General features: G+C 41.6%; 3 protein-coding genes across 3 annotated transcripts in view; 2 read left to right on the top strand and 1 right to left on the bottom strand.

The window, feature by feature from the left end:
• The window catches only part of LOC138607363 (dual specificity protein phosphatase 22-B-like), a 10,654-nt gene extending 9,799 nt beyond the window's left edge, over window positions 1-855 (top strand). The window contains exon 7 of the mRNA XM_069679950.1: window positions 1-855. This exon is cut by the window's left edge and continues 1,016 nt beyond it. The gene's annotated coding sequence lies outside the window, so the exon portion shown is untranslated.
• Window positions 856-1,885: 1,030 nt separating this feature from the next.
• On the top strand, window positions 1,886-8,477 carry irf4b (interferon regulatory factor 4b). The gene is made up of 8 exons (XM_069679751.1): window positions 1,886-2,083; window positions 2,740-2,926; window positions 3,205-3,281; window positions 3,729-3,867; window positions 3,967-4,068; window positions 4,822-5,199; window positions 5,831-5,943; window positions 7,734-8,477. The coding sequence occupies exons 1-8, from the start codon at window positions 1,886-1,888 to the stop codon at window positions 7,893-7,895; spliced, it is 1,356 nt and encodes a 451-aa protein (XP_069535852.1). The 3' UTR covers window positions 7,896-8,477.
• Window positions 8,478-13,514: 5,037 nt separating this feature from the next.
• exoc2 (exocyst complex component 2) lies at window positions 13,515-68,622 on the bottom strand. The gene is made up of 28 exons (XM_069679849.1): window positions 68,578-68,622; window positions 56,850-57,007; window positions 54,706-54,882; window positions 53,474-53,600; window positions 51,165-51,278; window positions 49,694-49,818; window positions 42,839-42,919; window positions 40,060-40,205; window positions 38,113-38,194; window positions 37,888-37,990; window positions 35,729-35,847; window positions 29,361-29,474; window positions 28,829-28,953; window positions 27,760-27,828; window positions 27,477-27,634; window positions 27,225-27,346; window positions 24,393-24,454; window positions 23,879-23,959; window positions 23,084-23,143; window positions 22,507-22,568; window positions 22,357-22,426; window positions 19,706-19,822; window positions 18,642-18,783; window positions 16,321-16,376; window positions 16,084-16,206; window positions 15,843-15,904; window positions 15,428-15,487; window positions 13,515-14,043 (listed from the first exon to the last, which is right to left on the bottom strand). The coding sequence occupies exons 2-28, from the start codon at window positions 56,965-56,967 to the stop codon at window positions 13,950-13,952; spliced, it is 2,769 nt and encodes a 922-aa protein (XP_069535950.1). The 5' UTR covers window positions 56,968-57,007; window positions 68,578-68,622; the 3' UTR covers window positions 13,515-13,949.
• Window positions 68,623-72,089: the final 3,467 nt, after the last annotated feature.

The raw sequence follows: 72,089 nt of genomic DNA, 5'->3' as shown, positions 1-72,089 counted from the left end.
AGGTGGAATTTTAGCTTCTTTATACCCTGTGATATAATGATAATAATACATTTTATTTATATAGTGCTTTAAAAGGTAGTCAAAGACACTTTACATGTTAAAACAAAATAGCAAAGACAGTGAAAGCAATATACAGAATAAAACAATCAAGGTGCAGAAAACAGTTAAAATGTGGATACAAAAGAAAAACAGTGAGATGATGATCGCTCAGGTTAAAGCAGATTTCAGAAGGTGGGTTGAGGCAGAGAGTCTGAGGTGATGGGGAGGGAGTGCAGAGGGAGGGGGCAGCAATAGAGGAGGCTCTGTCCCCCCAGGTCCGGCTCGTCTCTTATTTTATCAGCTGATAGATATAGCAAGGATTTAAAACTGTCAAGGGTCTGGGCAGCTCTGATACTGACAGGTAGACTGTTAGATTTAGTTTGTAAGTCGGATAATAACCGAAAAAAATTGGTTATTTTATTTGATATTGTGTTTTAGGGCTGTACAGGATCCGCTTGTTTTAAATGTGCTTCAGAAATAAACTCTGACCTGACTTGATGTAACTGTTTTAAGAAACATTAAAAGCAGATTTGAATCACCTCTGACCCCTTTTTAAATGTTTTTTCTTTTTACTTTTTTGTGATCGTTCATGTTATTGTTATCAAATAATAATCATAAATCTACATACATTTTATCTTGTATCTGTGAGCTTGTTTGCTTCTCTGCTTTCAAGGACCAAATAAGGTGATTTTTGTCCTTATGATTTACTCACACTTTTTAAAGATTGTGCTTCACGTGAGCGCCTCTGTCTGATGCTGCTTTTCATAACAACACGTTTATGTGAGATGATTTACAGTTGGAGATTTTATATCACACACATGCAGATTTTATAAAATATGATGCATAAGTATAAATGTGTAATAAACGGTTTGAATGAGCTCTTAAGCTGCTGTTATTACCTGTCTTCTTATAGTTACATATTTAATTATAATTATTTTAACATTTAGAATATTAGATCATCTAAATAAGCTCCTGGATGCAGTAGGCTACTTTTGACCTGTTACTGAATAAGTAAAGGATTTAGGAAACGGACTGGATGCTGCCACAGAAGTTGTGAACTTCTGATTTACAGCGTTAAAGTGTTTTTGTATTGTTTATAATGTATTTGTGATGCTGTGTGAACTCGGTGGACCGGAGACATTGTTCACACTAAACAACTTATTTTACGGTCGGCTATAGTTCCTCAGTAAGAAGCATTAGCCGACATGACACACAGTTTGTAATAATCGTATCTTTTCTGCTTCAGTGTTATTGATCACAGCTGTTCCATATAATCTCCCGGGGTCACATTAGTGCGGATGTTTCTGCGCATCACTTCTGCTGCAGCAGGACCACTCTGGAGACACTTTTCGTAAAACTTTATCATTTCAAAGAATTGTTTTCGTCTCCGTCTCATGACTTTCCACGTGTGCGGGTGTGACACTTCTGACTGACGCCGGCAGGGTTTCCCCCGATGTCTTACTGGAGATCGGCCGCTGTTGCCGCGCTGATAAGCTTCGCTGGAGGGAGAGCGAGAGAGACAGAGAGAGAGCAGAGCCTCTTCCTCCTCCTCCTCAGCATCCCCTACTCTCTCTGACCCCGCCTCCCCGCTGCTCGCTGTGTGGTGGAGGATTTAAGCGCTCCCGCCGTAAAGATGAGGGCTCTCTGAGAGTGATTGATTTCAAAACTGTCTCGAGTTTCGCAGGTAAGAGCTGCTCCACGCGCTTACAAGGCGCACAAGTTAGTCTGCGTGGGAGCTCAGTGGGTTTAGAGAGATTTTCTAAACTTGGATAGCCTCTGCGAAACTTTCACATCAGCACATTGCACCTGCACAGGACCTGACCGTGGACGTGTCGCGTGCGCAGAGATGAACGCAGAGCTGGATTACGGAGGCTCCGGGAGCAGCGGGAACGGAAAGCTGCGCCAGTGGCTGATCGAGCAGGTGGACTGCGGGAAATATCCCGGGCTGGTGTGGGAGAACGACGAGAAGAGCATCTTCAGGATACCGTGGAAACACGCCGGGAAACAGGACTACAACAGGGATGAGGATGCCGCGCTTTTTAAGGTAAAACACCCTCCGTTTAATCCGGCCGAAGAAAAGGTGACTTTCAGAATAAAAGTTAGCGAATAAGTTTACCTGAAACGTCCCTTTAAAAGTCTTTCAACAGAAACAGTTATTGTATTTGATCATTAAGATGTTTTTAGAACACAAAAATAGAGAAAAACAAATATTTACCAGCTTTTCTGATGTGTTAGATAGTATTTTTTTTAATGTGGGCTCATTATTAAAAGCACTTCGTATGAAAGAGTAATATGAACAATTTTCTGTCGATTAGCCTGCCGATCATTTTGGATATTAATCTTTGGTCTTATACATGTCAGAAAGGATTTATAATGCCGAACAAAAGTTACAAAAAACAGATCTGACACCTCTAAAATAATAATTCTCCCTGAACAATAATTAAAAGCCCCAAAAGATGAATTTCTGTTAATCAGATGACAAGGACAAGTTAGGAGCTTTAACATTTTAAGCCCTAAAATTGTTGCAGATTAATTCTCTGTTGATTGATCAGTCAATTAATCGACTAATAGTTTTGGCTCCCTGTTGATATAAACTTGACTTTTCCTGAGAGGACGTCTGCAGGACTGGCAATGCACGCTGGAAAGTGTCCTCTCAGGTTTGAAGCACTGGGTTAAGTTCTCCCGGTGATTTGTCTGCAGGCCTGGGCTCTGTTTAAAGGCAAGTTTCGGGAGGGCATCGACAAGCCGGACCCGCCGACCTGGAAGACTCGCCTCCGCTGCGCCCTCAACAAGAGCAACGACTTTGAGGAGCTTGTGGAGAGAAGCCAGCTGGACATCTCAGACCCGTACAAAGTGTACCGCATCATCCCGGAGGGCGCCAAGAAAAGTAGGTCCTCCTCAGACACCTCCCATATCTTACATTACAAGATTAAAAGTGATGGTTGTAAAAATGTCAGGGAAGCAGGAATTTGAATATTAGTCGTTATGAAAACTTCTTTAAACAGACAAAGGTGGATTTCTGTAAACGCCTTTGCTGATTGATAAAAGGTCACTGACTCGGTTCAGTCAAAACCACGAGTGAAGGTCACGCAGCATGATGTCAGCATGCGAGGACTTCTTCTGTGTGTGTTTGTTCACGTTTGTTCTTTTCTGTGTTGCGTTCAGGACCCCGACAGGAGGACAGCCCTCTGAGCCCGATGAGCTATCAGATGCACCCCTCCTATCCCACCCTGCAGCCTCAGGTGATTTTCATACACAGGAAAATGAGAGAGAGAGAGAGAGAGAGAGAGAGAGAGAGAGAGAGAGAGAGAGAGACTGAATGTGAAACAGAGACAGTGGATGAGAAAGCACGCATGAGCAGTAGGCTACATGCGTGAATGACCTCAGATAGCCTGCATATGAGCTGCATCCCAAAGTTTTACTGATGCTGAAATCAAGCTGCGGTTTCAGGTGTTGAAATGAAATGAAATGTTATAAATTACGTTCACAGTCAGATTGTTTAGTGTACGCTAAACATATATTTTGAATACAGTTAAAGCCGTCCCTATGAAATAACTAAATATATCAGCATTAAACCTGCCGTGGAGCTGCCTTCAGGTCTTCTTAGACAGCAAGAAGACTCTGCAGGTGAAAAGTAAAGCATGCACCTGTCTTTGCATGTTGAACTGATTGTATGTGTCTCTCTGCAGGTGCCTCAGTACGTGCCCACAGCAGAGTGTGGGTGGAGGGATTACTATCAGGAGCAGCCCTCCCTGCCTGAGCTGCCCTACACTCAGTGCCCCTGTCCCACCCGCAGCCTGCCGTGGCAGGGCCCGTCCATGGACAACGGTACGCTTATATTCATACTAACGTGTTGTTCTCCTTTATAACGGATAAATCCGTCTCTGTGCCTGTGCTGAGCTCCTGCTTGTTCCTCTGCGTGTGCAGGATACCAGCTCAGAGCCTCCATCTACTCGTACAGTCCTGCTGACAGCCAGCCGTCGCCTTTCACTCTGGACGCCAGCATCAGATCAGCAGAAGCGCTCTCAGGTAAACACTTTCATTTCACTTTTTTCTCTGCACGACATCAAGAAGCAGAAGGTCAAAGTTACATCCTCAACTCTCTGTTAGATTTCAGTGTAGCTACAGATCTTGTTTAGCCCTTGAAACTTAAATAAAGACTGAGCAGTGAATGCATCTTTAGCACACATAGCTTTTTAAAACGAAACCTGGTAGTTTACAAGTTTAAAGTGAGACTATCCAGAATTCTGGTTTTGTAGATAATGGCATAAATCAGTCAGGACTCAGGACTGTTGGAGCTAATTAGAAACTTAAGGATAATAGTGGGTCAATAAGAGTTTTTAATAGCGCAGAAAACGATGCTCGGGCTGATTTAGTAATGATGCCATTGTGTAGTTTGTCCTGCAGAGCTCGGCTGACTCCATGGTTTACAACCCTCTCAACGCTGTCTGCATATTAAAGAAATAATAAAGAAAGCAGCCTCATCTGTACCGCTGCATGATCATATCGCTGCAAAGTCAGTGCAACATGCATATAAAAAAGAAGGGAGCCAGAGAAGCCTGAAGTAGCTTCATTTTGTCTGATGGATTATTCCCTGAGTTGTATTTATCTGTATTTGGAGCCAGAGCAGCTCACAGTAACCTTTCGATTCAAGCTAAAATCTTTGACCTGAATTTAGGGATGTTTTGTACAAAGACCAGAGGAAAATAAAGAATCACTGTTCAACTCTGAACTAATCATTTCAAACATGTCAGTGAGCTCTACCTGTGTCCTCTCCTCCAGACTCCCGTCTGCACGTGTGTGTATATTTCCGGGACGCTCTGCTGAGGGAGGTGACCGTCTCCAGTCCAGAGGGCTGCCACCTCACTCCCTGCTCCCCCGAGGAGAAGCACTTCCTGCAGCCTGGCGGTCGCGAGGTGGTCCCCCTGCCCGTGGACAGTCTGTCAGCCCAGAGGAGGACAGACGAGTGTCCCCCGAGTCCCCCGTCCGACCTGGAGAGGGGGGTGTTACTGTGGATGGGCCCAGACGGACTCTACGCTCGCAGGCTGTGTCAGAGCAGAGTGTACTGGCAGGGAGGGCTGTCCCAGTACGGGGACAAGCCCAACAAACTGGAGAGAGATGTCCCCTGCAAACTCCTGCACACGCAGGACTACCTGACAGGTGAGACAGCAGGAAACAGTTCATCTTTCCTTTATTTAATCTGAGGATTTGTGTTGGATTAAATGTCTGTGATCTTTAAGTCTATAAAATCTTAAACAAGTAGTGAGTAACTGGAAGAAGCACAAGGTGATTCTTGAATTTAACAAATTCACATTGAAGTTTAATCAGAAAATAGAATCATTTGTTTTCTTCAATCAAGTAGGGCTGAAGAAATGCTGCCTGAGTAATGGTGCCATCCCATAAACAAAAAGTTTATGACTATGACTGTGAACTTTCTTTGAGATAACCAGCAGCTCAGTTACTGTAAGTCCTTCAGAGAGGTTCTCTAATAAGAACAAACCTCTCAGAAGCTGATATCAGAGACCAACTCTTGAAAGTCGTATTTCATGATGAGGCAACAGTCACATGACTTCTTCACAGCCACATCATTCCCGCCCACACGCTGCCAGCTGTGTAAAAGTCTGACAGCTATTTGTATTTGCATACGTGGTGTGAGCAGGACTTTCCATTCAAACTCCCCAAATGTCACTTCAATGAAAATTCTCCTGAATTCATGTGAATCTACAAGCGCAGATGTTTTTAAATGTCAAAGCTTACAATGATTCAATCTCCTCTCCTCTCTGACTCTCAGAGCTCCAGAGTTACGGGCTCCACGGTCGGCAGCCGCCTCGTTTCCAGGTCCTGCTGAGCTTTGGAGACGAGTGTCTGGACCCGCAGAGACAGAGGCGGACCCTCACAGTCCAGGTGATCACACCGTCCTTATGTACATTCATAGCAGTTTACCGCACTGTCAGATATGTTTCACTGTTGTTTTTTTGCACTTCAACTAAAATCACATTCAGATTTGAAAGGTTGAAAGTTTACAATGAGGTTTGAAAAGTGAAAAGTAGGATTTGAAAGTCTGTAAGAACTTTTTCATACTCATAATGTTCGCCGTGTTTCAGAACTTTAAATTCAGTTTCTAAACGAGACTCACAGAGACTCAGCTCTGGGCCCGCTGGAGCAAACGCCCCCTGACTTTCACTTTAAAAGAATGAAGTAAACTTATTCAGTTTTGGATGATGAGATTTTCACTTTTTCAGTAAGAGCAGATGTGAAACCCAGAAAACAGAGACACTACCCAAACCAGCCCTTCTTGGCCATTTGTGTTTCTGTTACATCCTCACATTCAGAACGATCTCAGCCAGTTTGTTTTCACTTCAATACTTAGGCCTTAGCCACCCAAAGGACCTGAAACTTTTAGTCCAAGGAACTGCTTTCGATGGCAGTGAAAGGTTTTCCAGCCCGTTGTGTCTGTGTTTCAGTCAAGGTCGAAAGATCCACAAAGACTCTGCAAACTTAAAGGGCCAGTTCGCCGATTTCCAACCTCAGTCCTATCATGCTATTATGGGAAGCTAACGGCGTTATGGTAAAGAAAAAAAATGCAATTTCTGCCTTTGGAGGACGCTATCCGCTTCTCCAATGGACCCTGGAAAACCTCCGCCAGACTACGTAAAATGCGTCATCAGGCGGAGGCCAGGGAGCTTGCTAAACTGCACTTCCTTAATCTAGGACGCCGCCTCCGATGTCAGGTCTCGTTCAAAATCGTCAGGTTTGAAATATAGACTGCAGACCTGAAGATCTTTTAGACGATCCACCGGTATATTCTTGTCGTATTTCAGATTCTGTACCGCTCTGAGCCTTCGCCTTTAGCGATCAATGTCCTGAAAACGGTTTCACTCCAGCGTCTCTCACTGGGCGGTTCCTTTCAGAGGGAGGGGCGCAATGCATGCTGGGTGTTGTAGGAATGTAGAATGGGCGAAACCACAAGCTGTTCCACAGCAACTTTCTCCACAGCTTTGGCGCCAATTTCAAATATTATTGCTTCTATGGATTACAGAGAACACCAGCTGTGACTGACAGCGGCTTTTTCCAGGGGCGAACTGCTCCTTTAAGTGTGTGTTTTTACACATTTTCGTCAGCGACTGTAGAACAACTATTACTCCATATTAATAAAGCTACAAGAGGCATTGTTTTTATAGCACTGCAACAATAATAAAGATGGAGGAGATTCAAGTTGCGTTTCTGCTGATTTTGATTAATTGCATTGCAAAGTGGCCATTGAGTCAACGCTGGAAAAGACACGAGCAGTAGTACTCGATGCTTGACTTAAAGTAAGCACATTGATGTAACGAGCAACTCTGGAGACTGACCGCGATAAAATGGAACAAATTGCCGCAAGTACTAAACAATTCAGAAATGTTGTAAGGCACACCCAGGGCGAGTACAACCCTCCCGCCAAGAACCTGGAGCTTAATTTAGACCCTTTAGGCTGTGTGCAATGCATCCTGGTACATGTAGGCACTGTTGGAATGGCAGGAAAACTCAGATACCCCTGTCATTATAGCACTGAAACAACAACTTTCTACATCCTAATTTCACTTTTCAAACTGTTGTATAAAATTCCATAATGTACCTTTTCGTGTCGGTATTTTGAGACCATTTTAAGTTCATGAGACCATCTACTTACCTGTGTGCCCCTCCCTGTGTTTCAGGTGGAGCCGCTGTTTGCCAGGCAGCTCCTGTTCTACGCCCAGCAGATGGGCGGCCACTACTACCGCAGCTACGAGCACCCAGGGGTCACAGAGCACATAAACCCCTCTGAGGACTACCAGAGAGCCGTCCAGCACCACCACAGCAGCAGCCTGCAGGAGTGACCTCTGTGGGATCAAGAGACTGTAGAAAACGTCTCACAGAGGGGAACCAGGAAACTGAGACAAGAGGACAAACTGGGACAGTGTTGAACATAAAACGATGGACTGATGGTGCGTGTGTGCAGTGTGTGGCTGAAACCAAAGATAGTGTTTTTTTTTTTTTACTGTTTATAATATACTGACTATGCAAAGACAACTGACAGCTTCTGTGATTGTACTGTGGAAAACTGTGTGATGACTTTTGGTGCCTTAACGGGGGCAGACTTACATTTCGGTAAATATGCTTACTCACTTTCTTGCTGAATGTTTTATGACATGATCATCACCACTCAAATGTCTGTACAGTAAATGTGAAGTCTGTGCAAAGCCAACTGGCTTCATGTCTACGATACACAGATGGAAAAAACAGGGTAACAAGCGGCCTGGCTCGTTCAAAGGGTAACAAGTTCTGCCTACCAGCCTCTCTGGAGCTCACGGTTTAAAGTAGTAATCTCAAAGATCTCAGCTGTGATCTCTCTGGTGACACCTATGGCGATAAGTGGTAATTACAGGAGCACACTTCCCAGATATCCAGACAGTGCTGCATGTGTGACGTCCACGGTTGGCTCCGGTTGTAACTCTTGATTTTCCTGGCTGACGGTCGCTTTCCTTTTCAGACTGTTTGCTTCATCTGAGCGTCGAGTTTGTTTCTTCTTCTTTGGATTTTCACTTCTTGTTGAAGTTGTATCTGTAGTCATCCATCTTTTCTTTGTTTGTTCAGCCATAGTAGATTACTGTTTACTCGCAACACTTGCAGAGAGCGGAAAAGCAGCCGCTTAGCTCCGCCTACCCTCTCTGGCAGACCAACCACTGCTGGCTGATGGAAAACGCGTCACTAACTGGGCGCTGCTTGTGATTTTTTCTGTGAAAGTCACACCAGACACCAAGCCTGTAATACTGCAAATGTGTTACCTCATTAGATAGAGACTTAACAGACATTTATTTACATGAAAATCTTTGAGATTATTACTTTAACATGTTTAATCCATACAAAAACTGAAGTGCAAAAACATGCCTTTGTTACCTATGTAACAAACAGGAAATGCTTAATTCTTGTTCTCTTTGGGGATTCTGAGTGACAGATTTCTGTTAGCGAAAACTAAACATGCTCAGAGACAGCTCTGGACTTAGCCTCTGGATTTAGCTCGGCTCAGGTGACTTACTGTCGAGCATTAGCTTAGCACCAACGCTTTGTCTATAGATTAATGTTGGCATTAGTTGAAACAGAGACACAGTGATTTCTTAATGAGCCATTTTTTTTTTACAGCAGTTTAGAAAGTGAGATCGGGGATGTAGATTTGTTATAAGTTGGTCTTATTCATCTCGAAAGACTGTGGTTCCCCCCCCCCCCCGAGTGCCTGTAGTTGTTAGCAAACCGTCACTGTGGTTCAGCCTGTTACCTGGCACATACCAACCAGAGAGAGCAAATGGTATTTTTTGCACTTCATCCGTACAAAAACCAACTTTTGGAAGTAGCCAGGCTAGCTGTTAGCTTAGCAGTCTCTATGCTAAGCTAAGATGGTGTTCTTCTGGAAGTAGCTACACAAATGCTGTACAGACTTTAAAGTGGTGTTTCTCATGTAACTCCTCTTCTTAATCATTTTGAATCATTGAATGCTTGGAGACACTATCACCACCTGTGAATGAATTATGAAGTCTCGTGCCCGGCCGTGTCTGTGTGAGAAACTCTCAGGGAGATGATTTTGGATAAGCTTTCACCTCAGTTTTGTATCAAATATTTTATTTGCATTATGTTTTTTTTTTAATTTTAGTGTCAAATGTCAAATCTGAGAAAAAGTTTGAGCTTTTCTGCCTTAAAAGAGGATTTATTTTGTAAACAAACAATAAATGGCTGAAGTGTAAAGATTGACTTCTGTTCATGAGTGAGCGAGCTCTGCTACAGTCAGTGCTGTGTGTGTGTGTGTGCGTGTGTGTGAACAGGAAGTGTGGTTCAGATGCAGGATGAGGCTGGTTAATCAAACACTTCATTATCACAAACAATGTGATGACATCACGAGGGGACGGGAGGCGAGAGGAAGAGGTTGGCCACGCTTTCCGCGCTCCGCTAGAGAGAAAGCCTTCCTGCATTCTGCTCACAGATTACGATCTGTTTCCACTTCCATGGAAAACAATCACTAAAAACCCCAAAAAATATATTTGTCACTGCCGAGAGATAATTTACAAGTAGAGCAAGGACGATATCTTCAGATGATAAAAACAGTACAGCAGAAATCCACTGCATTATGTCTTCTCAGCAGACACACAGACTTTGTAAACACTCCATACGAGCTGCAACTGATTACTGTCAGGTTCAAAGTGGTTTTGAATTACAGATTAATGTTTGAGTCTATAATGCTAGGCTAGGTCGCTAATCCCAACGTCCAAATAATACAGCTTCAAGTTCAACATAATGCACAAACATTTGGTTTGACACGACGAAGTCGCTCACGCTTTTTATCTTCACGTCCAGTTCGTTTACTGATGACGCCATAACGCAGTGAGAATGTTCTACGGCAGCGGCGGCCATCTTGGTTGTTTACAAAGACATCAGAAGGAAAACTGTCTGAATTAGAGCGGGACCAGAGCAACTGATAAATGAGCTCTCAGATGTGTCTGGTTCCCATGGTAACGTGTGAAGTTTTAATCACAAGCCTGCCACCAAAAACTGGGCTGTGTCAAACCTAAATAAGAAACGCATTTGAACTGACATGTTCTTGTTTTATGTCAATATGAGGGGCTGCACGGTGGTACAGTGGTTAGCGCTGTCGCCTCACAGCTTCAAACGAGGAACCTGTTCGAATCCCGGTTCGGACATAGTGGGCCTTTCTGTGTGGAGTTTGCATGTTCTCCCTGTGCATGCGTGGGTTCTATTGGTACTCCAGCTTCCTCCTGTAGTCTTAACACATTCTCGTTAGGTTCATTGGTGACTCTATAATTGCCCGTAGGTGTGACAGTTTGTCTCGATGTGTCAGCCCTGTGATTGACTGCCGATCAGTCCAGGTGTAACATTGCCTCTCGCCCGATGACAGCTGGGATAGGCTCCAGCCCCCCCGCGACCCCTAACAGGATAAGCGGAATAGATAATGCAGGAATGGATTTAAATATGAACTCGTTCTGAAGCCTGACTTTACAGCATCCCAACTTTTTTGGAAATGGGGTCGTAGCCCACCAGGAGGCCAGAACATGTCTGAAAAAAACATCACAATAAGTGACTGTTCTGATTACACCCTCTAATGAGTCTCACTAAACGACGCGACCCAAATGTCTTTAACTCCAGAATGTTATCAAACGCCTCGCAGTGTTTACAGCAGGTGAGTCAGTGAAGGTGACGTGTTACCTCAGGTGAAAAGATTTAGATAAAAACAGATGATTCTGGTTCATCACGTAAGTGTTTGAAATACACAGAAAGCTAGAGATATTAACTTCCAACCAAATGACTAGTCACAGTAGCTGAATAATTGTTATATTTTAACAGGTAAGATGATCAAAGTCCCAATAATGTTAGAATGTTTGAACAAGACCCAACCACCCCATTTTACCTCCTATAAACCTGCCGCTCATCCTGTTCAGGGTCGCGGGGGGCTGGAGCCAATCCCAGCTGTCATTGGGCGAGAGGCGGGGTTACACCCTGGACTGATCGCCAGTCAATCACAGGGCTGACACACAGAGACAGACAACCTTTCATGCTCACATTCACACCTACGTGAACTTAACGAGCATGTCTTTGGACTGTGGGAGGATGCCGGAGTACCCGGAGGGAACCCACGCATGCACAGGGAGAACATTCAAACTCTAGAGCGGCCGCCTATGTCTGAACCGGGGTTCGAACCAGGGACCTTCTACCTGTGAGGCGACAGAGCTAGCAAAGATGTAATTATATTTATGCATTTGTCTACAACTATAAAGCCTCCTGTTTGCACCAGAGAGGAGGCTGATGAATACACAGATGAAGAACGACAATGTTGTAAACAAAACAGCTCCTTTGATATAAAATGTTTTAAATAATTAAGAATTCGAATAATTTACAAACACATACAAATGTCCATATATCCCGTACAGCTACATTAGTGAGGGTTATAAATGTTTATACAGTGCTCATAAACACTGAACTGTTGCTGCTTCATCAAATAAGTGATGTTGTCTTCGGGAGAACTGCGGGTAAAGTTAGTAATGTGACTTACTGATAACTTGTTTTTGTGAGTCCACCTGCATGACTATGACTGTTACATAAACAAAGAAGCGTTGTCAACACAGTCAAGGTGAGCTCAGTCAAATATTCTCTGATGTGTCAAACTTCTCCGTCCTTTCAATAACCCACACACGGTGAGGCACATCAAAGTGTAAATGTGTTTTTGTCATCTTTTCTCCTGAATGGAACAGAGTAAAAAAACTCCCCTTCTCACCTCTGTTACTGTAAACTGAGAGCTGGCGGAGAACGGATAAAGGTTTCTGCTTTGAACTCTTTTTGTGAATGAATCCGTGGGAGGGCAGCGAGCTTAATTTAGAACACAGAGAATCAAAACAACTCCTGTCTGCCCTGCACGGCTTTCCCCTAAATGTAGATGGGAAACCAAGACAAGGGCAACGAATATCGACAACAACAGACACGTCGTAGCGGATGAGCAACTGAAGGTGTAGCTTGTACACTCAATAGTTTAGGCTGAATTGCTGCTGTCCTCAGATAACCCTTCGTGTCTCTGTCTGACTTACTCATGTGAGCTGTGGGCGTGTCGCTGTCTGTTTGAACCGCTCGCTGTGGAAGTCACCTACACCCACGACCAAACGCACACTTTCTGCTGTCGCCGTCTTCCTCTGGGATCCATTCACTGCCTCTTCTGTTAACTGCTGGCCCACATAGTCCCCACCCTGCACGCACACGCCCTGCTCACGCCCTGCTCACACCCTCCTCTGACACCCAGAGTGCGAGACCCTGACATGACTGACGGCATGCTATCTGGTGAGCTGGAGCTCCAGAGATGAATAGATTCAGTCGCTGGTTTGAGCCATGATTCACACAACTGTCTGCTAACGTGCACTTATGCAAGATGCACTTGGGTGCGTCATATGGATTTGGAGACGAGTTAAAAACCGTTCGTAAGGGATTAAAAAAGATGCTGAAACACTTGCAGTGATTTGGTATGCAGCTTTTTTCTGGTGCAGTTGTTTCCAGGGTCTGCTGCTAATGCATATGTTTTGGATTTCAGCAGCACGGTAAATTGATTTGCGGCTAGTTTCAGTTGCAATAATTGTTTTGGAATGTGCTTTGTCTCTTGATTTGCAGCCCGTTTCTCCAAATGAAAATGTATCAGGCCTTTGCAGCATGTTAGTCTTTGTCAGACATCGCACAAATCCTTAGCAACAAACCTTTTGTGCAGTGCAGGAAGTCTCAGATAGTCTCCAAGCACTGCTGAAAACTAGCCAATTTAAACTTTTAAGAAAACACAGACATGAAGTCCTCAAAAGTTTTCACAATAAAGGAACGACTAAGGAAACTGTATCTGATGGTAAAGCATGTGTGATGCTATCAAAAACACCTAAAAGAAGTGCATCGTGATTTGAAACTGTTAAAAATACAAACATACATTATTCCTTTAACATCTTATTTATTGGGCGATAGAGACGGCACAAAACAAGCATCACCAGCAACTTTAAGAGAGATGCTCCGCTGACCCAGAACAGTCGTTAACACAAGGCTGTCAGCCGTTCACACCCTGCCTGCTAGCTGCACAAGTGTCCGTGTGAGATTAGCATAACCAACATGATTGGGACTGTCCTGCACAGTAACAATGAAATCCACTCATTCAGTGTCTTTGAGATTAGATGAACAGACAGTTGTGTTCGATCTAGTGAAGCAGAAATTGAAAGTGATGAGTGAAGAATAAAGTGATGACTGAAAAGCTACAGATAAGGTTTTTAAACTGATTGCACACAGATTAGAAACAGTAGTAGCAGTACAGTGGTAGATAGAGTGGAGGGAGTTTATAGTAGCAGTATAGTGGTAGATAGAGTGGAGGGAGTTTATCTCTTCACAGGCTGGATGCACGACGGCTGGAAGCAGGTGAGCTGGAGCTGCATACTGCTTTTAAACTTGTTCAGCAGCTCTTCCAGTAACCTGGTGGACAAAAACATGTGAATTAAACCTTTAAAGGACAAAAGAGTGATGTTCAAAAAGTTCTGAAATTGTTCCTTCAGCTGGCAACTACAAAACAGGCTGCTTTGAATTCAACGTAATGTCAACAGGAAAACATTAAAGTACGTCCACTAAAAGTTCTTGTTGTGGCCACTGACAGGCTCCCATTATTATTTCAAGTGTCTGACAACCTTATAGCAAAAATGCCCACAGAGATGGAGCCTTTTCTGTTCAGCAAGATCCCATGTGTAACCAAAGATAAAGGCTCTCTCAAAGGCACCAGATTCCACCGACAAAAACATGATTTTACCTTAAAAAACACACGAGGTGCTGGTCCACAGCTGGCTCAAACATGAAGATTTTTGAGTTACTGAGTGACTTTAAAGTAATAATCTCGAAGATTTTCATGTAAATAAATGTTAAGTCACTATCTATCTCTGAATGAGGTAACACAATGGTGATTGAGCCTATGGCCCACTGATGAAAGCCTTTGCATTTACAGAATTACAGACTGGGTGTCGGCGGCGACTTCCACGGAAAAACAACCCAAGCGACGCCGAGTTAGTGACGCGTTTTCCATCAGCCAGCAGTGGTTGGTCTGCCAGAGAGGGTAGGCGGAGCTAAGCGGCTGCTTTTCCGCTCTCTGCAAGTGTTGCGAGTAAACAGTAATCTACTATGGCTGAGCAAACAAAGAAAAGATGGATGACTACAGATACAACTTCAACAAGACGTGAAAATCCAAAGAAGAAGAAACAAACTCGACGCTCAGATGAAGCAAACAGTCTGAAAAGGAAAGCGACCGACAGCGAGGAAAATCAGGAGTTACAACCGGAGCCAACCGTGGACGTCACACATGCAGCACTGTCTGGATATCTGGGACGTGTGCTCCCGCAATTACCGTTTATCACCACAGCTGCCGCCAAAGAGAACGAAACTGAGATCTTCTAGATTAGTACTTTAAGTAAGTTCACCTACAGATCTAGACAGCACTGAAGCATCAACTCCTGTATTCTTTGAGGTAACATCAGTGTTTATGTCAGTAGAGTCTGGTGGCACTGAAGAGAGTTCAGGTTTCAAGAAAGCTCCCTCTTTATCAAAGAGGTCTGTAGGATCCTTTCTGTGATCTTATCAGACACTTAGAATAACAACCTGAGCCTGTCACTGGCAAAAGCTTGCTCTTTTAGCATACATACTTTGAAGAAGCTATGTTGCGGCCATCACAGACAGTTTCATGGCTGCCAGCTGAAACAGTCAACTGGAAAGTTGTCACTGACACCTCAAAATGTGTAAGAAAACGGCCCAGGTTTCAGAATACCTGAAAGGTTACAGAGGTTATATGAGTTACATGGATCAGTGTGACACTCACTTTTTATCAGCTCCACTGTGCAGCTGAGGAAGGCCGTCCAGAGCCAGTTTGAAGCTGCCACTAGGAAACACGAGATGCTTAGTTAAAACTTCATTCACGCTGGAAACTAGAAAATGAAGTTGACAATGAGTCTGTGTGTGTATCTATTAGGCCTGCACACTGACCTCCTGCGATGAACACACACACACACACACACACACACACACACACACACTCCACAGCGCGTGTACACAGCAGAACCAGATTACTTTCGCTTCCTTTCCAGAACCCACCAAGTAATATAAATAGGGATTGTAGTGAGGGATGTGCGACTGCAAGATTTATGTTCGTGACACTTGCTGCCATAAATCACTGTGCATATACACTATGCAAGTTCCTGTGTGTGTGTGTGTGTGTGTGTGTGTGTTGCACTCACTTGCTTTCAGCGTTCAGGAATGCGGCTATGGCATCTCTCAGGGCACAAAGTTCAAGGCGGGCCTGCAGGATGAGGGGGGTTAAAAAAAAAGAGAGATGAAATCAAATCGTCAACTGTCAGCAGTTGGAAGCTTGAGCAGAAATACGGCATTATCAGAAACTTTAGGTGAATCCCCGAGAAGTGAGGGGTCGACTTATGAGTCAGGGTCATACTATGAGTGTGCGTGAGTGTCGGTGTGTACCTGCAGGGCACCATTTTTGCTGAAGGAGGACACACACTGCATAAGACGACACATCTCGTCTGCAACAGACTCAACTATTCGAGACAAAACCCGAGACACCAGGTCCTTCGAGACCGTGAAGACCTGAGACACAGAAAGTAGGTGGTGAAAGGATGAGACAGATGGTTGGGAGATAAAGAGACAGCTGCTTAATGCAGGGTTTGATAAAAGGACCATTAGTGTTTCGGTTGTTTGTACCTCAGCGTGAACTGCGATGATGTTGACCAGAGCGTCCTTCAGGTAGTTTCTCACACCTGAGGGAGAAATCGACACAAGATGAACAAAATCAACTACCATCAAACTTATTAGGAGAATTTCTGGTCAGGAAATGTAAAAGTGTGTGCAGCTACAGACGGCTGGGATGGGTTTAAAGGCAAATACCAACTGCAGGGTCAAATGACTCTGCAGTACACCCGGATAATTGATGGGAACACAAAACCCATATCGACACGCTAATCTCCGCCCCCTTTCCGGTGCGATGCTATGCTTCGTCTGTAACTTCTGCGCCTCCTCGTCATCTCAGCTACAGATTCCGCCCGCCCATCATTCCAAATTTGTCGCCGCCGAGTTTGATACACAGACTGAATGAGTAATAGATTCAATAAAGACCTAACCACTGTAACATCTTCACTGTTTACTAACCCTGTCTCAGACGGTGACGCAGCAAAAAAGAGACAGGCAGTATACTTCACTGGCAATGGGAAAAGAGACAATCGGCATCTATAAGCGGGTGTTCTCGAGTCTCAGCGCGCTAATTTCAGTGGGAAAGGAGTATAATTAAAACTAGTGTACTAAGTCTTCACAGGACACCAAGCCCTGTGCATAAGAGTGATTTGCATACAGGTGAAAAACTAAAGCAACATACAGTCACAACTAGCAGCCAGAACAGCTTTAAAGCATCTTTGCGTTGATTTGAACTCTGCAGAGGGATTAACACTATTGTTGCGAATGATATTCCCTCACATTGTGAGAAAATCTTTATTGTCCCCAAGGGGCAATTTGGTTTGCAACAGAAGCGATACACATCATAAAAGACATAAATACAAGGACAGGAGACATAAATACATATAATACACAACTCCCATAGATATCATGATAGATACAAAGCCAACAGTCCTGAGGTATCTGTTGAGTGTGCCCTCCGAGTGTAAGTGAACCTCCTCCCTGTTGGCAGAAGTCTAAACTCTGCATGGATGGAGAGCGCCATCTTCCACATCGGTCCAAAACCTCTCAAAGAGTTAAACTAGGTTCAGATCTTGTGACTGCCAAGGCCACAGCATACGTTTCACATTATTTTCATACTTATCAAACTATTCAATGACCCCTAATACCCGGGTATCTGGAGAGACCACTCATCTGTATGAAGCCATGTCAACACCACAGGATAGAATAGACGTCATCATCTCTCTTTTTTATCGTTTCATTGTTAGGAAGAATTTTGGGACTGTAGTGATGGAGGGAGAAGAAGAGCAGTGGTTCCCACTGAGGGTACATCAAGATGGTATTACACTGTTGGTCTAAATAGGCTTTGTCATGTCATCCAAGAGTGTTTAAAATAGCTGTATTTACTGGGTGTTCGGTAAAATCTTCTATTTAATGTTAACAGTTTATCTGGACCATTTATATCAGAAAGGTGACGAGAGACAGAGACGTTGCTGCTTTTAAAAATCCAACAAATGTAAAAAGATGAAGTTTTGATCTGCAAGAAGATTCAATTAAGAGTAATATTTTTAACTTATGACACATTTCTGTGAGAAGAGAAAGAGACGATGGCAGATGTATCACCTGGACGTTTAGCATTAAATGAACTTAAAAAGTGAAACGACGAGGCAACAGCAGAGTGAAAGTAGTGAAACTGGATCTTTAATGCCTTGCAGCACCCACACAACAACGAAAAGTGCAACAAGTGAAAGTATCAGATCCTAGATCTGTGGTGAAGTGTCCAAAACGTTCCTGTTTCACATGCAGCCCGAACACACAAACTCACACCGGCAGGAACAACCCAGAGCACGGCCCTACTTTCGATCAGTCCTGCCTCTTAAAAAGCGAGTCTTAAGCCGGTGCCCATCTGAGCTCGCACACACTCTGACATGTTGCTTCACATCCTGTGCTAAGGTAAACCACACACGCAAAGGAGTTTCACCTGGGTTTGCATCTGGTGAGCAAAAAGTCAAACAATACACATGTGCACACAGACATGACTGCTGCACACCCACAGCTGAACACAAATGCCAGACACCTTAAGGGGGACAAATAGAACGGTCTCTGTGGTGTTTACAGTAAGCAATCAAAGAGAGTACTTTACCCATGACACAGGAGAACCACATCAACAGAGTTCAGAGATGTCGCATTCACAACCCGCAGGACTGTTAGGGGCCAATTTCTGATATTACCCAGGTCAGTTTGTGGTCGCCTCAGGTGGTTTCCCCACGTTCTTCTCACACAAACATCTCGGGTTCTATCATTGTGAGACAAGTGTGGAGTGTGCAGTGAGGCGGTGCTGCGGTGCTGCGCAGTACCTGTCGGTGTTTGGCAGTCCCTCCAGTCAAAGTATCCGGCGTAGATGCCGGGCTCCAGGGAGCCTGCAATTGGGTCAGCTCGTCGCTCGATGTAGGCGTCAAAAAGTTTTCTATCCAGCTCTCGCACAGAGTCCACGCTCACCTGGCAGGTGAAGGACACATGGTGTTATACATACACAAGTTTAATCATGATGAAATATTATATTGTTTCTTTAGACAATTATACCGTTTTGCAGATTGATTGCAAAGTCCAGGACGTGATGAGGTCACATGGCAGATGACCTTTTACAGTTACATTTTAAAAGTGGTTTCAGTGACCTTAAAATTTGACCTTAAAACCACCACAATCTAATCAGTTTGTTGATTATTCCCTGTGAATGTTAACTCTGTTTAATCACACATTCACTTGAGTTTTGTCGTGTTAAGATCATATTTCACTATTTGTTTCCAAAAAAAGTCAAATGATAACAAACAGTATCATGAAGTTATCCCTGACCCTTTTAGAGCAGGAGGTGCTGTAACCTTTGACTGCATATCATGTGTGTAGCTTTAAAGCTGCTTCTGAAGAAAGAATTCAAATCTTAGCTGATGTTGTGTTAATATTAAACGATTCAAATCTAGACAAGCCGTCACTCACATCCTCTCTCTGAATATCAAAAAAGTCTTTATCGATCTTTCAAAGAAAGACTTGTTTTTACTGGAAAACCAACCGAACTCTTCTCTGCTTTGTGATTCAGCCATTAGTCATTGTGTGCAGTTGTGTGACTATGTGTGTGTGTGTGTGTGTGTGTGTGTGTGTGTGTGTGTGTGGAAAGGAAGAAGAGAAAGGAGTGAAAATGTGAGACTGAGCAGCTTCTCAGACAATGACCTTTACATTTTTAAAATAGTCATATATCTGCTCAGAAGAGAGCGAGGGACCGTCAGCATCTGTCATCAGCTTTGTTGTCAATGACAACACACTTCTCATCAGCAGTGTGAGACAGATCTGACCTCTTTTATCTGAACTCTTTATATTCTTTAGAAGAAGTGAACAGTTTAACATGATCTGAACAGCTAACACTCACCCGTGTGATCTTCTCGGTCCCTGTGAGGCCGTGTTTCTCGAAGTGGTCAGCCAGGTTCAGGAAGGTGCGTCTCTCCAGATATTGGCAGTTACTGAGGATGATGAGAAGGCGCTGCTCCTGCAAACACAGAACACATGTTTGTCCCTCATACCTGAGGAGCACTCTCATAGACATGATGCATTCCTAGCCCCTTTCATTTACCATTACCACCACATGCCTTCATTTAAACATTTGGGCGTGGCTGTGGCTCAGTGGTAGAGTCGGTCGTCTTTCAATCGGAAGGTCGGAGGTTTGATCCCCAGCTCCGTCAGGCTACATGTCGAAGTGTCCTTGGGCAAGACACTGAACCCCAAATTGCTCCCGGTGGCATAGCCAACAGGTATGAATGTGATATTTGATTGACAGTTGGGCACTTTACGTAGCAGCCTCTGCCATCAGTGTGTGAATGGGTGAATGTGATATGTAGTGTAAAAGCAGCTTTGAGTGGTCGCAAAGACTAGAAAAGCGCTATATAAGTACAGTCCATTTACCATTTACCATTTAAACCTTCCTCTAACTTGTCTGTGAAGGTTCTCAGTCATCCAGGTCATCCTAAGCTTCATCCAAAAGGTTGGTGAAAGTTCTTGAAGACGTTTCACCTCTCACCCGAAAGGCTTAGACTTACTCTAACTTTACCATAGGTCTGACCTGAACCCAAAGGTCATTGTCCTACCTATCGAAAACACACTGTCTGCATTTTACATAAATCATAAAAAAACGTTTCCATCGGTGCAGACATGCAAACTTGATTTTAATCTTTTCTCACTTTCCAAAACAACCAAATTTTCCAAACCTGCTTTCTCTAAAATATCTTCATTTCTTTAATTGTCCTTTTTCCACATACGCCCTCACTTGACATTATAGTCATTCTGAGAAATGTACACACCTGAGAAAATGAATTCACTTCTATTTTTGCATGTTCATAACAGACCTAAATGTCCTCATCTTGCAATAACGTCTCACATAGCAAAACATAAACAAAACACAGCTGAGATAGCTCTGAAGAAGCTGCTTGCTTTGCTTTTGTGTTCTTATTTCACTAAAATCCGCTTTGCAAATGAGTCCCACTTTATAAAACGCTCTCCCTTTCCTATTTGTGTATATTCTCATAATGCATTTTCTTTCTAAATATTTCTTCACCTCCTAAAAAGTCCCTATTTCATATACAGCTCCAGAAAAAAAGAAGAGACCACTCTGAATGTTCCTTAAATTCCTCTCTCTACATGTCATGGTCAGCCCAATCGAGATGTGAACCCCATTAAAACCTCCTGAATGTGATCAAGAGGAAGATCGAACAGAGCCGAGCTGCTCCCCCAACAGCTCTGTGACAGACTGGTGGAGAGCATGCAGAGAGGCATGAAAGCTGCAACTAAAAAACAGGTTATTCCACCAAATATTAATCTCTTAAAACATGAGTGTTCTGTTGTTTCAACATGAACATTAACTTGTTTTCTTTGCATTATTGGAGCTCTGAAAAACACCTGCCAACCAGCCGTCATTTTCTGCTAATAAAAGACCTGAATAAGAATATTTGACTTGGAAGAAGTGAGAAGTGTTGTAAACAATAAAACTAAAGTTAATTTTACACAAACACAAACATATAAATAGAAGAACCAGAGAAAAACTTTAAATCATTTTTTTTCTGGAGCTGTATATCCGAACTTTTACATTTCTCTTATTCTTTGCTTTTCAACACTTCACTTCCTATGACATCCTAAAGTTCACTTCTAACTGAAACATCCAAACTTTGCAAAAGTTTCCTCACAATTATACAATATCCATGTTTACGTGAACACTTTTTAAAATTCCCTCACTTTTCAAAAATGTCTTCAGTTCCTAAAATCTCCTCTCTCCTTCAAAATGCCCTCAGTTTGTCACATTTCTTCACTTGACTAAAATACTCTAAGAAAAAATGTTTCACATTCCAAAATGTTTTGATTTATTCTCCTAAAATCTAAGCAGATCTTCCAAAGGTGTCACCACTTTTTAAAACTGTTGGACTCAAATTGCCTCTCACAAACAGGACGGTAAACTTCCAAAACACATTAATGCATTCAACTGAACAAGACTGCAGTCTTACAGAAGATCAGAGACTGGAGCCGGCTGCTGTATACTCATATAAGTACGTCTATTAATACCAGCCAAGTCGTGTGTTTGTTTGTATTTGCCAAACTTGAGAGTAAATCATGAGCGACACCAGCCTTAACTCTGGTCAGCTGCACTCATTCTTGTCTGGCTGCCTAACGCTGCTTCGCATATTCTGGCTGGGGAAACCCCGTCAGCGCCTTGCTCCACTTCCCTTTACCAGAAGCTCTCTACGCCCTGCTCTTCCTCCTCCTCGTCCTCCTCTTCCTCCTCCCCTGCGCTTAACCTCCTTCACTAGCATCTCAAACAAGTTACAGGAAATGAGGACGTATCTGCTTCTTGTCCACAACCAGGAAACAGCCTGATAACATTTGGTGGTTTGAATGAGTGACACACGTGTTTGTGTGGTTGTGTAAAGGAGAGAGCCCACGCTCTGGTGACGCTGGCAGTGGCCAGATGTGGGACTTCAGGTGTATTAACCCCAAACAGTTTCAAGGAAACAAAAAAAAAGAAGAATTCACACTCACAGATGTTGGACTGAAACCCTCCTGAACACCAGGAAACCGATCAGGAGAGGACAGGTCCACTGACATGTTGCTGCACAAAAGAGAGATATTACCAAAGTGTATAGAGTATTCAGGGTGAAGCATGCTTCAATCAAACACTAAAATACTTACTGTGATGCATCAATGTCTCGATCTGTTTTAGTGCTCAGCTGCTCCAAGCAGTTAATGAAAACCTGAGGTGAACACATCGATACACAAGTCAGGCATAATGTTACTACGTTTCTCCTTTGTTATTCCACATCTACATTAGTTTACATAACCAAACGTGTACGTCTGATGTGTGGGTGAAATGGCACGAATTCAATCTCGACGGCAATCCGTGTCAGACTGAATCATGTCCATTTAGTAAAGGGATGTAAATAGAAAAAGAAAAGCCAGCAGAGACACGTCAACAACCCAAAATGCTGTCTCCAGCCGTAGAGCTGGCAATTCTACCCATCAGAAAATAGGAGGAGGTGTGTGGACATGTTGTGGCCAGAGAAAACAAAACAGTGTGGCGTGCTGATTCTGCAAAGTATAAAAACGTTTTTAGCAGAAGTCATTACATGTCCGCTGTTTTGGCTGTTAGAGGATCAAAGATTTCATTCTGTTTCTCATGTAGGAGAAGAAGTTACATTAAAATTGTTAAATGAGTTTGAGATGTTTTTATACTGCTTTGCATGCTTTCGGTTAGTTGTTCAAATCTTACCCTCATGATGCCCACGCTGAGCTCTGCCGCCTGGTCCTGGACCTGGTCCAGCTGCAGCACCTGAGGAAGCGACAGTGAAACACAACATCAGAAAAGCTATGATCCTATTAAAATCACATGTGTTTTATGTTCATATTGCTCTGAGGAGTTATGTATCTGTGCTCCTCTTTTCCTCTTTTCAATTGTCCAACTGAGGATGAAGTAAGTTTATCAATTCATCCTGAAAAAGAGCAGCATTCTGAATGTTCTCTTTGTGTAAGCACCATCTAATACAATTGCTTTAAGTTACAAGATTGGTTTGGTCAATTATGAGAGAATTATTTAAAGAGGGGTATTATGCTGTTTCACATTTTAAGACATAAATACATAATGCTACAGTGTTGATGTCCAGACTAAACGTGGGTGAAGTTTCAAATCTGTAGGTGAAAGTATGTTGGAGTAATCCCCAGGCTCCTCAGCTCAGTCTGCGGGCTGCTGTGAACGCCAGGTTTCACACAGTTTTTTCTACACGCTGCACTTTGTGACATCACAGCAGGCTTCAGAGAGCTGGCCAATCAGAGGAAAGTAGGCTTGTAGGGAGGGGTTTCTTAAAGGGACAGAGCTGACTGAGTTGTTTCAGGCAGAGGCTGTATGAGGAGGGTTTTTTTAACTGTAGATGATGCTAAGCTACTCCACAGGTATCGCAGAGTGAAGCTTGAAATTAGCACAATACCCCTCCTTTAAGATCATCATATGAAAAACTTCTGCTGCTCTAGTCGCTGTATTTGCATGGATTATTGCACGTGAACATCTCACATTGATTTCTCCTGGTTTGATCTCCAGCGGCTCTTTGAGTGACTGCAGCATCTGGATCATGCACTGTTCAAACTGTGAAGGCTACAGGTGTGAGAGAGAGAAACATTAACAGATTATTAAAACTGGCACCTGGAAATATCCTGTAATTTTTAGCAGCATCATACAGGGTCAGCACGCAACCTCAGCAGGGATGTAAACTAATTAAAGGTGAGTTAAGGTAAACAAAGCTGGACTAAATTGACATTGTATTGTATTTATAATGATTCGAGGGAATTCTCCTCTAAAGAGAAAACATACAAATATCAGTAAAGCCAGTTTCTTTGTTGCTCTTGGGTCTAACTACGCTGACAACCAGAAAGTTAAAAAATGGTAATTCAAAGTGCCAAACTGGTACCGATGTGTATCTTTTTTTACGGATGTGTATCTTTGAGCCTGCATGTGACGTGTGAGTGACCATTTGCTGATGTCTATCATTTGACATTATATGCTGCTTGACACAAAACCACATCCTTACCAGGCTAGTGATCCCTTCATTATCTACGACCCAGTCTTCCTTCTCGGCGAGCCTCTTGACATCTAAGAGTGTTAAGAAACAACCATGAAGAAAAAGTGCAAAACTTTCTACTTTTCACAGACAAAAAAAAAGGTTCCTAACAAATGAAAATGCGAACAGAAATGATGGTTTTTGAAGGAAAACCACAACAAAATATATAATCGTATTTCTATCAAGACCACAATTTGATGTGAGTACGGGGAAAGTTAGGTAGTAGTAAGTAAAACCAGTCCCTCTTCTCAAAATGACCATGCTTACCACAAGTGAAACTGAGCATGTTTGGTTTTAGTCTCATTACATTTTCTTCTTTACTACCCTGGAAGCTGTGTGATGTGGAAGGTGTTAAAGTAATTTGGCGCCAAAAAAAATCAATGGATGGGCAGATATTTGTCTTTACTGATCGTGTTGGGTTTGCATAAAAACATGGCGTCTTCAGTTTGGAGTTTTTACAGTGGTACTATTCCATAAGACATGCAAGTTGTATAAAGTATGCACCCTATACTCTGATACTCTGAATGTCTACTGTTAACATACTATGCTCTTTTTGCCATGTCTGCATGAATACACAAGAAACCCATGTAAGTGTAATATGTGCACCAATGGCTGCCAATCAAAGAAGGACACAGCCAATTAAACTTGACAAGAAAGAGCTTAATGTGTTTCTAATGAGTTTATATTTAATCTTATTGACACAACAGTTAGTTCCGACCAAGCAATCTGATTGGACAAGAGGCATTCTGAGTGCTGATATAGAGAACAACATCACTGGGACTTTTATCACTCCGCCTCAGCCACATTTTCTGAATACTGTTCTAATGTCTTTTTGAATCACGTTGGTGAAGTTTATTAAGTTTTAAAAATTGTATACATATTTTAATTTAATTATTTTTCGGAGCCTCTCCTTCCTCCTGAAACAAACAAGCTGTTTTGCCATTCAAAGGTCAGACCTTAGCCACGATTGGCTGACAGTGTTTGGAGTGACCGCATAGCCACCCCACGTGTGCGATCCCTGTGGGGGAGTCGCCGCATGGGATCGCACATGGCTGCTCTAGGATCAGTTATTCTGCCCTATATGTTCGAGCCAGAATCACCAGGAGGTATCAGAATGGTTAATTGAAATCATGACAACGACTTGACCACAAGTCTGAGGTGAATGACGGTGAATGATGATTGGTCGATTTCAGCGAAAGCAAGGTTCTACGTAGAAACCTGCAGCTGTTCTGAACGGCCCGTTTCAGAGACCTTTTTAAAAAAGTCATTCTGGAAAAATACAGAATTATGCCAAACATCATGCAGAGTTCAAACTGGACCTGGACTGGGAGCATTTTAAACTCAAACTGACACAGTTTTGAAGAGGGCTCAGTCTTGTAATCATGTATGATTTTGTGCTCCCTGTTTTACATTAAGCTTTATTGTAGGAGTGTATTTTGTATCCTGTATTGTTATATCTGTCTTATTGCTGATGAGTCTGTTTTGTATTGTCTCAGTATTGTCTCTGTTCATGTATTTTAAAGGCCTATCTTGGGACGGGCATTGCAAATTAGCCAAGGCTATAAATGCTGTAGTGTGTGGCATCAGTTTACTTGCTTCATACTTGTCCCTTTACAAATAAACATTAAATAAAATAAGTGTGAAACCCATGCAAAATATGACAATATGCATTTAGAAGATATGACCCCTTTAAAGCAGACTGTATGTCTACAATAATCAAGCGGGTACCTCTGACTCACACAACGGACTCTTATTTCACTGGTTGATGACAAATAAAAACAAACAGATAAATGTACAAGACACAATGTAGCTGATCTGTGGTAACCATAGACACAGAGTGCAGGAGAAAGTTTGGGTTGCTTGGCAACAGAAGTTTAGTTTCAGTTAAGTTGGTGGAGCAATGTCGATCAGACTTTTCTGTTGAAGCCTTTTTTTCTGTTGTTAAGGCAACCACTGAATCATTAGCTGTCATTAACCTAACCGTTATTTTGTAGACTGACAGATCTGTTCCCATTTATTTTGGCTAGCTAAAATACTTAACTTTGTGTTCAATAGATTAGTTATATCTGCATTGAGAAAGACAGGCGGAGGGCACTTGCTCTGGCTTTGATAAGGGTGAGAGGCTGTTCCCAAATACATTAAACACAGGGAAACAGAAACTCAACGGTAAACTCAATGTCATTACCCCCGCCTCTCCATTCATCCAATTGGATGTTGCGAAAAACAATGACGCCGGGTGCTTTTCTTCTTTGAGTTGAAGTTGAAGGAGCGGAAAAACGCGAGGCTATTAGCAACGCAAAAGCAGCGTGCAAAAAGCTTCCCTCCCACTGAAAACAACTGCAAAAAAGCCGCCCCCAGCTGCTTTACTGCACTCTGTCTGATCGGGATCTAGATCCCAACTTAGACTGATGCAATCACCTCTCCATTTGTGTAACACTTTGCTGATATTAACAGATGTTCATTGTCCAAGTCTTTGGGATCAGAGGAGGTGCAGAAGTCTAGTTTTCTTGCACACCATTAACATTAACATGCTGGAAGTTACTTTTTCTCTCATGACTAATGCTGCAATTATTTTGACACATTAGTAATGTGGATCAGTTTTACAGAAACGAAGATGACATCCTCAAATGCCTTGACTTGTTCACAACTCAAAGATAGTCAGCGTTTGTTAAAGAAGCTACAATCAGAGTATTTTTGTTTTCCCACAAAAACATTCTCATACATACAAATCTCACACTTACTGGAATATCGAAATAGCTGCCGATTACTTTAATAGTTGACAACTTATCGATTAATGCTCACCTTCTGTAGTGTGCAGTAGAGTCACCATTAGGCAGTGAACTCTCAAATCCAGCAGCAGATCCTGGATCACCTGCAGCAAATCATTTGGGATCTCCAGAGCAGACAGAGCATCGTGACAACCTCTGGACGAGAGACAAGAGAGGAAGCAGAGAAAAAGAGAGAGAGAGGTTGTTAGATTGTATTCTTGCATATAACCTTGTCAGCACTGCATGAAATCAGCAAAGCACAAGTTCAAATAATGAGTGTGAGAACCTGACGGTGTGTATGATTTGTGTGAGCCAGATTCCAGTGAGCTCCGTCTTGTTCTCCCAGCCTCCGTAGAGATTTTGCTCCCCCTGTGGCAGGGTGGTGGGGAGGAGAGCCCCACGCACCAGCTTCACCAGGCGATTGGTCATCTCCTCGATCATTTTCTGTGAAACACAAAACAAACATACAAACAAATCTTTACTGCAGATAGCATTTATTCTAAAAACAACCGTGGCCACTCAGAGTCTCAAAATAGGGTTTCTGTGTAAACAGTCTCCATGATGCATACTTTAAAGTCATTCTGTCTCTGTCGGGCATTCTTCTTGGATTTTTCCACCTGCCCGGATTTCTCTCCAGTCTGCAGGAAAAAAACAAATCAGGAAACAGTCAGGTTTAATAATCTACTGACTAAAACACGTCATCCAGCTTCTCTTTAAGTTTGTCTTTGCTCGTTTTTTGCCTTCATTGCACAGTTTTCAGTTTAGAGGCAGACAAAGCAACTCAAGTTCCTCTTCCAGTTTCAGAGTAAGAAAGTGCATTAATAAGATATGAGAGCCTCTGGATCAATCACTTTCAATTAAATCCCCACCACTAGACCAGATGTTGTGGTTTGTCATTTTTAAATTTCTACCAACACTGGCAAACATCTTTAGGAGCTTTTTAACATCAGCAGTTTGCTCGAAAGCGTATTGCATTCACGAGGCTCTCACTTGCACACACTAAGGTTGCTGCTCCTGCTCAGCCTGACCGACAACTATACCATTTATATTACTAAAAGATATAAGTATCTCCCAGTGTCTCCAACCCAAACCAAAATGAAACAGGATTCAACTCAACAGGCCGGACAGCTTGCTTTCATTAAATCGATCTTCGTGTACTGACAGGTAATCACAGGATTCTGAGGTATATCGTTAAGATATATAAGAACAGGGCCGATTTTATCTCAAGTGAAAAGTGCAACACACTTCTGTAATTTTGTTTTTTTGAAGGATGTTCTGTTTAAAATAGTTTAATGGTGTCATCGTATCGGGCCCCTAAAAGGCAAACTCAAATAAATGAATCATTCAAATAAGTTTTTATTCTTGCCCGTCTTTTTATTACAATGGGATTTATAATTGTAAAGTTGAAGAGCCACTCCACCCAAAATCCAAGTCTCCATCTGTTACCAGTCTTTATTGGGAATTATTTCATTTACAGTGTGTTAGAAGATGATCCAGAGTGACCTGGATACTGAAAGTGAGCTGCTGTTTGGGGTGGGGGTTCTTGTTCAGGAGAGCAAACTGTGAATGATTTAGAGAAGGTGATCCCCTTCGAAGAGCATTTTATCCTTAGAACACAAAACTTTCTCTGGTATTTACCTCACTAAAAAGACTCCCATTAACATAAGAGATCCAGAGCTTCCAGAAGTTGGGCAGCTGACCGATCACCACATCTGACAGCTTCTCCACAAACTGCACCTGCTGCGGGGTTTCAAAGCGCCAGGCTGGAGCAAATACACACACACTTTATTAAACAGACCGAAAGATTGATTATCTCTGCTGTACAGGAAAGTGATGGGGGAGTGTGATTTAAAGAATCACATATAGAACAATATATTATCTCTGCTGTACAGGAAAGTGATGGGGGAGTGTGATTCAAAGAATCACATATAGAACAATATATTTAACTTCCAGACCCCCCCCTGTGCCTGTACTTTTACTGATGTACGCAGACACACTGCAGTTTCCCTATGCATGACTCTGATACATTGTGATTCCCGTAAGCACTGTCAATTTCAAAAAGTGTTACACATAAACAAACAATATCACAGCCACAAGTGTGGCTCACACAGGGAAGCCCCTCCTAAGCACCGTGTGCGTGGGTGTGTTGTGATATGATTGTGGCGCTCACTGCTAGGTCTTGGTGTGCGGAGGCTGCCCCCTCTCTTCAGAGACGCGGTGTGGCTGAGCCTGCCGAGGGCCGACGGACGGGTATCCCCCTCCAGACCGGAGGCTCCGACACCTCCTGACAGACATGGAGAAAGGGGGAGAAAAGGGAAGGAGGGGCCATAGATGAGAAATGAACTCGGAGGAAAAAGAAACACATACTTCAGATATCAAATAATCAAATAAGCCATTTTCATAATTCCACATTCCTCAATAAGCTCAGCGGGCTTTCACACCAAACAATCCTCCCTCGCCCCTCTCGGCCTTTCTTTATTTGTGTTCTGATCCGTCTCTGCCGTGGCCCACAGCTGAGAGAATGTCCCGTTGTTTCCAGGGTGAGGAAACAGAGCTGTGGGCTTTGTGAGCACCGGGGTGAAGTGGGTTTACGTCGGCCACTCTGGGCTCAGTTACGTGTGATCCTCAAGAGAAAAAGCAAAACCACTAGATGGCAACAGGGAGCTTTGCAGCAGCAACGAATGAGACAATGCCTCTGCAACCACACACTCCTATCTCGGCTGGTGAGATAAGTTTACTGCTACAAATCTATGAGATAACTTAAGGATAACAGAGGAATAGGTGAAAGTTGACAAAGAGGACTGAAAGCGAAACTCTGCAGCTCTGAAAGGGGATCAAACTTACAACAATGAAAATGAAACTTAAAAAAATGAGTCCGTGCAACGCTGCAAAACGCCTACGTGTAGTTTGTCTAAAAGAGGTAAATGGATGGCCACATTTCCAAAACATGTGTCTGACACACACAGAGAAAAGTGTACGAGTGAGTCACCGACTGAATGTAGAGTGTAAGCAAGCATTGAGAAATCCCCAAGCAAAAGGAACACATGCGGTTGAGCTGGCCAGTCAGTCCAGTCTCAAAAATGTAAGGAAATTCTCAATTGAGTCAGATTATATGTAAACACACGAAGCTTTCTCACATAACACTTACACGCACGCACAAAACACTGACACACAACACTTCTGAGTCTGTTTTCCTCTTTTTCACAGGGATGAGAGCTGCTGTTGATCCAGGTGTCAGCTGTCCTCAGAATGCACAAGAAGTGTGCATGAGACAGTGTAGGTGCGAGTGAGCATATGTGCTGCTTAATGCTATTCTTTCTGCTGCTGTGTTGTTTCACGGCGAGAGTTTGAAGGTTAAAATATAGGAACCGCTGTGTGTGTGTGTGTGTGTGTGTACGTGTGTGTGTGTGTGTGTGTTGAAGACAGTCAGACAATGTGTGTCACCTCTGCTCACTTCCTCATCGGGGTCTGGAGCTTCTCCGCAGCTCGGATGAGTTCCTGTTCCCCAAGAGGCCGCTGACCCCGACCACACACACGCCTGCTTTCTCTCCAAACACACACATACACCTTACGGACTCCTGTTTAAATGTTACCACACAGGGTGTAACAAAATATTGACACACTTGAGTATTACGGTATGATCTTTTATGACACTGTGTCAATTCTAAATAACATAATTCATGTTTTTTTATAGCTCACATGCAAAGAATTTCTTTATTTTTCTTGTTATGTTAATGCTGTTCTCACACTTCACAAAAAAGTTGTGATAGTATGTTTGATGTTTCAGGGACTGTGATAAATGCAAATGCAGAGCCCACTGTTTTTGAGTTTTATTTAGGGCGCTCCTTTCATATCTAGTTTCATGTGTAATCTCGTGTGTGTTTGATGGTGGGTAAAGTATGTTGTACTGTTTCAATGTCTTCTCACGATTTTATTATTTAGCTTCCCTGCCCAGAGACTACGGCCAGAAAATACATGAAAACATTTCTCTTTGAAGGTTAATGTACTTTGTGCATTGTCCCTGCTCAAATAAAGAAACATAACAAAAGTTCCAGCTTCAAAATATATTTCAATATATTGAATTATGATCGCTACATCGTGATATGAATCGTCTCAGAATATTCCTGCTATTACAATATTTCTCTATCTCTATTCCTCTGATGTGACGTAGTCTTCGAATAATATTTTTATCATCGTTACTGCTTTAAGTGCCTTTCCTAGGTCGACCTGTCTTATCGCTTTTATTGTTTTTATTTGCATTTATTCTTGTTGACTTTTTGCGTTGGCATTGTGTTCTTGCCTCTTGTTGAATTTTACCCAGAAAGAAAGAATTTTTTTTCTTAGGATTTTCAAATATTTTATGTCCTAACAGACACTAAAGTTGCTTCCTGTAGCAAAACACTGGCCGCCATGTTTCATAGTAAAATATGATTTTTGTTGTTGTTTGTTTTTGAAGCATTAACAGCCAGCATGACGCACCACCAAGAGTTAAAGTGGACATATTTGAGCTCTGCAATAAATTTTCTATTATTCTAATGTTTTTTTGACTCGCGTTGGTGAAGTTTGTTTCGTTTAAAAATGTTTATACATATTTTTAATTAATTATTTTTCGGAGCCTCTCCTTCCTCCTGAAACCAACAAGCAGTTTTGCCACTCAAAGGTCAGAGCTTAGCCACGATTGGCTGACAGTGTTCGGAGTGACTGCGTAGCGGCCGCACTGCACTGTCACTCCAAAGTTGTAGAAAACATGGCTGCTCTAGGATCGGTTATTCGGCCTTATATGAGCCAGAATCACCAGGAGGTATCAGAGTGGTAAGTGGAAATCTTGACTACAAGCTTGTGTAAGAAGGCAGCTTGAGGTGAATAACGGTGAATGACGATTTCAGCGAAAGCAAGGTTCTACGTAGAAACCTGAAGCTGTTCTGAACGGCCCGTTTCAGAGGCGACCTTTTTAAACATGTAATTCTGGAAAAACACAGAATTATGCAGTTTTCACTTTTTCACTGTGAACAATAAACACACAAACATGTGAAACACATGAAAATATGAGAATATCCATTCAGAAGATATGAAACCTTTAAGACCAAAATGTGGATCAAGTGAAAACGAGCTTCAGAAAGCTTCCAGACAAGTTTTAAAGTACCAGCTGTTACTCTGTTAACTATATTTTTAAGACTTTACATTTAGCTTGTTCTTTGTGCCCTTTGGTTTATTTTGTTTTAACCAGCTTCTCCAAACTGTGTGAAGATTATTAGTGTCAGTTTTTTGTCACACCCGTGATTTTTGTTATTGAAAAACACAGCAGTAAGGATGAACTGTTGTTTTCTTTTGTATCACTCCTGTTTAAGTTAATTTATTTCATTTAGGATGAGTAAGTATTTAAAAAGGAGATAGTTTCTTTTGTTATTGTTTTGACCTTGAGTTATTTGCTGACGTTCTTGTGAGTATTGCATTTGTGTTTGATTGTAATCATTTATCTTTACTAATTGAAAATGTAGTTTCCGCCTGTGGTTCGGGGACCTGTAAGGAAGCATGTTGTGTACATCTATACTGCGCACGTACCGCCCTAGACGGGTGCGTAACAATAAACCATCCCGCACTGATACACACGCAAACTCAAGATTAAAATGCTGAAATAAAGTGTAATAATTAACACGTTTCTCCTCGAGCGATACTGACTCAGCCTGAAATCACACCCGCATGTTTCCCAGACAAATGTTCGCTGACAAACCTATTTTCCTACGCACAAAATTTCCTGCTAATTATATTGATATTGGCAGAAGAAGCGCTGCTCAGGAAGTAAAGAGTACTGCACTTTATAATTGAATCGGGCAGAGTCAGATTGCAGCGCTGGGGCACGATGGGAGTGTTTAGACATACGGAAGCAACTTACGCTGCTTTGCTTCCTCACAAGAAACTCCGGCTTCAGGCTTTTTGTTCCAGCACAGATGGATGGGTCTATTTCACGCTTAGGGCAATTTACAGGATAATTAATGGAATCATAACACACCGAAACGGCCTCTGGCCTCATATTTTGGAGTGAGAAACACAAGAGACAGAGAAAATGACATCAGTTACTGCAGACACGGCTGGTCCATCACAGAGGAATAATCCCTGCCACGTGTGACGCTGACAATAGCATAAAAGATGAATTATAAACACGCTGAGCTGGTAGATGTGATATAAGGAGGAAGAGGAGGCCGCAAGCAGAGGGGCAGGCTGTGAGGTACCAGTAAGGGGGATTCTGGCAATTTGAGAGGAGGGGTAATGGTGGGAGGGAGGGGGGAGGAAGAGTGGGGTCAGGGGAATGTAGTGGATGTGGTTTTGTGATGGTGGCTGTTCAAGGGTGGAGGGATGTTACAAGAGGCACGGGTTTCAAACTTTGGCGAGAGGTGAGCTGCAAAGAGCGGGGATGGTAAATAGCTACCAGGTGTGTGTGTGTGTCTGTGAGGAAGAGGTGGGGATAGCGGGGCTCTCTGTTAAGCGTGACAGCAGAGGGGACAGGAGACAGCTGGCTGCGGCAACAACAGTAGAAATCTGTATGTGGGTATGCTTGTGCACCAGAAAGCATAGGTTGTTTTTTTTGAACACTTGAGCGTACCTTGTGGACTTTCTGACTCGTGGTCATGCTGTTTGGATGAAGACATCGTTGTGTTTGTTTAGCGGCACCCAAACCAAGCCCCCAGGAACAACACTGACCATTCCAGAAAAACATTACAGCCCACAGTCAGACTCGTAGGTCACATTACAACCACTCGCCCCCCCGAAAAAGACTATTTCCCAAAATGAGATGCAAAAAAGTTGCTTTTGTAATTAAATATTTAGAAATAAAATGCCCCATTTTTTTGATCTTTCAGACCGATAAATATTAAGACTTTCTGAGACCACATATCAAACATCAGCCTCTCATGAGCACGCTCTGTGCGGCAGAAAAGGGAAAGCCATAAGCCGTGAGCAGGACGGTCATATGGGTCAGTTTGAGAGACACTGACAAATCCTCTGTTGTGTGTTGTATATATGAGGCGCAGTAAATGTGTTTATGGCGTGTCAGCCGTGTTGTACATTGAATATTGTTTGGATCTAATGTTTCTATTAAGTCATGCGGTTGTATTTCATGTCTCACATTGTTATATTTAAAGGGGCCATGTCTTTTAAACGGATATTCTCATATTTTCATGGGTTTCACATGTTTGGGCGTTCATTGTTCACAGTGAAAAAGTGAAAACTGCATAATTCCGTGTTTTAACAGAATGACATTTTTAAAATGCCGCCTCTGAAATGAGCCGTTTGTGGAACCTTGCTTTCGCTTAAGGCGACCAATCGTCATTCACCGTCACTCACCTCAGGCTGCCTTCTTGCACGAGCTTGTAGTCAAGTCGTTGTCAAGATTTCAACTTACCACTCTGATACCTCCTGGAGATTCTGGCTCGTACATATAAGGCCGAATAACCAATCTTAGAGCAGCCATGTTTTCTACAACTTTGGAGCGACATGTGGAGGAGGGCCTACACAGTCACTCCAAACACTGTCAGCCAATCGTGGCTAAGCTCTGACCTTTGAGTGGCAAAACAGCTTGTTTGTTTCAGGAGGAAGGAGAGGCTCCGAAAACTAATTAATTAAAAATATGTATACAATCTTTTATAAAAAAACAAACTTTACCAACGTGCTTTACAAACACATTAGAATAATAGAACTGATTGCAGAGCTAAAATATTAAGTACCTGTTAAAGTACACTTGTTTCAGTGAATTCTTGCAAACTAGCAATAGTTGCATTGCACATGATTCGCATGGCATTTCAGATTCACCCCCTGCCACATGTTGCTCTGCTGAGGAATGCATGTGTGGACTGAAAAGGGGCCATCCCTGACATGATGATCAAGATGATATTTAACTGTGGCGAGGCAGGGAGCAAACCGCCCCCCAGATCCATCAAGCCTGAGCCCCGGAAACCACTGTTACCCTTAGCATTAGACATGTTTATGTTCCAGCTGCACTATGTGAGGCAGCCACCCACTCACAATGTATTTGTATGGGTGTCTTTGTGCAAGTAGGAGTGTAGGAGTGTGTGTGTGTTTGGCGAATCGCTGTTCTTCCTGAGCGGACGGTTTCACATTCACATTTTTCTGCCGGCTGATTTAACAGAGGAACAGCTTAATTGGGGTTAATTGTTCCAATCCATCTGTGAAGCTGTGTGTGAGTGAGAAAGAGACGTTGTATGTGTGCGTGTGCAGTAACACGTCAAGTCCCAGAAACCCAAATCCAAAGCCAATGCTGCCTCACTTTCATCTTATTCATACGTTCATGAAAAAATAAACACGCGGGCCTCGAGGAGAGCAGGCGGGGGAGGGCGGTGACGGAGACGGGAATGCAGGCGAAGAGCTGGTACGACAGGGAGGCAGCTGGGCTCCTCTCTCCCCTCAGCAGCATTCAGAATCACATGACATCCACAAGCCGCGTAATAGGACAGCGCTAAATAGAAGCTTTTTACTTCATGTGTAGATTTCTTCAACATGTGCGTGCTAATGTGAGTGAGTCACCTCTCTGGCCGTTGATGAACTCATCTCTGCAGTTTTGCATCAGTTGCAGGATCCACTTGTACTGAGCGTAGATGCACTGCCATGCTGGGTCGCCTGGAGCGTGCAGGTCAGACAGGTACCTACATGTGCACAAACACATGAGGAAATGTTTACATTTAGAGAAGAGAAAAACAGGGAAACACACCTATTCCAGTGAGGTGCTGGCTGCAGCTACAGCAGAATGAGAGTTATATAAAGAAACTTAGCAAACCTTTTCCTCTTTAGGATAAAGGCATTAAATTGCTTTGCAATGTATGTTGTTTTTATGTCCTACACTGTTCGTCAAAAATTGTTAATTTGTATTGTTTTTAAATTGGATGGATGTGTGTTTTTTAAATCTTCCTGCCCAGAGATGTAAATGACCTAAATAGCTACCTCTGGCCCAACAGTTGTGTTGTGCACTGCCCTCGTCAATAATCTAATAAACTCAGAAATCATCTAAAAAAACACATCATTTGTTTGGCTAGGCCATAAAGACAGCTTTATGATTATTTGCAAGATTTTAAGAAGTCTGTTTTTCCGAAAGACACCTCCATATATGTATAGTATAGTTTTCATTAGCACACAGGACGTGTGAAGCAGGTTTGAAATTGCTGAATATAAACTTCTACTGCGAATAACATTCAAACAGCTCCTTTGCTCATGAAACAATTCAGTGAGCCATTTTCTCTACAGTATTGAAGCATTTGCATTTATTATGTGTCCACATTCATTTGTTACAAGTTATTTTGAGGCTCTCCATTCGTCCACAGATATCTCTCTCTTTCAGCATCCGTATATACTTTGTTTATATAAAAGGAAAGTTAAAAATATAAAGTATAAAATGTGGATTTTGACATTCAATATTAGCAACAAAGTGAGGATTCCTTTAAAGCTACTACAGCGCACATATCTTTAATTTCATTCTTAGGTGCACTTGTTGGAGAGGACAGTTATTGTTTAACAATTTTTTGTTAGCGTCATTTTATTGTTATTTATTTTATTGTTGTCTTATTTGACTCCAAATAAGAACTTGCAAAACCGTCTTTAACTACAGTCTTTGTGTTTTATTGTTACATGGTTGTGCTTATTGTTGATTGAACACTTTGGTCAACTTTAGCTGCATTTAAATGTGTTTTAAATTAATTTGGATTGAAATGACAAAATGTCCCACTCTGTTCATAGCTTAGTTATGAAATAAATTTCGTAGCAAAAAAAGTGTTTGCTTTTGTTTTTCATACAAGAATCGAAACACTAAATTTAAATCAAAATAGCGACAGAAAAAACAAGGCATATTTTTACTTTGTGCTCATGGAGAGAACTTTAAAATCAAGAGTTTTTTTTATCTTCACAAACCCTTTACCCTCCTGTCCCTCTCTCTACCCGTAACCATCCCTCTCCCAGGAGTTTACTTTGTGGGCATCACTCAGAGACCTGTGGCCCGTCAGATGACTCACTCTCTGAGCTGTGGCCTGGCTCCCTCTACTGTCATCCTGAGAACCGACTGCTCAGTTGTTTCTCATTAGGTGGCATCTTTACAAAGTTTCAGCAGGCCTCATGGGCACAAAACACACACATGCACAGGCACACAGCTCCCACCGTCCACGGCAAGAGTAAACAGGAGCTGAGTGGGCGTTCAGAGCCGTGCTAATGCAGCAGGATGAAAGATGTTGCCGTGTGGTTGAGAACTGGTCTCTGTGATCCTGACAGGTCGGTCTTAACAACAATAAATCGGGAGAGACCACAAGTATGAAATGGACAGAAGAACGGAGGGGAAGAAAGAAGGAAAGAAAGGCAGCAGGCAGCGAATGGGGGAAAATAGAAACAGAGACAAAGAGAGCGGGACAACAAAAAGCTGACATGAACGTTGAATGTTCAGAGAAAAGTGAGAGGCAGAGAAGAAAGTGGAAGGAGGATGAAGTTCTGGTAAACGATGACACAGGCAGACATCAAAGAAACCAAAGGGGTGTAATGAGTGTATGAGATATGTCATGACTTAAAGTTCAGACACACAGACTGTTTGCAATGTGTAGAGCGTGTATGACATGTTTAAGGACTTCTTCAAAACCAAATTAAAGAGTTTGCGTAAAAACCACAAGATGACAACACGGTGGAAGAGAGTACGAAAAAAACAAAGAGACCTGATGTATCTCTTCTGGTCGTGCAGCGTCGACGGGGTCTGCAGCAGTTTTTCCAGTAAGAGACTCCTCAGCGCCGCGATCCTCGTCTCGACCTCAGCGTACACTACAGCAGAGTATCAGGAAAACTCATTTATCCACAATTAAAATATTCAAAGCAGTGATTTTGTTATAAATGTCATTAATGTGTTTAGTTAGAAACGTAAAAAGGAAAAAAGAATTGTTTACCTTTTTTGAAAACAGGGACCTCAGTGTTGCCAAAGAGAGACTTGGCTTTCTCATAGTCATTGATCACCACATCGTAATCACCCTGAGAGAGAAAAGGTAGTCCATGATGCAATCATATTAATCAATCATTACACACTCTCTAATTGAGCCTCTTAAACTACACCCTCTGGACAACAGCCATCCCACTGTGCCGTTAAACAAACAGGACACTCTGCACCTCTACGCAGCGCAGGACGGTCGCAGTGTCCACACAGACGACATTTCAGCTGCAGCACTTCTGCTGAGCTGCTGCTTTCTATCTTTTTACGCTGAGCTTGCTGTTGATAATGGCTATAAGTAATAAAATGTTAGATTTTGTTTCAATCTAATTTTAAAATAAAAAAAAACCCTTAGACAGAAATTTGAAACAGATGAAGACAGTTTTGAGATTTTCATGACTGTTGACATATTCCAAAGATATAGACATCAAATCTGTAGTCAAAGGTGTAATAATGCTGATATAATGTCAATTATCAAAAGATCATTTTTACAGAGAAAAACAGAGCGAGGCACGTGGAAAAAAAAAAGGCCTATTCTCTAGAACAGTGGTTCTCAACTGGTCTGGCCTCAGGACCCACCACCACCTTCTTAGTGACAAATCGTGACCCAGATTTGAGATGTTTTCAACCACACAGAAAAATGGGGCAGTTTGGACCTGAGACCGAACGTGTCATCACAGTATGTCAACTTCACAAAACACAACAGTATAATAGTCAAGCAAAATGGTGGCAGTGCATGAGGGGAGTATATTGCCTCTACAGAAAGATGCTAAAAACTGCAACATAAATGCAACTGCTGTCGGGCTCATCAAGTTTCAAGAATGTAAATTAATCAACTGCTGCACGCACATCTGAGGAAACCCAGGTCCTTCAAAATAAAAGCGCAGCATCGACTTTTTACCACTTTTTTTTTCAAGCACTCCTCTCCTCCCCACCAGTTGAGAACCACCGCTCTAGATAATGCGGCACAGCATTGTGGGAAAAGATGCCTCAACATTGCAGCTGGGACAACCTGCAGCAGCACAGGACAGCCGCACTGTCGTACTGTCCACAGTGGAGTTTGCTTTTGATGATGGCTATACAGTAAATAATCAAATTTCAGATTTTGTTCAATATAATTTTATATTTCAAATTAAGCTTTGAATTAAGGTAAGAATTTGACATATTCTTCAGATATAGACATTGAAGAAAGGTGTAAAAACATTTGTACACTGTCACTATGACTCATTTACACTGTCTTTTTTGCAGGAACCGTGGGATCCGCGGGATGTGGAGAAAATAGGCAAAACCCCTTTTGTCTAGATGACGTGGAATGGCAGCTGTGGACCTTATGAGCTATGAATTCCTTGTCCATGATTGTTTAATTGTTCGCTTGTAACACGAAAAGGATGTGTGTCATATCTATAATAAGATTTTTAAGTATTTCCTGATGATAATCGAGATATTATCAAGCATCATAATTATTTTGACCAGATTAATTGTGACATTTTCATATAGCCCCCTGCCTACACGACAGACACTGCTACTTTTGCTCTGCTGGGTTTTATAATGACGGGAACATTAAGCAACAGGACTGAATATTCTCTCTCTGTTTCCATATCGCAGAAGACAACATCTTGTTCTGACAGCTAAATCAAGTCAAGATTAATTCAGAGAATAAAAACAGCCTTATATCACCGGTCCTGAACACTATGGAAGGGGAAGTTCAGACTGTAACAGATGTTCACGTCCTCCATCACTCAGACAGCTGAATAATCAGATATCACTACAGTACACACAGAGCAGGACTTAAATGACAGCAATACAAATGTGCTGTTTCAAGGCAAAGGGAAGCTGCATGTGTTAGTTCTTAACAGCTGGTGTCTTTTTTTGTGTTTTTTGACACACAGTTTGTGTCTGCAGAAAGTACCTTTTGAATATTGCGTTCAATGTTGAGTGGCAGGTTGAAAAGAAACTTGAAACGTTGCAGGACGTTGAGTGCATTGCGTGTGGAGTCAGCTTTGTCTTTCCGCCCCAAGACCTCCTGGAAAAGAGTATCTGCAGTATCGCTCGCTCCTACGAGAAACACAGAGCGAGAGAGAGAGAGAGAGAGAGAGCGAGAGAGGAAGAGGCAAGAGAAAATGAGAAGTTGGGATACTGTAAAAATAAATGTTGATACCACATTTCCCTTTTAATGTCGGCCTCTGGTTTTCTTTCAGCTCTGTGCGCTCTCTGACACAGCAGAGCCCGAGCTGCTAAGGAGAAAGTGACAGCTATCTGTTAGTCAGACGGCTCAGAGGAACCTTTGCACGACTTGCCGGCTTCGTGGGTGGCCTCGGATGTGCCGTCAGATAGAAAAAAAAATCTTCTAATCAAAACAAAACCCCTCCCCCCGAAACAAATCCCAGAAGGAAGAACAGCATGGGACCGAACAGAGGAATATTTCACATTTTTTCACTCCCCAGTCTGAGTTGTCATGAAACGAACTGTGAACTGTGATTGGCTGATTGGTGCATAGTGTGTCTGACGCATGGATCTTTGGCGGTGAACGGTGGCCAGGCCCCACTGGGGTATGAGCCCGCAAGTGTGGGCTGTGGGGATGAAAGCTATGTCCGGCCGTGGGGTTTATTTACTCTAGAGTCCGGGAATAGGACCTGCCTATTGACCCTCCATTAGAGGAGGCATATTATCATGTGTGAGATGAGAGGGTGGGAACACTGGATGTGCTGAAGAGCTGCTGGTAAAGAAGGGGAAATGTACAGAGGTGACTAAACATACACATTATGTGTTTGGTCAGAGCATCTTCCTGTATTATCTTTTGCCTTGTCAGTTTCATGTGAACTTGTTTGACTCAGTACAAGAACGTACTGTAACAAGAACAAGTCAAAGTCTACAATGTCACATCAATGTTAAATTAAGTTAATGAAAATAATGACGAAAAATGTTCGGCAACTATCTTTTTTCTGTGACGAAGACGAGACGTTGGCGCTCCAAAAATAGATCGTTGATAGTAAAAACTGATGACAGGTGTGTTTTTTTTTCGTTAGCGAGACGAGGAGGGACTAAAATGTTAGCGGTGGCTGTCAGTGACTCAAAATGCTTAATTTCCCCCAATGTGCGTTTAATCTGTCTGTCAAAATACAAGCAATTCATTCCTGTAACTGGGTAACCCGGTTGGAGGTTACAGGTATGACAATGGTTGTTGTGAACTTTCTCTGTTAACCCAGGCTTTCTGCTTCAGGCTCCGAGCGCGCTCACAGAACAAAAGATCGTCTGTCTGCTTCAGTCAGACTGTTTAAATGAGAAATGATTATGAAAAGAAATCTTTAGATGTGGTGTCTTCATTGTTCTTTTACTGTTTTGATGATCTGCTGAAATTAAAGTGATATACTTTCTCAAGAGGGAAAACGTAATGACTAAAAACTTTTTATTGACTAAAACTGGACTAAAATGTGACTAAAACTAAAAAGCATTTTCGTCTGAAGACTAAGACTCAATCTAAAATAGCTGCCAAAATGAACACCGTGTCACAGCTACAATATGAGAAAAGCGACTTCAAAATAAATAAAACACAATTTAAATGGTTAACATATTTTATGATTTGAGCATTGAACTAAATTATCTCAACTTAAAGTCAATTTATTGGCGTTATAAACTGGAGAAATACTAATGAGAGAGATCATGGCCTCTCACTGACATGTAAAATCCTCTTTTAACCAAGAACAGGTGTTTATATTTTAAAGTCCTTGTCTCTATTATTTTATTTAGTCTATATTTCAGCAGGGAGGACCCACTGAGACAGAGGTCTCTTTCTAGGAGTGCCCTGCAGCAATACAAGTAAAAACAGAACAACATATACACATATAACCACAGCTAAAAATAGTTATAAACACATATTCATACTTTCAACCCATGCCCCTTTCAATATTTTCACATTTTAAAACAGTTGCAATTACCTTCCTTGGTGGCTCAGACACTAGCTCTTTAAAGAGCTCACATTTTAAGACATATAAAAAGCTCTGCTTGAAATAATAAATTGTGTCCGATGTTTTCATCTGCAAAATACGTTTAATGACCCTGTAAAACTCCTCCCAATGCGTCTCCTCCTCCTCCCTCATTGCAAATTCCAGATTCTGCATAGGCCCCGCCCACTATGCACATTTAAAAACAAAACACGTCTCTGCCGTCGTTTAGTGGCAACTTGTTGAAACTTAGCTAGCTTGAAATGTAGTAATTATTAGTCGTGACGTTAATAGTCAGAAGTGAGTTTGCAAACATTACGACAGTTACAGCTGGCTCGCACATCGCTGAAGTGGTTGCCATAGGTTACACATAATGATATGCATAGCGTCACCCCGTCCAATAACGGGATTGGCTCCTTAGGTTTGTGACGTCTCAAACCTGCCCATATGTCTTGTAGCACATGAAAAACACCACATGGAGGGTTAAACACTGGTCTTCCCCCACTCTGTCCTATACCTCGGTATTTTTAAAGAGACCCAATTTTGATTAATGATTGTCTCTTAGTCTTCTATTCTTTTGTTAGTGATTCATCGTATTAAGCTGGATGTAGCACTATCGCCAATATTTCACAGTAAGAAGTACATTCTATTGGCTTTCAATACAATAAAAAACTTTGGGCCTTGATGTATGGAGAGGATATATATTTGGGGGGGATGACACTTTGTGTTAATTGTAAAGGTGCTTACTGTTGAGGATGTTTTCCAGTCGTTGGGTCATTGATCCCTCCACTCTCTCTGTGCCATCAGACTCCAGCCTCTGGTGGATCGCTGTAACACAAACGTTTGTATTTATTTGTATGATAAAAACCTCTGAGGGACAAAATACAGTGAATTCGACTGAAACACGAAATCAGAGAAATAATAAATGTTGGAGCGGAAAGCGGTCTGCTCCGCTGTAGAGGAACCAACATGCAATCCCCCGAGACGGGAACATTTTCAATTTCAGGAACTGAAGGTAAAACAATAAACAGGCCCTACCCCAGTGGTTGATGGGAGATAACCTCGCGGATCTACGCCCACTGATGCTGCTACTGACCCCCCTCCCCTTGTGCCTGTTCCCACGCAACAGGACCTGACCTTGTTCCAGTGGTGACTGTACTGGATCAATTCACCTCAGCAAAGCCATTAGCAGCACAGCTTTGTGGTCTTGGGACATTTGGAGTCCTCTGACCTGGAGTTAACGTGAATCTAAAATGTTTCAACTCTGAAAAACAACATTTGGGAGAAGCAGAGCCTGAGGTCAGGAGAGGCGGGACCAACTCTCTGATGGCTTGTATCCATCAGTTAGCATGTAGCGCTTTACGCGGGAGAGGGAGTTTGAAAGGGGGTGAGAGAGGGGAGAAAACATAGAGAGAGAAAAAGAGGCAGAGCGAGCGGTGTGGCTGCCCCAGTGAATAAATAAATGGTGTGCAGTAGTGGGCAGCTGGGTGCTGAGAGCTGCACTGTGGGTTTATTGACAGAGTGGAGGAGAGTTGGAGAAGGCTTAGGAGACCTTCTCATACATACTTGTGGAGCGATTCAAATATGCAACAAGCAGACATCTCAAGAATGAAAGAAAGAGACAGAAAAAAGGAAAAGAATAATGCTCCTCATGTTTCTCTTCTCTTTGCTGGCCTCCTTCTTCTCCTAAAGCTGTTCCAGTGTAATATAATAAAACTCATAGTGATAAACTGTTTTTATAAAGCACCTTTATGGGGGGTAGTTCAAGGTGCTTTATAATAAATATAAGAAACAGAAGAATAAAGGAAAAAAGGCAAAGGGAATGACTGCAGTAAAACAAAGCAATCAAATGAAAAGCAAAGAGCAAGAACAGGAATATTCTAGGAATAATTCGATATGTAAATAAGTGAGGACAAAATCTATTGAAACAATAAAATAAGTAAAAGATATGAGTTCAACAATGGAGGGATGAAGTTAGGGTTTAATAGCTGTTTGAAACTTATTCGTGAGGCCGTTTGTATTTTAAAAATTGTCTGCAGAGGATCTAAAAGGCCACGAATGATTACAAAACAAAGACTTAGTCGTGTTGGTGGTTCCAAACCATTAAGAGCTCTTTAAAAAACCAGCTCTTAAAGACACTGGGAGCGAGTACAAGTTGGTTAAAACTGGGGTGTTCTGCTCTCTCGTTCTTGGTCTAGTGTACTTATACTGGCTGTTAGCAGAGGTTGGAGACAGCAGAGGGAGCGGGAGGCAAAGTGAAGGGGGAGAGCTCTGTAAATAAATATGTGGGTCCACTCTGACAGACAGAAGCCTCAAGGCAGAGACCGAGGTATTCCTGAAGCACGCTGTTCAAACATGCCATTGCCTAATCAGCTCGGACGTCGCCGGCCCTTTCGTGGACCTCTCGCTGCTCAGCGAGCGGCAGAAAACAAGGAGAAAGCAGGTTGGGACAAAGGCACGTAGACGTGGGAGTGTATACGGGAGAGAACAGGATTGATAGAGCTGAACACACAGGAAGACACACACGCTGCAGGTCTGCTTCACGTCTCCACACTCCCCCCCCCCGCCCTGCTACCAGCTGTGTGTCCTCTGCATCTGTCACACACTGAAGTGCTCCTGACGTCACGGCTAACCTAAACATCAGGTCAGAGTCCGGATAACGCACGAAGCCAGGACCTGAGGAAGAGCTGCAGCTCCTGCTTCACTTCCTGGAACCGTCGAGGGAAAAAAAGAAATGAATAAGAATAAAAATACAGCGTCCCTGGATTCTAAAGCTGGAAGATGTTTTGACTCCTGTCGGGGCTGGGGGCTCGGGGAATAGGCCCTGGGAATCTGGCATTTTTGGAACACGGTAGCCGTTCCGTTTCCTGCATCACTGGGAGACTTCCTCTTCACACAACAATGAAAAACCTCAAATTTCAACATTTTAGTAGAAACAACCCTGGACTCCCTGACAGTCTGTCAGTCCAGTCAATCAGCCGGAGCGGCTCGGCCTCAGAAGCCGGGTTCTATTTGTCACCGAGGCTCCATGAAAACAGTCACAATCCTCCAAAAACCTTCCATTTCTTTCACCAGTCTGTGGTGGTTCACACGGACTGTTTACAGGACCACTTGTTTTCTCACTGCACAAAAATTCCCTTCTGCAAACACGCTAAATATTATATCAAACAAAATGTCGGCCAATTGGGTAAGCACAAATGAGTTGATGAGATTTCTGGAAAGTGGCAGAAAAAAACAGGTCACTACTAAACACACCATCTGGGTTTAAAAGGAGTATAAACACTGTGATATAAGCCATGACACTGCACATTCGACACAGAGGTGCTTCAGACAACATTATTTGATTACACGCCCGTTTGGACCGTTTGGATATGAATCGTCTTGATTTGGGGCATTAAATTTAGAAGCTTTTATCAGCTGACAGTGACATGCATTTGAACACTTAAAGTTATACAAAAAGATATTTGCTTTACATTGTCAACTGTTTGTAATTTGGGAATTTAACTTTTCCGCCTGATTTTAATTGCGATACCTTATTTAGCGATATATATTGATACAGATTTTCAATCCAACACCGAATTCCCCAGATTTTAAATCTGTATACCAGCTATCATTTTTATGTACATTAAAGATAAAATCTCAAAGATTTCCATTAAAATAAAAGTCTGTTAAGTCACTATCTGACGCTGAATGAGGTAACACAATGGTGATTGAGCCGATGGCCCACTGATGAATTACTGATGATTACAGACCGGCTGTCTGTGGCGCCGCCGAGTTAGTGACGCGTTTTCCATCAGCCAGCAGTGGTTGGTCTGCCAGAGAGGGTAGGCGGAGCTAAGCGGCTGCTTTTCTGCTCTCTGCAAGTGTTGCGAGTAAACAGTAATCTACTATGGCTGAACAAACAAAGAAAAGATGGATGACTACAGATACAACTTCAACAAGAAGTGAAAATCCAAAGAAAAAGAAACAAACTCGACGCTCAGATGAAGCAAACAGTCTGAAAAGGAAAGCGACCGTCAGCCAGGAAAATCAAGAGTTACAACCGGAGCCAACCGTGGACGTCACACATGCAGCACTGTCTGGATATCTGGGAAGTGTGCTCCTGCAGTTACCGTCTATCACCAGAGGGACCGCCAAAGAGAACGAAACTGAGATATTTGTTTGCCGTTAAAAACTGTCTCGTCCTTGTAATTTGGGAATTTCACTTTACCTCCTGATATTAATTGCAATACCGGAACTGGTGCTGATGTAGAGTTTCAATCCGACACTGAATTAACACAATCAATTTTCCTTAGCATGACGAAAATGATTTACTGTGGTGCTAAAACGTATTCAGCAGCTAACCCGGACTTAATAAAGAAACACGAGACGTTATAACTTATGACATCAACAAAGACACTGTATTGGCCGACCTATGTGCTAAATAAGGTTGGTAAAAGTCTGTTACTGATCCAGCTGCTGGACAGGGGGCTCTTAGGCCATGCAAATCGTTTAAGGATGTAAACTTGATCATGCGCTCTCGATCTGCCCTTTGAAAGCTCATAAAATACACCCCAAACAGTTGAAGACGCCTGGAGCTCCCAATCTCATTTATCCATTTTCTAAAAGCCAACATTAGCTAAGTAACATAAACAATAGCGTAATTAACAAGATTTGTGGTTTGCAGATGCAAAAGTCTAAACTGTGAGTTTAAGCACATAATTCATATTTCATTAAAAAGCTTTTTCTGTCGGAGATGGTCATCTTTAAATGAAAGCAATTAGAAGAAAACGAGAGGGAGGAGGGGAAGCTGCACGAATATTGAAGTCACAGTCCTGCTGTTTGCTCTAAATATTTTCTATCCGCCTCATTTCTCTTCCCAGATTTGGCTTCGCTTCCTTGTTTCCACCTTGCCGGCAGCAGGACTTTTGCATTATAAAATAACTCCAGACTTCTATTATAGTCATCAATAAAAATCTCACATGCAAGCAGAACTGAAAATAAACAGCAGAGGAGACAGAAATGACTTGATGGTGATTGAGAGGGCTGGAAGCACTGCGGGAGGAGAACAAGGAGAACACACTAGGACCCTGTTAGTTCCTTTTTTTCAGAAGCTAATTTCTTTTACATTTTCTCGGCTACATCTCAGGTGAGGTTCATTTGGAACGACTGTGAACAACACAGACACGCCAAACACTGCCAGGAGACAATGAAAGGATTCACAGTCACTCAGACAGCTGTGCTAAAGAGGCCTGGCGGTGAGCTGTTGCAGAGCTGTCTCGAGCTGGCTGAGCGCTAAGAGCGTGCAGGCTGGTATGTCGGTTTGGCTGACCGTACATAGCATACAAAATATCTCCACTGGAGCAATCCATTCTGAGCCACCACTTCATTTTTTATGACTGAGAGCCAAAAGCTGGCAGAGAGAGGATGTTTTAGTGCTGTAATGAGTCATGGTGAGCAGGCAAGAGTCAGGAAGTTTAAAAATGATCCTTTAAGTCAAATTGATTCTCTGAATATGAGTTTTTTTTTTTTTCTGGGAATTACATCTGAAAAATGGGAGTGAAATAAAACTCAAGAAGCAGACAGTCACACATTTACAGCTCTCTGAATAAAGTGTGCACAGACTCTTTGGGTTACAGAGTGATGTGTGTATACAGATATGTTTGTTGGTACACTTCCATATAGTACGCTGTGTATACTATGAACTTACAAAGTGCTTGAATTTTGACAGGGTAATCGTGCATCGGCCGAGAAAAGATGATCGCAACCTTCTTTATCTTCTTATAGTCCAACTGAAACTGGCCGAGCATGATTGACAACATTTACCACATTATCTTTTACAGGTTCCCTGCATGTAGCCAGTTGTTTCTGCTTCTCAGTGCTGGTGGGTATTGTACAGTGGAGTCTTTAAAGCTTTCATACTAAAAATGTGTGTCTAATCTAGATGTAACTGTAATTTGGCCACCAAAATGTGTATATACTGTGATTTTTTGTTTGTCTATTCTGTACAAAGAAATCGAGTCGATCCTGGGAGAGGGGTCCCTCCCCTCTTACTCTTCCTGAGTTTCTTCCCCTGGTAAAGTTATATTTTTTGGGCAGTTTTACTTTATGTTAATTAAGGGTCTAAGGTAAATGTGTGGCATGAACTGTATAGATTATAAACTCTGTGATGCAAGTTCTGATTTGTGTTTATAGGTATATAAATCGACTTGAAAGTCGACTTAACTTGCAAAAATTGACTTGAAAACCGCTGCCTACAACTGAGGCCTTAAGAATTGACCTTTGAGCCATTGTTATGTTTTATAAAAATATTATTATAATAACTTTAAATAACATAAAACAATACACATGCATCAAAGCTGTGACTAAGGTAAAATCTGTCTTCATGTTAGTGTTGTTGGTTATTCAGTCTTTTTGTTGTATTACTATAATTATAATCCAGAAAACATGTAGAAGAATATGTTACTTTGCTATGTCTACCTTCCTCGTGTATTTCAGTTTATGTTGTAAGTATCTAAGCGATAAGTCACAGGCATCTATATATTATACTGTTTGACATGTATTCTGTTGATCCAACAATCACTTGTGTGATATTGCATGTTACCAGATATGCAGAGTAAGAGTAGTAGTTTCAGCGGAAGTTATTGAGTCCTGTTGGAGGTGTTTGTGGTGAGCGTGGCGGTTGCCAATAAGATGGTTATCGAGCAACTTTAAAAGGGTAAGCAAAGCAAGTAGGACAAACACAGTAAATTCCATCCTGTCACAGTTTATAAAGCAGCATTAAGCTCTGTAAGTTCACAGTTCACTTGAGTCCATCCATGCTGTACCACTTCCTCCATCTGTACATTTCCCATTGGGGTAGTGGGCACACAGTAGGCACGCTCAGTCCGAACGTGAGAATGACTCTGCATTGTTCCCATTGGTCATATTGGGTCTGTTATCGGCACTATCAGTCCTAATACTCAGGCCTGCATTGTGTTGGGCTGCTCCGTTTATTTAGATTCAGCCACTAACAATGAAAACATTGCCTCTCTCCCAACCCGGGCACAAACATTCGGAAAGCAATAATAATAATGATGGAGGCAGAAAAGTGTACGTATAAATAGTAAGGGGAAGTAACTGAGCGGCTATGGCGGGAGGAGAGAGTAAACAGACAAAAGTATGAATGATGAAGCAAACAATTGATGTGGGGTACCTGGCAGAGCGACAGCGGTCAGTCTCTGCTACCTTGAAATCATTCTGGCATCTTAAGGTTGAGTGTGTGTGTGTGTGAGAGTGTGTGTCCACTTCCAGGCTCCAGGGAGACTCAAGTGTGTGACAGGTGAGAGCTGATCTCATTTTGATGAAGGTGAATTAGCCCTGTTGTGGTTGGCTGGTGTAACTGTAGCAGAGTGTGGAGGGTTTTCACACAGCGGCCAAATGAGCCTCTTTAATCAACCGCTGCGAAACCGCATTTGAGGGGGAGAAAATTCCCAAGACACGACAAAACTTGCACACTCTCCAAAAAATCAAGAGCTCTTTTCTGACCAGAGATGGAGAGTGATGATTTGGAAGTTTGTGTATTAACTGTAGACCATTTGGTGGTGTTCCACGGCGCACAAGAAATGTGTTAATCCCCCTCACCTGCCAGAGCGTCCTGGGCCTCAAAGAACGTACTGAGGCCTCCTTTCACGTAAGCCAGACTCCCCTCGTTCTTCTTGGTTGCCTGCTTCTTCAGATTACTGGCTGCAAACTTCAAGTGCTCAAAACTGAGGAAGAAAAACAAAATGATCGTGTCATTAGATAACACCTTGATTAAGATATTTGTCTGGTAATTTAATTATTGGTCTGGCTGCAGCAGTCCGATTTCTCATGTTAAACACATGAAACAGATGTTTGGCATTTATATTTGATAAAATTATCCAAATTTCTGTCATAAATTTTATGAATGAAATATCAGCACCATATTTATATCGCTGTCCACTCATTTATTAGTGTTCCTGCTTATTTTGTTGTTGTTGAGGGTTGTTCTTTGGTTGTTGTTGTTGTTGCTTAATATCTTTTTTCCCTCAATAATCTGATTTTATGCCTGTTTGCAAATAATAAATTACACAAACAATACTTTGCCATTTTGTTGAGACAAACGTTTGACAGCACAGCTCACAAGCGTTTATCTCGGGAGCAAATCACACACACATTTTGGGCCGATATGAGCACGTGTGTTAGCGTCCTGACTGAGGTTTCCTCCGCAGGAAGAAACAGTCACCCAGCGAGGTCCAAACAGAGGCCCCTGGTCATGCTGGATCCTGGGGTCTGGGTTACTGGAAGGCTAAGCAAGGGGGAGAGGAAACCAGGAGAGTCCAAAATAGCTCTCCTCTGGCCTGACGTGACAGTCAACTGGGCTCAGGGCTTCTGGGTCAGCAGGCTGCCTCGTCTACAAACCCAACTGTTCTCTGAAGGAGCAGATCAACATGTGATTTGACCGGGAAGCTACATCTTCATTGTCATCTGCCTGTCTGTACCATAGGGGAGATGGAATTATTACTTTTAGTACTAAATAGTTTATTGATTATTTTCTCAATTAACTGATTGATAGATTACTTCTTTTGTCGGTAAATGTCTGATGATGTCTTGTTTGGTCTGACTGACAGTCCACGACCGAGATGCTGCCAAAGAAGAGGGGAAGAATATTTTACTCATTTTATCTTAACATTGTTAAGAAAGGGGATAAAAATAAAGTTTGGTCTAGAGTTATTATTATTCCACTAATTGCATTTTTACTGGACTCCAATCGTTGTCATAGTGTTCAGCTTTGTGAAGGTAATGTCTCCTTCTTAACACATGGGTATAACGGCCATTGATCTCTTCTGCCAGCAGGGAGTGTTACATGCCAGACCCCACTGTTGTTTCTTTGGGATGCCCAGCGATGCCAGAGGGAAATAAACCCAGAGTTTTGCCTCAGCACCACCATGTTAACCTCCTGTCTCATGTGTCCCTTTTTTAGTCACAATGCAAAGTAACTTCTCGTGAGTCTCCAGTAAACTAAAACTTGTATTGCTTTCTTAAAGGCTTGTGTGCAATGGTAGCATAAGATTAGTGATATTAAAGGACGTACCTGGAGCCTGCGTGGTTTTCTATGAGGTACCAGGTGGCAGAGAAGTTCTCACTGGTGAAGTCTCCACTCATTCCTGGAAAAGTCAGCTCCATGTCTTTCTGTGGGAATTTGCCTCTGGGATAAGACAGGTAAACAAAGATGAACAACAAAGTAGGACCAAGTACAAAAGTGCAGCAGAGAAACAACGAGCAATGTAAACTGTCGTGGCAATACAAAAAAGAAAAAGAAATGTAAGAATATATAAATGATACATTCATTTTAAGTTAATTCCTAATGTGATGTTGGGCTCAGGTTTTCCAGCAGGGGGCAGTGCGAGGCCAAAAAGTACCCAGGCTGAGAGAGCTTGGCGTGGGAAGTGCAGTGTGTGACGCCTGGGTTCCCCTGGAGGACCCAGCACTCATTAGGGAAGCTTGATCTCTACTAATGACCCGTGGCCTACGCAAACCAAACCCCCACCGCCTCCACCACCCACTTTGCAGTTACACACACACACACACAGAAAAACCAACACATCGATAGTACAGTATTGAGGTCTTAGCACTGTTAGTACTGTGAAAAGTAAATATATGTATATATATGAGAATGGAGTTTGTATCGTATGCACACACAGAACCAGAAGTAATAAGAACTGATTCAATCCAAATGTCAGCAGAGTCGCTGCAACGGTTCAAAGGGATGGTATATGACAACAGATTTAAAGATACTGTATATGTATGTATATAAGTAGAAACACATATAAGCTGTATATTCAGAATACTTGAGCACTGATTTTATTACTATTTCTGCAGGTGGAGACAGTGCAAAGGTCAAGATGACAGTAAGAAATGAGATTTTTATAATTTTTATTTTTTGTGTTTTAAAACCTTCAGTTTTTCTGTGATGTAAAACTTTTGATTGTACAAAATTTAAGTGTATTTGGAGGAAAAACTAAATAAACACAAAATGCCTTCTGTCTCATTTCCTTTACAATCCTCAGTGATGGATACTAAGGACAGACCCACACAACAGTTTCCCAACTATTGCGCTCTAATCGTACATTTTAGGCTAGTTTGCTTCCTTTTCTTCACCTTTAAGTGGTGTGTTAGAATAAAAGTACCTCTACTTCCAAATATTATAACTATTCTTGCATAAATGACACACTTAGGGGCTCTCACGTGTTCAATTTGCAGAAGACACAAGGTAGAAAGGTATATATGTTAAAGCATGTGTACATGAATAACAGAACACATAGCTGTAAGCATTAAGTTGAGGATGATCAAATTATGCTTCATAACAAACCTAAATATTGTTAATCATTTTTGTTTAAGTTCTGAGCCTCACTTTTATTTTTTCAAATATAATTTAAAGATGTCAGGACTTCAGGAACATATCATCCATATTATCAAATACGGACTCAAATGGGTGTCACACTGTGTTTTTGCAGCACGCATTAGTTGGTTAAGTGAGCTGCTCAACAGTTTCATATTGTAGTTCAGCACATGGAAACATTCACTAACAAAAAAGCTCTAGTAAAGAACTTGTTTGTGCGGTGCAACCTGTTTAAATCTTTTCCGACTCAGCATTAAGAAAACCCTTACGTTTAATCTAGTCATGCTGACGTTACAAACAGCTAGTGCAAGCTGCGACGACTGAGGAATTAGTAACATCACCATACAAGGATGTGCAGGAGTGATGCTCTTTTACTTACAGCTCCTCAGATTAAATGCTTAAGGGGTTATTTTAAAACTCTTCCAGCATCACATCAACACAAACAAAAGTGCTTTCATATATTTCAGTCGAAGACAATCGGGTAGACTTTGCAGAGTGGAAGTTTAGAGCGACGCTGGAAGACGAGTGAATGGTACGGCCTGTTTATGGGGGTCTTGTCTCTGGCCACGAGCGGTCACTTGCCCCTGGCCCCTCTAAAGCAAACAAACACTAAGCTAGAAATGCCAGAACCTGACAACACAAACTATATATTACAACTTCTGCACTCCCTGCCAGGCGCGTGGGAGGCAGCACCACGCTGCCTGCTCCCAGGCTGCATACAAACATGTGTGTGGGTCGCAGCTTTAGTTCTTTCCAAATCCCTTTCTATCGTCGCCCTCTCTGTTTTAAACACAATTATTGTGTTTCCACTCCCTGTGAGCGGCGGTTAGAGGCTGCCCAGCCATTGCTGTGTTGGCATAATATTTCAAACGCCTGCATATGGGGAGAGTTTGTTTCTGTTTAGGGATGTAAACCATGACTCAATAAGAAGAGCGCGTGTGTTTATGGCGGTGTGATTGTGCAGAGCGATTTGTGTGTATTCGGATGTTCTCCGCCCGTACTTGTCTATGTCGATGCCCAATGGGTTGCTGGGTCGCAGGGAGAGAGGGGAGATGCCTTTGTTGCGGTCGGTCCTCATGTCGTAGTAGTTCATCTCATCCACCCACACAGCAGACTGGTCCAGGATACCTGCAGGAAGAGAAGGACAGGAGAGGCTTGACACACATTACTGGGCTCAGCAACACATCCCAGATGTGCATTCACACACATTAATGCAGCTCCATATATTATACTTTCTTATTTAGGATATGCTTTAGGGCCTTCAGGGCTACCAGTGATGGACAATTTGCTACCACGGCAACCTGTCATAAACACATAGTAAAGTGTATTCACTGAAGGCTTCATGACAGTAGTCCACAAACCGATGGGTGGCTTCATGGTGGCTATGTCCACGTTTTATGTGTAGTTTATGGATTAACTTCAGTAAAATCACAAGACCCGGTGGGTTCGACAGACAACTCGGTGGTTCAATATGATTTAGATAGAGAGTAATTTACTGTGTTCGATGGTTGTTTTTTTCACCATAGAGCTCCTCTGCCCACCATCTTTTTTTGCTCCGCTTCCTATTTCCTGTCGTTTTATTATTTTAATTTGATAAAAATGTCTCTTATCTAAATCATGGTAAACAGAGGGTGTCATACAGACTGTAAAGATATCTAATATGTGATTTGTGCTAAACATACAACCCCCAAAATTTTTACATTTACAAAATTTAAGGAATGCATTTGTACAATGAAAAATCTACCAAAAAAGTTCTTTTTTTTAAGATTGTTTTTCTGAATGGACTGTGATAGCTGGATGTCTCTTGTCTCACAATAAACAAATACAACAATGCTCATAGCATCATTATATAAAAAACCTTTAAATTATATCAGTTCCTTTATTTTTGTGTAATGTATAATTAACAAGACTTGAATGCAGTCACTGCTGTATCAACAAAATTGATCAGCAGCTGTTTGATAATCGATATAATGTTTGTCTTTGAGCTTTATTAAGCACAAATACCTGATACAGAAAATGTGAGGCTTTCCTGTTTGTCTCTATTTCATATCATTGTCAAGTGAATATATTTTATTTTTGAGCTTTTGGTTGATAAAACAAAACAAAATGAAGTCCTAACCTTGACTTTTTGGAAAGTTACACCTTTACTTATTACTGTTTTTAAAAATAAAGTGAGAGAGTTTAATCACTAATGTGAATAATATAAAGTTGCAGCACGAGTTGTGAGTCTCACCAATCCTCTCCGGCCTGATCAGTTTGAAAGAGACCGTGGAGGTGCCGAGACCTCCGGACTTGGTGGTGACGATGATCTCTCCCTTGTCGTCTTTGGCAGGACCCACGCGGCACACTATCTTGCTGGCTGACATCCACTCGGCTGTCAGCAGGCAGTTGTGGCCGCAGATTGACAGACCTGAGACGGAAGAGAGAGGGGAAAGGGTGAAGAGGGTGAGCGATACAGCCACACAGTGACAGCACAAATAAACAAACTGTAGCACCGACACACACTCAGACCATCTACAACAAGAGGAGCTCACTCAGACAGAATTGGCGTCTATCAGTGGGTTTAGTCAAACTGTCACCAGGGGTTAAAGTCCAAGTTGGGGTCAGGAGGGGCGTGGGTGGCCTTGACCTTCCTTCCTCTCACTTAGCTCCTTTAAGCTAACGTTTGTCACTTCAGCGCTAAGTGGCCCATTACTGGCACAATGTGCACTTTGCCCCTACATCTGTCGTCCTCTTTTTAAACCCTCTTGAAACTATTTGGACACTAGAAGACAGACGCAGGGATTACTTTGACGTTTCCAGCCGAGGGGATTCTGAAAGCTTCACGTGTGTATAATCAAACATCCTAAAAGCCTGTGAAAGCTGATCAACAAATAGCCCATAAAACCGTGAATAATATGCCCATTAGAGTCCCATTTCCTGCCTCTGTTCTCTACTGACCACTTTGTTTGAATACATAAGCACTCACACACATTTGTGCATATCTAATTGTCTAATTCCGGGCTCCAGGGACATTCATGGTCAGAAATAGACCTGTATCACAGGCCTAGCACTGCATGCCAAGCAAGGAGCTGTGTGTGAGTCCTCTGGACCCCCCCTCCTCCGCTCCAACCAAGGAGAAATTGGCGAACAGGAGGGAAAATATAGGCAAAGTGTGACGTTCAAACACATAATGAGAACAAGATGGAGGCAGTCCATCTGTGTGGCTCTTAAATCATGAAGTCACATCAATAAAAAGACTATTTTCACATTAATGCATGTTGATAAACTCTTGAGTTTCTCAAACTAGGCATAGAGTAATCTAAATATTTACTCCAACTAAAAATTGTGTTTTTAGTGTGCTGCAGAGAGAGCTGGCAGAATTTCACAAAGGAAGAAAATTCGAATGACATAACAGGAAAGTATCTCGATATTTTTTTAGTTGAAGATTTTTGTACGTGTTTTTTTCTCGCTGGAGATTGTTTGTTTTGTGTGCGTCACTTTTAAAGAGCCATTGAAACATTGAATATGCTGACATGCACCATAAATTCATAAAACGTTACCTGAAATTATAACTGCACAAAGAAAAGGTCAAACTGATTTTGCTTGTTAACGTCTGCATGTTTTGCTTATTTTAATTTTCAGTAACTTTACAAAAAACAAGAGTGCCCATTTAAAACAATCCTGTAAAATATTGTAATGCATTGCAATTAAAAAGTTTGTTACATTATTTAAGTTATATATTATATAATACAGTATTTTCTCTTGACATAATTAACATTAACTTACTCAACTTATTGAAATGTAATAAATGTGAAACCTGAATAGTGAAAAAGTGACGGACTTCTTCTTCCAGAGAGGAAAAAGAATCGGGCGTCCTCCCGTCCACTTACGTATCATATAAACAAAAACAAACTTTACACCAGCCTGTTTAAAAAAGGGGGCCGCTGTGGTTTGTTGATGGATACGTTAATAAGATCAGTTAATACGACTAAAAAATTCTCAACACACTGGAGCAGAAGTAAAAAGCTAAGAACACACTCCATGTAATCGGCTTCAGCGTCCCTCTTTTTGAACAGAGAGATGTAAACTATAAAAACTTAGAATTATGCAATTAGATAAAACAAATAAATGATAATTTCATACTGTGTTGACATCTTATTTATTTATATCTGTATGCTGATGTTAATAAATGTCTAAATAAAGGATATTTATATTTACATATTCACTCGGGGAGGTGTGTACCGGATAATTACGTAGTTCTTCAATCCAATTGAAAATCAAGATCGCTGAAAAGAAATTCATTTAAAAAAAATCAAAGCAACAAAGAAAACGACACATTTTTTCCGAGACAGAGCTGCACATGTGAGGTAAGTCATGTGGTTATGAATGTATTACCGATGAGGTCGGCCGGGCCTGTGCCCAGGTTCTCTCCACGGATGGTGACTTTGGTCCAGGCCGCACCCTCTTTGGGCGAGATGCCCGTGACCAGCGGGGGCTGACGGGCACGAGACATGGTGGCCTGAGGAAGGCAGGAACTCTGGGTCAATCAGCACCTGGTCATGGAAAAAGACAGGGCAGAGGGAGGCACAAATACGAGGACATGGTGAGTAATACAGAACTTGAAAAAACGACAGTTCAGTGATTGTTTTTGCATCAAAGTTCTCATTGTTACTGGAAACAAACTAATTAAATCAGGACAGTGTGACATTTGTTGGAGTCTGTAACAAATAACAGGTTTTCTTATATCTTTAAGATGCAAAGATTAAAGGCCAGGGTGTCTCTGAGGCATCACAGCACTTCTTATAAAGCTGTTTGGTTCTTTTACCTTTGCCATTCTGATATTGTATTTGGCTGCATTAAGATTTGGGTAATATTTTGATTAATTGTGAAGCCCCCTACTATTTACAAAAAAGGAAGCGAGGGTTTAAGTTATCAGTAAACTGTTTCACGGTTTCACGAAACACCAAACCTTACTACAGTAAACAATACCCACCTGACCTTTAAAAGGGGATCATAAATATTCCATGTATCAACATGGAGCTGGAGCTGATGAAACCACAACCTTCCCTAAAATAATTAACATGGTAAATTATTTTTTTCATTTTATTTTATTCCCCAGCTGTTCTTTTTACTACCAGGAAGAACAGACAGATACTTCGGTGTTTAAAAGTGACAGAACGGCAAAATACATGCCGCACTTGGCTGGCAGCTAGCGTTAATTTCCCACCCTGTAGGTCTCCAAACAATGTAGGATATGCATTGCAGCAGTTATCTCTGAGATAATAGGAAAAATAGAGAAGGGAGCCAAGAATGAAGGAGCAGACAGAGAGCAGGGAGGAAAGGAAGAATGTAAACCTCACAGCGAAGGATAAATAAACCTGGCCTCCCCAATCATTCCACATAAGCCCACACAATGCAGTACAGATTATGGTACCAACGAAGGAGCACCCATGCAAATCAGTTCATGTTGGGGCTGAGCAAAGGAAGAGGGGGAAAGATTCCAAATGAAAAAATGAAAGGATGTATTTCAGCAGCACAGATGTTTGCTAATAAATTACTGCCAGGTCTCTAAAAGGCTGACCAATCCAAAGTCTCTGAAGCAGCTTCAGCGGGGCTTCCGCCCTTTTGCTGCGCAGCCAAAACACGTTCTCCACAAACAATGCTGGAGTTCACACGGACCGGACCTGCAACAAGTTCACGGTGGTCACCCTTTGCACAGTAATAAGGTGTAGGTGTACAACTGAGGTACAAGAGGGCGTCCAATACCCAACGGGGGCAACAACATCAAGGGAAATCCAAACTGACAGGGCACTACATTGATTAGTCTACTTATTAAAGAGACGTTCCTGTTAGAAGACAGTCAGAGGTTTAAACTCTGCAGCAGCAACTGCAAGCTTCAAGAGCCCTTAACAGGCCTGCCATTTATAATCACATTAACTATGAATTAATAATTACTTTTTTCTTATAAACTTAAACAGATAATCTGATGAATAGCAGAAATAGTGCAAAATGAAATAAAAAATCCAGACTACTATTCAAATAGTTGGTTTGGTGTGTTTTAAACATGATTAAGGTGACTGATATAAAACAGAGAAAAGCAGATAATCCTCACATGTGAGAAGCTACAGACGAGTCGTGTTTGGCCTTCTCGCTTGATAAATGACTTAAACAATAGTTCATCCCTACCCGACCTTGGGGTTAGGACCTCCTGATATACAAGCAGAGTCACACAGACATTACGGCAATATTTTTTATTTCATAGCATAACTTTAAAGAATTATGAAATCTTAATTAATTTTAGTAATCTTAGTTATCTTATCTTATTTTTCCAGAAACTTTCTGTTTTTTTACGATGGAAGAGATGAAAGTGTTTCATCACAAAGAGCCAAAGCAGGCTGCCAATGAAAACAATGTAAACAATTCCATAAGATGAATTTGATTTCAGAAAAAGAAAACGTATTTAAATCAAAGAAGGTGATTAAACAGAAATAAAAGGAAACAGTCTCTCCTTTTGTTTTCCTACAGTCGTTTGGATATTGCTCTGCTCTGACTGAAGCTGTAACTCCTAATTTTTTCCCCCCATTTTGACCACATGAAAGTTTGAAACCTTATAAACCAGTCAGTGGTGACTTTACAAGCCGAGTCGAAGCTCAACAGTTTACATCACTGGAACGTTTCCCTTCAGTGTTTTGTCTGTTTGCAAATCTCTCGTCTTAACTGGGATTGATTTAACAATTGGTTTATTATTTTTTAAACTGTTAAGCGTAAATGCTAAACATGGCCTTGTTTTGGGCTCATCACAGAGGATTATCTGCCACGTACCAAAACTATATTTTAGTTTCCAACTGTCGGTGCAGCAATAAAGTATTTATTTACCATTTTTAAATCTAACAATTCAAACGGATAATTATTTTTTTGTTGCAAACGTACTTCACATTATCCCTGACGCAACCTGGTATTCAGAAAAATTACATACATAGTTATGAACACGTATGAAAACCTAAGAATCTAATAAGAGATGATGGTGAGTTCAAATTAATATCAGTATCGGCATATTGTGATTTACACTCTGGCCACTGTTTAAGGCACACCTGTACATAATGTAACTCTTCTGTCTTTGATTAACGTTCAGTTTTTGTTGACGCATCTCATTCAAGCACTATTTAACCGCTGATTTTACAATGGTATTGTATTGGACTGGTTTTACCGAGCGTAATAACGTGGCGTAAAACATTTTTTTAGGCGTCTTTCTGGGAAACTTTTCGGCCACAGTGTTCCCCCTCTGTCGCCCTCACATCCCCGAGTTAACGAGAAACTCCAGCGGGATTTACCTCATGTTGTTTCTGCTGCCCTGTGCATGTCAGAGGAAATGGAGGGGCTGCGGATCCGACATGCAGAAGATAAGAGGTTAACAGGCCTAAAACAAGAGCTCGGTATATCCTTCATCAATCCCATATGTTTAGAGTGGGAGCGGCGAGGGGGCAGAGAACTGGGATCTTTATTTTGTGCAATTCTGATTCTGCTTCCAGGAGTGTTTCTAACCTACCCCCCCTCCCCTCCTCATCTTGGAAATACACGTGCACAAACACACAGATAGCCTGCCCACACATACACACACACTTACACACACATATATACACGCTGGGCAGAATGACAGCTCAGCTAGGTTGCGTGCGAGGGGCCCGAGCTGGTGTTGTGTGGTCTGTGTGTATGCGAGTATGTGGAAGGATCTGCGGAGAGGTCTGGGCAGTGTGTGTGTGTATATATATGTGTGTGTATGTGTGTGTGTGGTCTGGGTGTGTGGTCTCTGGCGCGGGCCTGGGGAGAGCCTGCTGACGGCTGGGATGAGAAAAGAGCCGCTGTGTTTACTTTACTCTGGGGGCTGTGCATGGACACGGGAACACTGCCCAGACCCCTCTCTGTAACACCCGCGTGCACACACACACATGCGGCAAGTCACGCAGAAGCGAAGGGGGGACTCTTTCACAAGTCTCGTGTCACACACCATCACAGATACGCTGTAAACTAGGTAATAGAAACTATAACTTTATACAGAATTACTGAATGATTTTTTTCCTTAAAGTAGCATGAAGAGGAAAACAAAAGAAGATGTTTCTAAAGCTCCAACTGGAAACTTCTGAGGTTGGGATAAAAGTGATAACCTCTAGGGGGCGTCAGAGGACCCCCATAGGATTAAACCCCAGTTTCTTCCAACATGTGTCAAGCCATGTCATACTGTAAAGGCTAAATATAATCAATGACAACACCCAACCAGATTTAGCCCCTTTTCTCTCGCTTGATTATCCTCCAACCGTGCTGCTGTGAGCCCCCCAGCCCCCGGCCCCCAGCCTCGCTCTCTGGTAACAGGGCTAAAAAGGCAGGTTTGTTTTCCTTGGAGGCCGACTAACAAACAGCAGGGTTGGCTCAGATCTGTGTGGTAGCTATGAGGAAGTCTGAGGCACTGGATCTTCTTCCAGCCCTGCTAATAAGTGACAACCCCTTCCTTGGCACTGCACTGGAGTACGTGGACACAAAGGAAAGACTTTTCATTAAAGCTCTAAACAAATCTTTATGCCACATGAAACCATTTCATTTCCACATGCCGCGGTGCGCCCCAAAAATGCTGTACTCAATGGTCTGGACTAGATGGCAGCGATGGATGCCTTTCCCATAAAAAAGGAAACTGAGCTCAGTTCTAATGAACTTGCCAGTGACTAGAAATTATCCTGAGACACTTCTTTGACTTGGAGATGCAGTTGGCTCTCTCTTGTTAGCAGGGTTAATATCAGAGTTTAAAGAGACATACTGAAACAACTATTAAACTATTACTACAACAAAGTGACTCAAGCATGTGATATTGATGCGTTGTCTTTGTTTTGAATACACGCGAGGGTTTCATATTCAGCCTTCACAGTTTGTTTGTTTCGAGCTGTGATTAATTGGCGTGCAGGTTATAGCATTTACAGTAAACATGCAACAGTTTCTCTGTCGAACTGAATCATTTTCAACTGATTCTAAGTTATGATGAAGAGCATTAATTAGTTATTGCTGCAGCTTTTTTTGGAAAAAAAAAAGATCTACTTATCTGGCTGAAAACATGAACAAAATAAAAATGTTTCTAATTATAGAATAAATCACGACTGGGAAAAATTACATATGAAATAAACTATTTATGTTACGTGCCATTACCTGTGTTTCACTGTTCATCAGACGAAAGTTTAAACACGTGTAAAACAAAAATATAAATATAATTTTACAACGGGTTGAATCTTGCAAAAAAATAATACTATTATCAACAACATGTGATTCCACTACAAGTCAATTTACAATAATATCACATTTAAGCAGTGAAAAAGCTGATTTATCAATTATCTGATGGACAGAAAAATTACAATAATTAGGCTATTTATTATTAAAGGCATATAGAAGTTAAAAGTGCGTCTCCAACGTGATGATTTTCTGCTTTTCCCTGAGTATTTTGGGGTTTTAGTTTGTGCATATAATCCTGATTTTCCACACTAGCTCGATATGTACAATCCTATATTGAGTTATGTTTTGTTTATTTATACTTTATTTATGCAGGATGACTTTATGATTCGTGGTCACCTTATACAATTTTATCTGATTGTTTTTCACTCAGAGGATGTTCACGGAAATAACTTTCTTTTTGTGGCACATGAAAACTTTTTGTTTCCAAACTAAATGCAGGTTCAAAGGTTCAAAGTCATACCAGTATGTTTAGTGTCATTTCAAGAGTTTATGGAAAATTTAAGGTTTATTATGATATTTTTGTGAATTGCAATTATTCTGGCCAGGGTATTTATGACATGAACTTTTCATAATAGGGATGCACAACATCGGTATCAGATAATGGCTTGAAAATGATATATAGGCATCGGCAGGTGTCTCTTTTTTCTGCAGATATTTTCCGCCGATAAAACAACGCTTTAATTCTGCCTAAATGCTCGATGATTCCCTAAAACAGCTCGACGTAATGCTATGACATTAACTCGGCGCGAGTGTGCATGCACACTGCCTGCACCACGTCTCTTCCGTCAAGCGTGAAGAAGGGTGTAAGATGTCTGTGGTGAGGCAGTTTTTCAATGTTTCAAACGGACAGCAAGGTTGATTTCATTTTCTGTATTTGTTCTGTGCAGCAGGTAAAACCTGCACTAGTTGTGGCTGTTGTCAGGACCGTCTCAGGGAGAGCATCATCTGAGCCTAAGTTGTATGAATATTACAGTTTTATTTGAACGAAAATGTTACGGCACTTTGTACATAACCTAAGTTTAAGTACTTTTGAACAGTGAATGTGCACATTTTAAAAAGCATTGTATTATGTTATTTCTGCATCTGCCAGTGGGACACTACAATAAGAGCAGGCATGATATCAGTTCCACTACAGGGGAGACTTGATGTTCTTTGCAATTAGGTGGAAAAAAACGTGCCTAAGACATCTGTATCGAAATCGACAAAAGGGTTGGAAGATATCAGCAAAAAATCCAATATGGTGCATCCCTGTTTCATAATGTTGACTAACACTTTCGGCTTGAGAAATTCTACTTTCTTAACTGTGTACCATTGGAAAAAGGCAAGAACCGGAACATATACCTACAACAACTACCTTGTCCCTTCATAATAACAACAATATTAATATTATGAACCCAAATCTACATCCAGGGGTTTAAACCTCCACTGAGATCACACACAACACGTCCTCCAAACTTTATTTGGACAACTTCAAAACATGACAAACTCGGCCCGACGCACCGCATCAGCGCACAAACGGCAGCATGACTATCTCATGAATGCTGCGTTCATACCTTTGGATCGTGGTACTTGGAGCTTGAAGGTGACGTGCATATGGCAGTGATTGGCAAGTGTGTGCGTGTGCGTCTGTGTGTGTAAGAGAGAGTGTAATGGGTTTTGGGGGCACAAAGGGACCCATTTAGACAGTTCATCACCCTCACCCCCTCCGTCTCCCATCACAGCAGCTCCGTATCCACCAGCGGCTCAGCTCAGAGACCCCTCAGCCCGCCCCCCCCACACTAACACCATTTCACTCCGTGCTCCCCAACATTACACAAACACCAGATTCCATCAAAGACCCCCCCTCTCGACTCCTCTGAATGGACAGAGCGGTCCAAACATCACCAGCCTGAGATGAGTGCTCTGATCACACAGGCTGGGCGAAGCTTTGAACAATCTCCCACAGTGTTCGCTCACACCCGGGCCACCACAGGCCTCTAAGATGTGGAGAGGCCAATGTTGCTGATAGACAGAAAATCGACCATAATGTGTGTCAAGTGTATCATATTTCAAATAAATGGACGATAAACAAGAACTGTGCAGTCTGAAAAACAGATGCTGCAGAGCGACCACTGTCCAGTCACTGCGCTCTCCCACAATGACTCAGCTCCTCCTGTGTGAGCGTTTCGTGACAGAGAAGGAGGACAGAGTGATCAGATGTGTGCCTCTGGTTCACTATCCGACCATCATGAAGTCTGCCCACAGGCTTTGTTATCTTTAGGGGCTGTCTGTTTGTTTGTTTGTCAGTCTCAAGTGCTTTTCGGAGTTAGCCCTAACGAAGTCAAGTCCCCAATTTCCCATATAAAAATCCTGGAACAATAAACAGAAATATGAAATATAGGCCTGCAAATGCAGGAAGATGTTTTCAGAGGATTAAGAGACTGGAGACAGGCGGCTTTGCCCAGTGACACGGCCAAATGGAGAGATTTGAACCTTCAGGAGCCGCTGCTGCCCCAGCTGCTTTACATAAAACACACATCACCAGCGTGAGAACCGTCCTCACAGTCCCTTCCTATCCTGCACGACACAAACAACGCCGACGACTGCAGAACACGTTTCAAATGTATTTTCTGACAATTGACTGGATATATATTTGGTATAAAAGTTTGAAAAATAGTAACGGTAGTTTAATTTATTTTATTGTATTATTTTATCTAATTATTATTATTATAAATAGACACAAGTCCCAGAGTGCTTTATGCCGCTACATTCATTTTCAAGTGCTTATTGCTTAGAAGAGTAGAAAGGCATCGTATTTAAATTGATTGTATTGGTGGACAAAATAAAGTCCCCAATTCAATTTACAATGTGCAACAAAGTGTGCAGTAAGTGTTATTTTAGAATTTGGAACCGGCAGATGTTAACCAGCATTTGATGACTACAAGGCATAATAAATGCAAAAGTGATTGGTTTATTACTTTACAAGAAACAGATTAAGGCTGCAACTAACAAAATCTTGTGATCTTTTTTTGTGCATAAAATGTCAGAAAATAGCAAAAATAGAGCATCTAATATAATCTAAAAATCACTTTTCTGTCTGACCAACAGACTACAAATAATCAGTTTAGTACAACAAGACAGAAAACAGCACCATGTCCTTGCAATTAAGAAATTAAAACCAAGGAAAACAATACTTAAGATTGATTATCTCTATAGACAAAGCTGTACAATTATGTCGGCCTATTGTGATAGAGATCACTATGATGCGATCTTGAGAAGAAGATTTGTGGGCCGGGTCATCTCTGAAGAACTACAGTCATTCATTATGATGCTGTTTCATAACATGTTACCTTCATCTAAAAATTAATGCTTCTGCAGTAATATTTAGATTCACTGCACTGTCCTCATTATAGATTAATTTTGAGTCAAATTGTGTCATTTATCGTTTTAAAAAGTCTGAATGTAGCAACGCTCGACACTTATAAAGCTGACTCCATGTGTTGAGCTGTCTGTTCGAGCTGCACAGTTTTCCCAGCCAAAGCGTCTCGCTCTGTCTGTCCGTCTGTCTGTCCAGGTCTGACTGGGTCACAGAAACCATACTGTGAAATGCAGTGGCCCAGCAAGCCTGTCAGCAGGGAGGAGGCTACCAGGTGGGGAGACTGCGAAGAGCAGACAGGGGTGAGAGAGAAGTGCCGCTTCACAAACAAGGCTCGGCCTGACCCCCGTCGCTCAACTCACCCCGGGGTCTACGGAGCAGCGGCACTGAGGAGAGCCTCAAAAAAACACAGCCCACCACATTCCACCAAAACAAACAAGCAGGGCCACCCAAATTTTTCAATTAGAGCCCAAGGAGGGGGGCAGGAAATGGATCAGTGTAGCCTTCCCCCCTCCATCCCCCGGCCAAGTAGTGCTGACTTTGGGGAAGAGAAGGACATGCACAGAGCTCTGTCGGCTCTCACTGAAAAGCTGAGGACTCGCTGATGTCGACACGAATGATGGAGGAGCTCAATGACAACTTAGTCCTGCGACATGGCGCCGCCTTGCAATCGACCTGTCAATCAATTACTCTCATTCCCCCCCATATATAATCAATCAGTTGAACAAACACACACAGTTAGGTACCGTGTCCTCTCACAAAGCCTATTTAAAGAAAGTATGTTATAACAATTTTTAAGAAAAGTACACAAGAGAAGGGATTGTAGAGGCTTAAACTCTGCTCTGTTTGAAAACTCTACACTTAATGAGACTGGGCCCATATCACAACAGTGAGGACTTAAGGTTTTTAAGTAATATCTCAGCCTTAAGGCCTAAAAACGACTGTAATCACAACCACTGCTGAAACGGTGCTTCCTTGATTTCAGAGTAACAGACTTGGGCAAACATTTCTAACTGAAAAGAAGAGAGAAATCACGTTTTAACTTCTGACTGAACACAAATATAAAGAAGCACTTGGAGAACCAAACAGCAAACTTTTATCTAATAGGCTTCATCACACTTCCATGTATGCTCAGGTGTTTCAAACAACATAACTACTCCTACTTTTCCCACTGAATCATGACGCCCCCTGCTACTAAGTGATGCCATGATGTGTTCATCAAATAGGTTAGATCAAACTGTTGCTTTGTTGTTTAGACGCTTCTGAAGGTCGATCAAAATCAGGCTCTACATAATGAAACCCTTCATCCCTTTTCTTTGTGAGTAAAAATGCCAAAATGTCATTGACTGAGGCTGGTGCAGCACGTGAAGATTTGTTTTTTAGGGTTTTAGGCTGTTGCTCAAATCAAACAAGCAATTAATATACACACTATACGTGTACTATAGTATACTATGTGTTCTAACAAATTATGAAAGGTATTATTCTCTATGTTCTACATTTAATGGACAAAACAATCAATCAAGTAATCAAGGAAATAGTTAGCAGCAATTAGTTTCTGTGTTGTATAATGTGTCTCAGTGCACACAATATTTCAGTCATTTTACAGAACCAAACAACTGATAAATAAACTCTTGTAAACCTTATATGAGTCCTATCACAATAAGTTCAAGTGCAGTATTAAAATCACAGATGCTGATGAAGGTAAAATGTGTGGAAAAGGAGAATATAATGAAGTGCTGTATTGCTGCAGATACTCTGACCCACAAATCTCATCTCAAGATGTAAGAAAGAAATTTCACAATGAAAACTGTGATGCAGAAATAACCTTTCCCACTTATGGTTAACCATATCACAATCATATCACATCTGACAAAATACTCAGAATACAATTTTTATGAGCCCTACTGAAAAATGCAAAAAGACAGGCTTATTACAGTTTCAATTTCAACAGTGGTATGCCTTTTAATTGAAGCCTTATACTGGCATGGAACTGTGCATCCTAAAAAGACTCTTGACAGATAGGCCCATTGTTTGTGAGGAGACAAAAAGGACACATCATTCCCACATTAGCACAGCTTACATTTTCAGGCCGAGAGAATTTTACACCAGAAAAAAAACAAGATCATTCCTGGAGAGGAGGACTGATATCCACTCGGCAAAACAAGCCAACAAATTGATTCACATGATAACCAAATAACTAGCTCAGTACAGAAAATCATCTGTCTTTGCATGACAAAGTCAAGGCAGTGAGGTAAGGTCGAAACTGACTGAACCTTAAATATAAATCAATCATTTGTTATCTACAATCAATTAATATTAACAACATGTTTCACAAATCAAATTTACAGTATTCTAATGTTTATTCTCGTCAAAGTGTTTTCAAATCAGTGGATAGATGCGTCTGTGAGTCACATGAATTCATTCAGTGTTCATTTTTTCCTTTCCCTTCTGTAAACAAAGTAATTATCTAATAAGTACAACCCAGGTGGAAAGTCCAACACGTGGTTTGTTTAAATAGAGCACATTGTATTCTGTGTTAAAATGCAATTACTTTTTATATTTACACTGGCATGGATTGCAAAGTGTTAAGAGAAGTTGGGAGAGGAATAGTGCTGTCTGGCAATAAGTAACTTGTCATGCGCAACACACCCCTCAACTGCATGTGCTGTTTCAAGTTATCAGTCACAGAACTGTAATTTCTTAATTTGATGGGTATAATGTATATCCAATACTGATTGGAGGACAGGATAAGGGGTTAGAGGGTGAAGTTTCCTATTTAGTATATAGAAAATGCCTTCCTTTAAATAATTGTGATAGGGGGAAATAATTCTAGGACGGAAAAGATGCATATATTGTATGCATACACTTTACACGATTAACGACTTTGAGATCAGCAAAAAATAGAGGAAATAGATGAAAATGCATCTACTGTACGTTTGCATAATAAAGCAGTCGTAAAACGAGTGGTCACAGCTAAACAACTCAATAAGACAGCTAGATAAGATAGTAAGCACTGCTCGTCATGAAGCAAACGTGCCTTATTTACCAAAACAAACTTACAATTTTTGCTTCTATACAGAAAATGCAACATCGCAGTGAACTGACAGATATGTCAACATAGTTTAGTTCTTCTAATGTTAACCGTTAGGACAGCGCAAGATGACAACAATGGCCGCATATCTCCGCTGTTTCTATTGTCATCAAATACCAACGCTACGTTTAAGACACCCAGTGCAAAATACCAACAACTCCTCAGTTGTTTAAGAGAAAGGGATACCAGATTTGTTGACAAATTTGACAACTAGCTAACGTTAGCTTAGGCTAGCCTGTGTTCGTTAGCAACCTATTCCTTATGCCGGAAGACTCGGGAGTGGCTGTCATTTCTATCCGGCGAAGTCTTAAAAACACAGCTTCGATTATCAGTGATCCTACTGCAATTATTTTGTCTATAGCTTGAGAGTGAAGCAGGAAAATATCTAATAGAAAATTGTAACTTACGGTTTACAACGACTGGACTGCAGCGACCGTTTCCTGTATACCGTGACAACTTCCGGCTCTATGTTCTCAACCACAGCCTTCAAAATAAAATAAAATATGCTGAATTAGAATAAAATAAAATAAAATAAATTTACGTGAAATAAAATAAAATTAAACAATTCAACATTAGTGGACATTTTAAACAAAAGTAACATGCCAAACATTTTTCACTTTGTGATTTGATTTAGACACTTCCTCCTAAAAATACTATAATGTGAATGAAATGTGCAATTTTTGCATATTCTGTGTCCCGGTTTGATTTTCAAATCTCCATATCTTAAATCTAATGACAAAAAGAAGAAAAAGAAGACATTGAAACATTTAGAAACTTTATATATTTATTTATATGCCACCTTTTTCATATTTTTACTCTGTCAAATTTACTGCACAGTAGTAAAGGAAAGAAACATTAATTTAACTATTGTACCAAGGTATGTACCACAGTTTGGTGATACTTTAATATTTTCATTTTCAAATTGCTCTATACTTTTACCCCACAACATTTCAGTGGCAAATACTCATACTATACTTTATATACTCAATATAATAATCAATAACAGTTGTAATCACAATTTTGAATTTAACATGCAAATACAGTGCAAATACAGTTATTGGTTGTAGATTAAATTACCAAACTGTTTATAAAGAAATTGGATTTATCGATACATTGAACAGCAACAACATAAAAAAAATGACCTCTTGCAGACAGTATATGATAATAATTCAATAATATAATTTCTTCTAGGTCACATTGAAAGAGGTTATTATGCATAATGTATATTTTTAGTTTTGATACTAAAAGTTGATTTTGCAAATAATTCTTCTGTGGTTTACTTAGTTAAAATGTAGATTTTTAGATTGTGACAGTATTTTTTTTTTCAACTGTGGCATTTCTACTTTTGCTCATGTGAATGATTCACAGCCCTGCAGACATTCTTGTGTTGTTTCTGAGGATTATTTGTAAGAAACTATGTGAGATGATGATTTGATATTGAGATATCTAATCAGCACTTAGATCTATGAGTCACCTGGTCCACTCAGACTGGATTTAGGATTTTAAAAAAGCATTACAACCGTAACGTTCCTCTGAAGTGTTGGATGTCCTTTGTGTGAGAATTCTGTGGCCCAGAGGGAGCTTTGCTTCTTTCCTCATCTCTCTTTTCACGGTGCATCACTGAGGTATTTCCACTTGTTCTGGGAAAGGCGCAGCATCATTAGAAATGCAACAGAGACCACCCAGGCACACACTACAACACTGATACCATTACATTTATCTCACCAAATTGTGCAGGGCAGAAAGTATTTCGGTGATAAGGCAAGGCCCAATCCCCGGAGAAACCATATTGTCCAATTAGACGGGCTAATCTGATAATTGAGGGATCAAACTGTGACTTGGGAGTTTGCACAGATGCTGATACAACACAGGGGCTGTTTGTCTACATAAACACCAACTTACAGCAATGACGCTGCAAGATTTTGATCTTAGTCTCAGTGGTACAGCTTTACCATCGGATATAAACTACATCATCTGCATATCACATATACCAGCTGGTGGATTGATAAATCAGTGAGTTATCGAGTGCATTACACGCATGTTTTAAGATATTCTCTGAGGATATTTGACATTACAAGGAGTTGGAACCGTTTGTGCCTTATTTTAGTTAGTTTGACATTTTGGTAAATATAGTTGGTCACTGTAAGATGACACTGTTTAATACCACTCTCATCTACGAAACCAACTACTTTTGTATCATTTGTGCAAAAATTGAAGATTAAAAAAGAAAATTTATGGTCTACAGAAGTGCAGCACTTTGACTAGGCTAGTGTCAGTGACGAGCCTTTGTGTTAGCTAAGCTAACTGCCTGCCAGCTGTAGCTTTATGGGCAGAGATTGAGATTTCTATGTTCATGGAGCGGCCATTTTTCTGTAAAGTCACCATCAGGGTGGGAGGCTCAGATGTGTTCAAGGACTGAAAATGTAATAAACAGTAAATCTAGCAGATCATTTCACTGTTTCCAGATTGATCAGCAACTGCAAAGATAATGCAGTTTATAATGTAACACAATCAATCGCTAATGTTAACAGGGAAGTGTTTGAATGCTAACGTTAGCTAATTGGTTATCAAATGTGTTGTTTTACTCTGAAAGATGGTGGATGTCTCTGATTTTCACTGTGTGCTGGCTTTTCAGTTGCGAAATGATCAGAAGTATTGAAATGATAACAAATTGTCAGATTTCCATTTATACTGATTGCAAACCTAGAAAACAGCAGCATGACATCAGAGGAAAATGGCCGCTGTGTAATAAAGCGATCGTCACATCCCATTCTTGAGGAGAGAACAAATGAGAACATTTCACAAAACGTAAATCCTATTCCTTTCAACAAGCATATCCTCTGATGACATTCGTATTTAGCAGGGAGCATGTGACGGCATGTTGTGTTTTTAAATAGCACATTCTTTGTGAGCAGGTGTCCCAGGTGTGCTCCTGAGGGACACCGCTGGTGCCTTGATCCTCGCTGTGACCCCCTAACCCTCCGTAATCCACATCCCGTAATGGCACATGCTGCGCTGGCACCATTGCTCATCCCTGAACCCTATTGTTCATTGTTTGTCTTCTCCAGTTTTTTCCCATGGGCCCCTGGCCAGTGAGAGGAAAAGGTCACTGTAAATATTGCACTGAAATCCTCCCTCCCTCCCATGGAGCTCCTGAAGATGGAACAGGCGACCAGTGGGTGAGCACTTCCTTCCTGCGCAGGGCATTTCAACTGTAAGACATCAAACAAGTATGAATCCTTCAATGTCAAAGATCGCTGCAGTGAGATCATATGCTCAGTGTTGACATTACGATAACCTGGGCAGGTCTCTGAGCTCTTTGTTCGGCACATCACATAGCATTATATCTATATATTAGTCTTGATGTGCCATCAAAACCTGCAATTTAATTAAAAAATTAGACTGAACTAGTGCGTTAGTTCTTTGTTTTCTCCTTAAAAGAATGTTACAATCACCTTTACCTTAGCTGCTCTTAAGTACGTCTCTTTAAGTGAGCAGAAATATGTCATTAAGTCATAAAGGCATGAATCTCATATCTCATAAAATACACAAAAAATGGATTCCAAGGGAAATTAAGTGGGGCTCAACAACCCCTGACCCATGTGTGGCTAATCACTAGCCTGTAGCTATGCTGTTAATATAAGACGGGGAGATTTTAAATAAACCCCTGATATTTGGTTTGTTTTGTTTCTGAGTGGCGCTCCATCTCCCGCTGCTCCCCTTTCCCGGAGGAGTCCAGTTCTCCTGGGCTCACATTTTGGGCTCCGGAAATCTAGGCCTGTGCCAGGCTTAGCTTGGAAAAGCATCCAGATGAGCACAATGGGAGAGGGAGAGTTAAGGGGAACAGAGAGCCTTTCAGTTCGAGTGCTGACACATTGCTTGATACACAGTGAGTGGATAATATGACCGAGAGGGGATC

This window comes from Semicossyphus pulcher, unplaced genomic scaffold, assembly GCF_022749685.1.
Source record: "Semicossyphus pulcher isolate SPU_LCO1_2020_fin unplaced genomic scaffold, fSemPul1.0.p SCAF_4, whole genome shotgun sequence".
Classification (NCBI taxonomy): Eukaryota; Metazoa; Chordata; class Actinopteri; order Labriformes; family Labridae; genus Semicossyphus; species Semicossyphus pulcher.
Note: the sequence above shows the minus strand (reverse complement) of the source record. Positions and strands in the feature narration are given on the sequence as shown.

What these genes read in the sequence shown, in the direction of transcription:
- irf4b (XM_069679751.1), top strand. Translation starts at nt 1,886, where the DNA reads ATGAACGCAGAGCTGGATTACGGAGGCTCCGGGAGCAGCGGGAACGGA. An exon ending in AGGATGCCGCGCTTTTTAAG is followed by an intron (nt 2,084 to 2,739) that starts GTAAAACACCCT and finishes ATTTGTCTGCAG; the next exon opens with GCCTGGGCTCTGTTTAAAGG. An exon ending in ATCCCACCCTGCAGCCTCAG is followed by an intron (nt 3,282 to 3,728) that starts GTGATTTTCATA and finishes GTCTCTCTGCAG; the next exon opens with GTGCCTCAGTACGTGCCCAC.
- exoc2 (XM_069679849.1), bottom strand. Translation starts at nt 56,967, where the DNA reads ATGTCTCGTGCCCGTCAGCCCCCGCTGGTCACGGGCATCTCGCCCAAA. An exon ending in GACCAGAAGAGATACATCAG is followed by an intron (nt 35,848 to 37,887) that starts GTCTCTTTGTTT and finishes GTGCACATGTAG; the next exon opens with GTACCTGTCTGACCTGCACG. An exon ending in TCATCGCAGTTCACGCTGAG is followed by an intron (nt 16,207 to 16,320) that starts GTACAAACAACC and finishes TCTGTGTCTCAG; the next exon opens with GTCTTCACGGTCTCGAAGGA.